Source organism: Tympanuchus pallidicinctus, unplaced genomic scaffold, assembly GCF_026119805.1.
Source record: "Tympanuchus pallidicinctus isolate F22 unplaced genomic scaffold, pur_lepc_1.0 scaffold1, whole genome shotgun sequence".
In the NCBI taxonomy this organism is placed as follows: Eukaryota; Metazoa; Chordata; class Aves; order Galliformes; family Phasianidae; genus Tympanuchus; species Tympanuchus pallidicinctus.
Window position 1 is genome coordinate 24,964,000 of NW_026294618.1, and position 60,948 is coordinate 25,024,947.

The 60,948-nt window shown below is 36.3% G+C and overlaps 1 protein-coding gene and 1 long non-coding RNA gene across 2 annotated transcripts; one reads left to right on the forward strand and one right to left on the reverse strand.

Annotated features, from left to right (window-relative positions):
* The first annotated feature begins 36,165 nt into the window (after positions 1-36,165).
* On the forward strand, positions 36,166-38,326 carry LOC128079346 (uncharacterized). The gene is made up of 2 exons (XR_008206078.1): positions 36,166-36,279; positions 37,243-38,326. It is a non-coding gene; the product is annotated as an uncharacterized LOC128079346 (long non-coding RNA).
* Positions 38,327-42,649: 4,323 nt separating this feature from the next.
* LGSN (lengsin, lens protein with glutamine synthetase domain) lies at positions 42,650-60,704 on the reverse strand. Its single transcript, XM_052680231.1, has 4 exons — positions 60,675-60,704; positions 52,704-53,694; positions 46,305-46,483; positions 42,650-44,857 (listed from the first exon to the last, which is right to left on the reverse strand). The coding sequence occupies exons 1-4, from the start codon at positions 60,702-60,704 to the stop codon at positions 43,658-43,660; spliced, it is 2,400 nt and encodes a 799-aa protein (XP_052536191.1). The 3' UTR covers positions 42,650-43,657.
* Positions 60,705-60,948: the final 244 nt, after the last annotated feature.

Sequence of the window (60,948 nt, forward strand, 5' to 3'; positions counted from 1 at the left end):
GAGGTCCCTTCCAACCCTGGCCATTCTGTGATTCTGTGAATCTGATGGCAGACACCTTTGTTCTTCTTCAGCATGCTGGTAGAGTGCAGAGCAAGTCCAGGAGGGAGAGGCAGGTTGTGAAGCTTCTCATGTCAGAAACCTCTCCTTCTTCTTTGAGAGAATCTGTTGCCAGAAAACCTAACCTCATGATTGTAGGTCCCATTTTTATCCTTCCTCTTCTGCCACTGTGGCATTCCTGGGCATTTGGGTAAGAGTCATGTGCAGCACTTTCTGAGATGGCCATCTTCCTTGAGATAAGCCCACTCAAAAGACTGCCATTAATCTGGGGCTCATCTCTTTCTCATTGCCCCTGGCCTTGTCCATCTGTGTCCCTCAGACAAAGGATTTCACAACCCTTGCCCAGGACTTGTCCATCACTGTTCTCCAGACAAAGGATTTCTCAACCTTGCCCAGAACTTGCTTGGACTTGTTCATCTGTGTCTCCAGCAAGCTTTGAGACAATGATGTAAAAGAATAATCTCTTACACCATGCTAACTTTTTTGGAATGTGACCCAAACTGCACATCTTGAATTTTATCATTGTATCACTGTGCCTTTGAGAAAAGAACTTGGCCATGGGCTGCCATATTCGAATTGAATCTGAGAGTGACACAAAGGGGTCAGAGGAACCTTACAACTCATGCTCATCTTACAATGATGGTATTGCTTCCTGTTCTTTTCCAGAACAGGACAGTCCTTTTGATTTTTTTGTTAGATTTAATTCTTAAATGCATTTTGGAAACTTTGAAAGTCATGTCTTTGTTATGGATATGACGAGAGGAGATGTTATATATATGTACATATATATATATATATATTTAGTCATTTTTTGTTTTTGCAGTAGGAACTTAGAAACTAAATATGGTGCGAATTAGAAATTCCAGACAAATATATGGGATAGAAGTGCAAATATTATCCAGGGGTGGTCAGAAAAAGAATTATAAGTGATGCCTTAGAATAAAAACTTTGAAAACCTATCTGTCATTTGTAAAACTGATCCAAATCTCTGAAAATCCCTTGAGTTCAGGGACAATTTTTTGGTACTGAATCGGTTTGCATAATGCTAGTTATAAAACTAGAAACCACATTATCAACCGTGAAACTATATAATTAGTTTCTTTATGGAGCTGCATTTTTTTGCTAGATAAAATAAAAACTGTCACCAAATGCAGATGCCATTATGAATATGACAGGTCAGTCATGGAAAAAAGTTTGTGTAGAATAACATCTGATAATTTGCTAGAAATATTAGCATATAGATGGCTGTGGGGTGTGTGAAATATTATCAGAAGAATTCTAATCTAAATTGCTGCAATGTCCAAATAGGATTTAGTGTTTTGTTACTATAATGCTTATAACAGTTCAGACCTAAAGAATTTACAGACTTAGCATTCAGTTGTGAACAGAACTGTGCATTCTTTCTCCTTGTTGAAATATTGAGAGTGGATGAGCTGAGAGCACAGATAGCTGTTATTATGCAAAGATATGTGACCAAGTATTTGAAAGTGACTAATAATCCTGAAGATTTTTTGCTTCAAGCCGTTTGTGTAGCAAATACAAGACTGCTTTATATGTTTTTGTGTTTTTGTGTTTTTTGTCGGTTGTTTTTTTGTGTGTGTGAACTCCCTTTTTAAAAAAAAAAAAAAGGAAAAAAAAAGAAAAGAAGAATGCAATTTATACCATTTCTTGTGTAAATGGAGTGGATCAAAATAGGCTACACTGATTTACAGATTAAAATTGAAGTGGAGCCAGAAATTTCCTGAACCTGAAACTAAGATAATCCTTACACCAAGAAATTGATCAGATGGGAGCAAATACAGAATTCTGTTCTGGCTGGTTGGTGAACATTGCTACTGAACACTCTTCATGTCTTCTTGCACAGGACGTGCAGATCTCTTCTTTGAACTCAGTGCTAGGAATCATTTGTCAGATCTGAGATAGCACCTAATTTTTCACAGAAGTGTTTGACATTCTCTCTAAGAACTTCTACAAGAGCATTTGTAGCAAAAATAATGCTCTAATGGCTCTACAGATCACTGGCTGCTAACTCAGCATCTTTGCCTCCAAAACTCAATATGGAAAAGTAATTCCTTTTGCTCTGATGCTAGTGTTTGTTGTCAGATAGTAAACTGGAAAAATCCCATAAAAGCTATAGAAATTATCAGCATTATATCTACCGGATAGGCTTCTTCCTCTTCCTCTCTGGATTCCCCCAGCTCTCTCAACTTGTCTTCATAGAAGAGGTGCTCCAGCCCTCTAATCACCTTGATAGCCCTTCACTGATCCACATTCTGTGAGCCTTATGTTCAGTACTGCTACACTGCTCTTGTTCTGTAAATAAACACACGATCTTACAGATACATACAGAATATAATTTTCTGCAGCTAAGCACATCCTACAAAGAGCTGCAGAATACATTTAAAAAAAAGATAATCAAATCTCTTCTTATTTAAAAAGGAACCTCCCTGCAATTGTGTATTTCAGTAATTGGAAATAGGGATTAATTCCTCAATAAACGAAGCAGTTCTATCTATTTGTATGTAAATGATTCAGAAAATGTATATAACTGGTTTTATTCACAGGATCTAGTGAGGGTCTTGAATATGAAAGCAATTTACTGTGACAAAATGTACAAGAAGTTCCTGATTTTTTCTCTTAATTAAAAATCACTTGAATATTTAAAACTTTTAAAATATTAGTTCCTTTTTTAGGTAGGAAAATAACTTTTACGTGTGAAAGTGTAATTTTTAGTATTGTTTTAAAGTAGGTTATTTACTGTCCTTAGCATTAAGTAAGATGAAACACCATAATTAAACTTCTAGTCATGCATCTCAGTTACAGCCTGTGTATGAGTTCATGGAAAAGTATTTACTTACATTTCAGTTAGTAGACCTTTTCAATCATTACGATGGAAAATTATTTAATTTTAATCTTTTGTAAAATTTCCAAAAACTGCCTACACTGAAAATACTGAGTCACATCAGCTATCCTAAATGAGAATCGTAGAATCATAGACTGGCTAGGGTTGGATGGGACCTCAAGGATCATCAAGTTCCTACCCCCTGCCACAGGAAGGGTTGCCAACTGCTAGATCAAGTACTAAATCAGGTTGCTTAGGGCCCCATCCAACCTGGCTTTGAATACTTCCATGGTCGGACATTCACAACCTCTCTGGGCAGCCTGTTCTAGCATCTTGCCACTCTTTCAGCAAACTTTCCCTGACATTTGATCTAAATCTACCTTTCTTAAATATAAAACTATTCCCTATCTCCAAATTCAGATTTCTGATGATGAATCTGCATTTTGCATGAAGTAGTGGAGAAAAAAAGCTTGAACCAGTAGATAAAAGAAACTGGAAAGTTGAAGCCAAGAAGGGATCTACTCAATTGGCTGCTCCTTACTGAGATGAACTGAGACACCACTGCATGCCAGCTCTTTAAGCAAACATATAAAATAGACTTCTTGATTCCTGTCTGGCTAGGTCAACTAATTGTACTGCCTGATTTTGAAAATGAATGATAATGGATTTCTCTTTCAAATTTTCTGATGCAAAAGTAACACAGAGAAATCTGACTTGATTACATGCTGTATTAATCGGTAGTTTGGTCACTTGAAAGCATTGAGTTATTGACTGAATTTTAATTGTGATTTTGGCTTTCACAGTCATGATCATTGCACTGTGCCTCTTTTAATTAACTCTCTGAAACTAGTACATTGGACTGATAATGTGCTTGCTTCATTTTATTAAAAGAATGAGCAAGCAAACATTAAAAAAACATAAAAAATACAAAGGTATTTATTTCCTTCATCAAATTACCACATGGGTTATGCATTCAAGGGCAAAGGTGAAATTAAACTACTTGCAAACTGCTTGGCTCACCTTCAAAACTAGTATTAAATCACTTGTATTTGACAGTCAATGGAAATGAAAAGAGAATATGCTTCTTTAGTCTAAAGATTAGATCATATGGATGAAGTATATTTGGTATCTACCTATTTCACAGTCTTCTTTTGGATAATTTTAAGAAGCCTGGTTTGGGATTGATTTTTTTTTTTTTTTCTCTTTTACTGATCAAGTAGAAACTAAAATGAAGACACCTTTGGGTGGAAACTCAGATAACTTGCCAAAACCTTGAGTTTGCAAACATTGAAATTTTTGGGTTTTTTACCAACACAATATTAGAATGACAGCTCTTTCAAGTATTTGGGTTTCTCTCGGACAGTAATTCATGATACTTACTGATGTAACTCAGGAAAATGAAGCTGGAATTTCAAGCCCATTCAAAACACTATTTTAACCCATTAATATTATTTCTTTAATTCCACCTCATTATTTTCAACCCATATGTTGCACCCCCACTACTTCTTCATGTCCACGGTATGTCCATGAGCATTCTCATGGAAATGGACATCCCAAGTTTGAATATTTAACTGAGGTGACAAATTCTGAATCTAGGACTTCAGCTGATAAAAATGAGACCTTTATTAGAAAGGAAATTGTATTTTATTACCTCTACTGGCATTCTTACTTCAGTATATTCACATATAACACAGGTTTTACAGCCAGCTGTACAAACAGTAAGGCAGGCAGGACTGGGAAAACACTTACCTTGTGATCCTTTTGAAGCTTAACTCTGAAATAGGTCCCCAGTATTTGAACCACCAGATCTGGCTGCTTTCACTGCTCAATAAATAGGCACTAGCATCTAATGAACTGTAGTGATCAAAACTTGAGTTCTTAAAAAATGCCCTGGATAGATAATGAGCTCATGAATTTTGTGTAGAGTTGGGGAACTAAAATGGTGGTTGACTGCCCAAATAGCCTAGGGGATAGTACTGTGGCACAGTGGTGAAAGAGAGGTGAGCCAATCAATTTGATTTTTATTGAAAGAACCCTAAAATTCTGAATTTTCATTAAAAAAAAAAAAAAAAAAAGAAAAGTTGCATAATTACAACAGCAATGTTTTGTAGTACTTGAAGTTGAATTTCAGGCTGAAGATGAAAGGAAAATCTCGCTTCTGAGGACTTTTGACAGGTTAGTTGTGCATTTCTCCTTTTTTCCTATTCATTTATATTGTTTCATTATGCAATGTTAAGGCACCAATTAACTCACAGAGAATGTTCCAAGATTTCATGATTATTAATCTCTACATTTCAAAGGACTCACTGAATTACTGTTGTGTAAACCCAGAGCATTATTCATGAAGCTATGGCTGAATCTGCATTTCTTTCAATCCTCAGCATGAACAGCCATATCCTTGATGAACAAGAGAAAATGAGAAATAAATCCAACAGAAGATTTTGATATCAAATTTGAGAAGACTACAGTCTATAAATCTCGGCAGGAGGACTAGGAAAAAAAAAAAAAAAAGAAGATGAAGGTTTAAATAATGCTTGCTGAAAAAAAAAAAAAAAAAAAGGAAACATGTCCTGATTGCGTAAAAGTGTTAGGAACAGTATGATCATTTAATTTGCTGCAAAAACTTCACAAATATCCTTAGATACACCTTTTCTGATACATAGCGTATCACACTACATAGGTATAACTGGTTATTGTAAAAATACTAGAAAAAAATCTTTATATATTCAGAAGCCTGTTTTACATCCTTGAATAAAGTCTTTCTAATGTATTATTTTCCCCACATCTCCTAGTATATTTAGAACAATTAAGACAGTCTTTGCGAGGAGATAGTTGAATTCATTATTTAATCTGAAAATTTGCTGTCTTCTCAACTTCCCTATAGCAAAAGCGAATTTATCTCCATGATAACCATTTCTGCAGTATATCCATGCCATACCATATGCTAGACTAAACCACTGCTGTTAGCACCCAGCAGTATACAGATAGCAAGTACTTGCATCAAGCAGCAGTCAGGCTATAAGGGTCAGTGGCATCACTGCTACTTTTCCAGACTATGTGCACGTGAAGGAAAATCCTTGCATCCGCTGTAAGAAATCCATAAGAAACTTGGGAATGAGGACCTACCAAGGGCTTCAGTAAAGATTTCCATCTCCCTCACACAGGTAAACTTGCAATTGCATACATGCTCTTTATTGAACTGTTCAGGATATTTTGGTACTTCTATTAGGGGGTGTATCACCAAGCACCTAAAACTTAATGCAGAAATTGTCACCCATGTAAAGCAAACTGGATCATGCTTCAGTTTGAAAGTGTCTTTAATTACACTTTAATTAATACTATTATCAGTCAACAGCAGTTGGCTATTCTATGTTCCACTCACTATTTCCACTGACCCATATTAATATGCCAACCACTGTAGCTCTTCTTTCTGTTACTTGCATTTGTCTTTTCTGAAGGAATGTTGCAAAGCTAATGCATCCCACCTGTGTTAAACACTGCATTTTTCTTCAGTGATGGCTTAGTTGAAAGATCTTGATAACCAAGTATGAAATTAGAAATTGATAAAACAAAGCTGGATAAATCTTGAAGTAATTACAAAGTTATTACAATATATGGAACAAATGATTAGATTCAAAAAGATTCATGTCAAATCAGGCATAAATCTACGTAGTTATGTTGGAGACTGAAATCATATAAAAATCGCAGATGGGTAGGACTGTACTGGCAAAACTCTGCTTTGTTCTGTTGTCTAGAAGGGAACTGTTAAGACCATGTTCCTACACAGAGAAACTTTCATATGCTTGAGGGAGATAGAAGACAGTGATGAAAATTATACTTTCCTTGGAAAGTAAGTTTTTCATTTGGAGCATGCCTGAATTTCACTTCGATTTGCGAGCTAGAGTACATTAATAATTCATAACTGCTTTGGCAAACTACTAAAGAAGCCTTAAACTTCTTCAGAGTTAACATCACCAAAGATTTTATGTAACAGAAATAATAAATGGATAGAAGGTAAAACCAGAAGGGCAGAGTTGTCACCCACTAGGCTTGCTGGAGCTGTGCTCCAGCTTCCTAAACCATGTGTGTTTTTCTTTTCTGTTTCATCTATCACAGAGTGGCTTGGGTTGTAAAGGACCTAAAAGATCATCGAGTTCCAGCCTCCCTGCCATGCGTAGAGTTACCAGCAACTAGATCAGGCTGCTCAGGACCCCATCCATTCTGGTCTTGTATAGGAATGGGACATCCACTTCTCCTCTGGCCAATCTGCTCCAGTGCCTCACCACCCTCTGAGTAAAGAATCTCTTCCCTGTATCCAACCTAAATCTCCCCTCTTTTAATTTAAAGCTGTTACCCCTAGTCCTATCACTAGTGCTAGTGAGTGCTTGTAAGCACTCAAGTACTGGAAGGCTACGATGAGATCTCCCTGGAGTCTTCTCCAAGATAAACATAATCCAGTTCCCTCTTTCTTCATAAGAGAGGTACACCAGCCTTCTGATTGTTCTCATGGCCTTCCTTTGGAACCATTCCAACAGCTCCAAGTCACACTTTTGCTGGGGTCCTCAGGCCTATATACAGCATTTCAGGTGTCACCTCAAAAAGGCAGAGTAGAGGGGGCAATCACCTCCCTCTCCCTTCTGGCCACCCAGGAGCAGCGCAGGATAGAACTGGTCTTCAGGCCTGCAAAATCACACTGCTGGCTCCAGCTTTTCCTCCATCAAGACCTCCAATTTCTTCTCCACAGGGCTGCTATCAAGGAGTTCTCCCAGTCTGTACACATATCTGGGATTGCCCCAACTCGAGTGTGACACCTTGCACTTGGCATTGTGAACCACATTATGTTTACATGAGCCAAATTTTCACACCTATCCAGGTCCCTTTGGATGGCATCCCTTCCTTCTGTTGTGACAACTGCACCACTCAGCTTGGTGTCATCAGGAAATCTGCTGAAGGTACACCCAATCCCATATGCCTTTGATAAAGATATAGAAGAGAACCGGTCCCAAGACAGAAACCTGGGGAACACCACCGGTGACTGGCCTCCACCTGACTGTACAGCCATTGATCACAACCCTCTGGCTGTGACTATCCAGCCAATTGTTTACAACAAATATTCCACCCTTCAAATCCATCTCTCCAGTTTACAGATAAGGATGAGGTGCAGAACCATGTCAAAGGCCTTGCACAAGTCCAGGTAGACAATATCAGTTACCCTTCCTTGTCCATCAATTTCATCACTCCATTGCAGAAGGCCTCCAGATTGGTCAGGCACAATCAGTCTTTTGTGAAGCTATGATGGCTGCCTTGGATCATCTCCTCATCTATGTGTCTTAACATATCTTTCAGGAGGATCTTCTCATGAGGTGGTCTCAGACTTACTTTGCTCTTGCAATGCAAGGGATTTTGCTCCACCAACACCCTCCTAGAGGTTCAGAGACATGAGGCATAGAAAGACTGGCTGCCAGTGAAAATCAAGGCAAAGAACTTGTCGAATACCTTAGATTTCTTCATATCCGTTGAAGACAGTTCTCTATCCTTGTCTACGCTTAGGTAAATTATGTTACTAAGACACTCTGTATTAAAAAGAGAAATAGAAAGAAAAATAAAATTCTTGTATAGGATGTATTTTTCAAATAATACATATAATATTGCTACATTATTTATGTTCAATTCAGTGACAAGCTTGTAGATGGACTTCCTAACACTGCATGCCTGCAACCAGCTCAGGGGGAAAGGGCCTTTGTTAGGCTAATCATTGGAGTGTTATCAAAATGATCTTTCTGGGCCCATTTAGAAGTCTAAATACTTCTTGCAGTTGAAATATAGTGCATACATACAATTAAATTTATAAATATTGCTAACCAAATGAAATTGCTAGCGATCTGGTAGCTAGCAATAAACTCTTTCTCGGTGAATTCACTGAGCTGAGAATAACAGAAGATGCTGTAATTGAACAGCATATGGTAATGTTATGTTGAAAGTTTCCAAATAGTGTTCTTTTTCTCACTCACGTTTCAATGATGTACTATGAAAATAGAAGTTATATAACTCAGCTTGTGGTAGAAGGCAATTATTATAGGCAGCGAGAAATTGAAAGAATATTCTTCAAAGCATGACTTTTTTTGTTATTGACGTATCTTTATAAGTCCTCAAAATAATATCACAGATATTGAATGTAAGACTTTAGATAGTTTCCTCATGTCAGTCATTTTGCATTCTTTAATAGAATACACTTCTTGTTTAAAATAGTTAAGTGATTTCATGAATGTGAGGCCTCAATTTTTCATTTACTATATGTAATAATATCTTTATATACAGTAATATATGATGTACAAATACATCCATTTATTTACACATCAGAAGTAGTCAAATCTGAGTTAAAAACAGACAAGCAAGGAAGTAAAAGCACTTTGCACAAATATTTATGTGATTCTCAATCAGTCTGGAGTAATGGTCCAAAATACTTCTTAGTTCAAAGATACGAGAATTCACCCCCACTTAAAATGCTTTAGATGCTTGAGTAGCATCTAAAGAAATGTATTTCCTTTTTTGTTTGAATAGAATTTCTTCAAAAATGTCATCTGCCTATGAAATACAAATTAGCACACTTATAATCCCAGAAAACAAAGAAAATATGGCCACATTCACATATCAATTCAATTTTGGGCAACAACTGTTAGAAATAGAAATGCATATATACGATTTATAGTACCCCATAAAATGCTGGTCACCTACAAATGGCTGTAGTGGTTCAGAAAATGCTTCCATGTTATGCTATCCCCAGCACTGGCTATAAACACAAGCTTGGGGGAAAGCAAAAACAAAGCAAGCATTTATTCCACGTCCCATGGATATGCTCTCAGCCTTTGCTTGTTTTATGAGTCTTAGTGAATTCCTGAGACTGACACAGATTGTCATTTATTTATCCTCATCTGATTTCTCTTCCAACAAATTGAACTGATTCCCTTGAATATCTGCAATTCTTTTCTTTCTTCCATTAGTTATCTCCCTCATTTATAGATCACTCCCGTGCACATCTTCTCTTGTCTTTGTCCAGACTTGCATTCAAGATTATGTGGCACATTAGGATGAAATAAGCTCCTAAATTGGTGCTTCTTTAACTCAGCTCCAGCAGTACACTTTCCTATTATACCATTTTCTCTCTTTTCTCATAGTTGTTTGGCTTGTTTCTGGATGAAGTCAACACACAAGAAGAAAGTACATTTAACAGGCTGCTTGAAAAGAACTTGCCAACTAGGCACTGGTCTTTCCAATTCCCAATTCCAATTTCTTGCAAATATATTTGGTAAATTATGGTCACACATAGAGGGCTGAGGATGTTAGAAAGAGAGTAATAATTAAAAATAAAAGTATCTTCTTTAATATTGCAAGAGGGTGATTGTGACCTCTGCTGTACTAGAGACAGCAATTAGTTGTTTTTCATCTTTTAGTCCTTAAATCAATTTTGGTGCCATAGAATGATATAAAATCATATTTCTTGAAAACCTCTAGAAGAATATGTGCCGGAAAAGCAATTATTCACTGTTTTTAACAGTCTATCCTAAATTATTCTAGTCAACATTCATACGTACTTTTTTCTTGGGATTCTTCAGGCAGCTGACATGATCTGTTGTTCTCTCATCTCATTGCAAGCAGTCAACATGATCAGACAATATTATTTATCTTTGCTTGTCCTGTGCTACTTTCATAATAGAATTATTTGCTGTCCTGTCTATAGATTTTGACAGGTTTTCCTGGGAGAAAAGCAAGGGCCAAATTGATTACATAAACAAATTTTTAAATAATTAATTATTTTAAATGTGTGTAACAGGATCAGGCATAAAGGCTTCATCAAAATGTTGTTAAAATAGAAATATTGGGAATACAAGTCTGATTTAAAAGGGTCGACTTTCAAAGGAAATATGCAGGTCAGTTGGCATTAATTCTGCTACTGTTTTTATCTTTTCTATATTATGATACTTTTTTAGATATTGATTTTTTTCTTCCTATAAAAATAGAATGTGCACATTGTCAGGAACATGATAAGGAAAGAGCTCAATATCATTAATCATTACCATCATCATCATCTTGGGGAAACTGTACCCCCTTGACATTTGGTGGAGGGAACAGGGCTCTGATTTTACCTGTCATGTAGCTGTATGTCCAGAGGATGCATCAGACGTGACTGAATACAGAAGAATTCAATGTGACTTATCAATTAAGCTCCACTTCAGGATGAATAAATCCATAGGTGAAGGTTTTCAAAGAAGAGCTACAGAAGTTCAGTTCTAAAATATATATTTCACTTAAGTAAAGGTTTAGAGCACTGTTCTAATTCTTGCTCTAGTGTAATTACTAAATTCAGACATAATTCTTTAGAAGAAAATGTGCAGAACTTAAACCTCATTCATCTGCTTTTGAGAAGACTGAACATTCAGAAGTCCCTACTGAAATCAATAGGGTCTGCTCAGAATCTGGCACTTCTGACAATACCATTTTTTTCAACTCCAGCTATGAGTCAGGAGTTAAGCTAAATGTTTATCATATATTCCAAATATGGAAAGAGAGAAAGTGGAAATCTGTGATTGTATTTAAAACATTCCACAGATGCTTCAGAATTGTTTGTCCAGAGATGCATTCATTTTTTTAGTGTGTTAACTCTTAAAACGAGATTCTTCATTTCTGCCAAATATTTTCATTCTCCCAATCTAAATTGAACTGTGTGACATGGCAAACTACATTTCCTCCATGATAACTCCAGACATAATGTTCTCACATCCCAAGGTCTAACACGTGAAGTAATGCTACTTTATAGATTGGAAAGTAAAATTAAGATAAAAAATGCCATTACTTTACTTCAGGGGAAAATGGAATTGCAAGGTTTGAAACTAATTTAAATATTATTTGAGAAATTGGATGACTGTGTGCAGAACTCTGCAGAACATGGCAAATATACTTGTTACTCCTTAGTAAGATTTAAAGGTAAGGTATGTTAGTCTTCGAGTGGTAGACATTTGTTTTATTTTTATTTCCCTCTCCATCTGAGTACATTAAGAGTAAATATTTGTTGTTGTTGTTTTCCTAGAAAAAAAAAAAGGAAAAAAAAACCTACTTTAAGCAAAGTTTCATGTGAAAAAGAATCTTTAAGAGAGGTATGCCAGACATAAGTTAACAAGAAATGAAGCAGTTGGTGTATAGAGATACTGACTAATCTGTTTATAATATATACCCTTACTAGGTTGTCATCACCATAGTTTCTGAAAAAAAAGAAAAAAAATTCTGTTACATATTTGTACTCTACAAATCTGACTGGGAAAAAAAAAAAGAACGAAAGTAGCTTCTCCGAATTAAACTAATAAAGAACTGAATTATGGAGAGGTTAAAATGACCTTCCTAATTTCATACTGGTTATCTGAATAGGAACTTTTCCATCATTTTTCTGTTTCTTGTGTTTTTGGGTTTGGTTTTTTTTTTTCTTTTTTTTGGCTACAATCTCTTTGGATTAGTGCCTATTATTTTTTTACAATCGTACACATGGTCTAACAGAATATGACCTTGTGCAAGTCTGTCCTTAATGCAAGTTGGCTTGGTACTAAGATGATGAAATGCTAAATAAGGTAATTTGACATGAAATGAAAGAGAAAGAGCTGTAGAAGAAAATTAGAAATCTTAATTTAATTTTAAATGTTTTACCTTTTAATTACTCAGGAGAAAAATCAATTTAGACAATTCCATGCTTCATTTGCTTTGAAACATCATTTTGAATGTTTGATTTTGTCTATTGTCTCACTTTCTGTGATACTGTTTTGGTGGGGTTTTTTTGGCAAATTATAGAATGAAAATTAAAAGAATAAGACAACTACTTAACCTTCCTTACATTTTTTGAAAATTGTTTCACATTATTCTAAGAGAAAGAAAAAAATTAAATGAAAATTATTTTTCTCCCTAATTTTACATATTCCCCAGGCTTTTCAGTGGAAAGCAAGAGAAAATTTAAAAATATTACAAGAAAAAATATCCTATTATTTTTAGAAATGTCTTTTTAGAATTCTTTCATCAGATAAGAGAAAGAAAACACTGAGAAATAATCTTTTTCACTAACTTTTTTTCAATTAAACTCAACATTTCTCCTTGCATTTCTTGAAGAAAATCTCAGCATCTTCTAATAATACTGATAATAATTAAAGTAGTTTCATTTTAATTGTCTGGCCTTGGGCTATAGTTTCATGATATGTATTGTACAGATAAAATATTATCTCTAAGTCTGTCAGCCTGCCTTTGTCTCCTGCCACTTCTTTCCACCTCAGCCATTTTGACCCACTCTCTTTAATGTGCAAGAAAATTCTGGTGTCCTGCATGATATCATCATGCTGGAATCACATCCTGGAGTGTCACAGAAAGAAGCCAGCATAATCCAAGAGTGAAACCAAGGGAGAACCAACATGGTGTTAAACCAGGTCATAAGTCATTGTTAAATAAGTTATCTCAAGGTGAGATGATTTTCATCCAACATGATATTCTTGAATTTAAGTGTAGATAAATATATTATGGGTGTAAATGACTAAGTAAAAAGACAGAATATCCAGTCTCTTGATTCTTACTAAAGAGATGGTGAAAAGATAGGAAGAAAAAAAAAAAAGGAAATAAAACTAGCTGACCAATATAGCCATATATCTTTCTTACTAGTGATTCAGGTTTTTCCATGTTGAAATTAATCACTTTTAAGATTAAGTGTTTGGGGTTGTAACATATGAAATTCGGACTATTACCCCCATTAAGTAGTCTGTGCCTGTAGGTAATACATGCAAAGCTTATATACAGAGCATCAAATCCAAAGAACAGAACAGCAGTGTTCCATCTGCACAGTACATTAGGTTTATAGAAACACGGAATCACAGAATCATTGAAGGGTGCATGCTGGAAGGGAGGGACTTTAAAAATCATGTATTTGTAAACTCCCTGCCATGTTCAAGGATGCTACCAACAAGATTAGGCTGCCCAGGGCCCCACCCTGTCTGGCCATGAACACTTGCATGCACAGGGTATCCTCAGCTTCTCTGGGCTTTTAAACCATTCTCTGTCATTCTCTGTCTTTGTCCTTAGGATTGCCCTGACTCAGGTGCAGTACCTTGCAGTTGGCCTTGTGGAACTTTATAAAGGTGTCATGGGTCCAAATTTCAAGTCTGTCAAAGTCCCTCCAAATGGTATCCCTTCCGTCCTGTGTGTCAGCCAGATCACACAGCTTGGTGCAGTTGAATCAAGGTACAGAAACTAATTAAAGCACGTGAGATTAGACAATCATAATATTAGGCTTGGTACAGATACATTGAAACACATATCATACTTCCAGAGCATGACTAGAGTCTACAAGAAGAAACATTCATACAGGTTAGGAACATACACAACAGCTGAAGTGTTTTCATCAGTGCAGTTGTCTTAACATTTCAACATAAGGCAAAACCTTGGCAGGCATTGAAGTAATCATCCTTCATTCCTTCTCGAACTGATCTTTTCTATAAGTAGAGGAAAAAATGTCAAGAGATTCTTAGCGCTGCACTGCCATAGCTGCGTGGTGCCAGAGATGTTTCTCCTAAAAGCACTTCTGCAGCAAGCAGAGTGACTGCTATCTGTCTATCTGTATCAGACAATCATGCTATTCCTGCTCTGTAGAAGAACTCTTTATAAAATTATATTTCTTTCTCCTGCTCAGTCAGAATAATATGTGTTTTATACTTCCTGGGGTCAGTCAGTACAAGAAAAACAAGAAGTGAATGCCCATTCCACAAACCTCTGAATCCTAGAAAGCTTCAATCAACATAATATAAAGGTACAGGCAATCTGCAAAATTCATGTTTCCTACAGATTTGGTAGACTGGAGAGTGGATAGTTGGTTTCAGACCCTGTGTGACTGTGGCAGATTAGATTAAAGAAAGAAAATTAAAGAAAATTAAAAAACATTTAAAGAATTTAAATGACTCAATTCCAAGAACTTACCTTTGGTAACATTACTTAAATTTTGTTTTGTAAAGAAAAAAAATTGCAGTTTCGATTGTTCATGGCCTATCAGTCTTTAAAATCACTTTAGGAACAAATCTTTTTTTCAGACTGATTCAATGAAATCTGAAAGTAGAAAAACAGCAACTACCCCTTTGTCACGTGCAGAAGAATCTTGAGCAAGCTCAAGAACTGAGAGAAAGGAGATGTAGGAAACACTGTGGAACCCCATTAGCAAAAATGATTTTCTTCATAGGCTGGCTGTATGCTTTGCTCTGCCTGAATTGGCACTTTGAGACACTGCTAAGTTTTTCAGAAACCAAACCATATCCATATTTGTTTTCCTTCAGTTGTTTTTATTTAGTAACACTACTGTCACTGCAGGTGAAGTTTGTGAACTATATATTACTATGTTAGGGTGAATCTTCTCAGTTTTGTCACCTCTAATATGCTACTGTGAGAAACATGGGTGCCTCTGTGAGTGCCATTTATTGCAGTGTTTCAAACACCAGTGGAATAAATAAGCACAACTCTATCTGTTGGTAGGGAGAGAATATATGGTTATTTAGGCTAAACCACAAAAGAATATTCTTTATTCATTCAGAATATCAGATTACTAAGGAGATTCCTAAAAACAGAAGATGGCAAAATGGGCAATTTGGAAACTGAAGTAACATGGAGATGATGTGTATGGAACAAAAGGATTTAAAAGGTCAATTTGCCATTGTTTTGGCCTTGAGTATAGAGAACTATGATTATTTAATTCCTCCTAAAATCATTTTTTAATTTATTTCCATGTTCATGTGTTGGTTTTTTTCTTTCTTTCTACTACAATTAACTACTTTCACTTTCTTACTGTCTCTCACACATTTTCATCAATAAATACCACTTTACTTCTGGGCATCCTTCTGCTTTTTTCACTTGTGGTAAAACAAACTCAAAGGAGCATTTTTTGCAGTTCATACATCTGCATTTTCTTCTGACAAATTCTTAAAGTGAGTTTTTAAGCTTTGATTCAAGTTTGTATGAATTTACTTTTTAATCAACCATTAGAAGTTCTATGCTTTAAACCTTCAGTAATAATTAATTATTTTCTAAATCTGAGTATTTGTGTCAGCAAGGACTGAACATGATGATACACACAGCACTGACTAACACTTCTAATATCTGCACAGGTCATTACACACCCTGTTTAGCCCCTAATAGCAGTGCATGACCTTCTTTTTCATTATCCTTGTCCATCACCATAAAGTCTTTTATCTTGCTAGAGAATTGCTGCCTTCAGTAATATTTTCTTATATAAGACTGAACAGAATTCAATTTATCATACAAATTAAAAGAGGATTTAGGCATGTAGTAAGGTGTAACTTTTAAAAAAAAAAGATCGGGGGGAGGCAATCAAAGGCATGATGATGATCTATCTTCCTACCACTCTTGATAGGGGCAAAACTATTCTCCACCTTAGGCAACAATAGCAACATGGAAGGTCTAATGTCTCATTTTTCTTTTCATCGGAAGTGAGAGCCCACTAATTTAAAAATGAGAGCATTCTATCATGGTTGTGTCTCAGCAAAATGGAGGACACTGGACTGGCTGCAACTTGTTAAATATAAAGAGTTGTCATTACCAAAGTTTGTACCCTTCAGGTGTGTTAAAATGCTGCGTTGGTAGCAGTGCTGCCTGGTAGCATTATCTACATTAATCTGAAGTTATTGTTAAACAGGGATTTTTCAATTTCATGGTACTTTGAAATGTGTGTTAGCACCAGGATCTGCGTCCTCTTTTGAAATCTGTGTGGCATCTCTCTCTACCTGCTGTGCTTAATTTCAAAATCCAATGTTATCATCAAGAAAATCTGTTTCCTCTTTAGTCCATGTGCTCTATTTCACACCAATTTTCATCAAAAACCTTCCACAGTTCTTTCTATAAATTGATCCTGTCTAGCCCAGCCCGACCTTCAGACCTCGTAAAATGATGTTTATTAAAAGTTTTAAGTCTTGCACTGTGAAAGTTCTGAATAGTCAAGAGCTAATTTGTTCCTATTGCAATATCTTTGAAATTATTTGATTTAAAAAAGGAATAAGTTTTTACACCAAGCAATGCATTTTTCCAGTAGTTAGTATATCTCTGCTAACTTTGATATTAGGCAGACCACAGTCTGCTTTTATTCCTTGACTGGAAAGAAAGGAGAAAAGAAAGGGTAAGAGTAACTCCAGATGTCATCTGATGACTGCTGCAGGGGCAAAAATGCTTTATTTGAGTTAAGGTGGCAGACCTGAAAGCACGGTTGGATCACTGGATCTTTATGACAGTCACAACTATATTTAGTCTGTGCTAAGTTATGTCACAGAATCCATCTTGTTCTTCAATTTTTAGCATTACTTTTGCATTGTAATTCAATCACATGACCACAACACATGCTTCTACAGGAAATAAAGATTCCTTTTCCCAGTACAATTCTTCTTTAAACTACTTTTTAGAAGTTGCTGTTTGACACTTAGTTTTTGCTAATAGACAGTGGATTCTCTATACACACCTCTGAAAAACGCTATGAGTAGATCCATTTCTGGATATCAGTTCCAATTCTGGGTATTTTCAAACTTAAGCACAGTTTGGTCTCTATATGTTACTAGGAAAAAAAAAAAAAAAAAAGATGTTTTTTTATGACAGCACACACAAATGTTATCAAGTTGTGATTTTCTTAAATATATGCTACCAAAAATTAAATACTCTATAAGCAGAAGCAGAGTAAGGAAGGGGCTAAAAAAATAAAAGAGCATTCTGAAATGTACCAGTACTGACAGAGTAGCTTCTCAACTTCTGCTTCAGAGGACACATACTGTCTCAGGAATGCTTTCTTCAGGTCCTGTAGGTATTTCCTGTAAGCACTGGATACCTTGGAGCAAGGAGAAGTAGCTTGCAAGGATCTCCAAGAAAATCTTGCAATGTCTGCCTAAACAAAATCATAGAAACATCTAGGTTGCAAAAGACCTCCAAGTCTGTTCATCAACCAGAGTCTCATCACTAAACTATGTTCCTTAGTGCCACAGCCATGTCTCTTAAATACCTTCAGGGATGGAGACCCCACCACTTCGTTGAGCAGCTTGTTCCACGTAGAAAAACTGCAATGTGTCCACCTCCGTCATGACTGTGAGTGAAGGTACAAGATCAATTTAACTCTGAGTTATTATTCTCTATGCACACAGACAAAAAAGCAAGGTTTGAAAACACATATGTAAAAACTGATTCTGAAGCAGTTATAAAGGCATCATTAAAATTAAACCCTGAAGTTACTCCAGATTGCTCCAGAGTGAGTTTTATGGGATACTGTCTGACAAACAGCACTAATTTCACTAGAAACATCAATAGAATGTTTAGATGTCTAGAAACATCAATATTGACCTAACTCTGCAGTTCTGATTAGACAATACTGCAGTGAGAAGTTTTGTGGAATGGGAAAACTAGACTCAAGCAAACTGTCTCGGCAAAATGAAAATTGCATCACAGATTACTAAGCATGTCTCCACGTATCAATTGATCTGTGCAATATTTGTTCTTGTACTTGCTTTGAGAATGTCACAGTAACACAGATGGTGCAATTAGGTGGTTGGCTTTGATAAGCTGCACCTGCTTTTATGGTCTCAGAACATAATATTTCTGGCCATTTTATTTCTTACAGCATCTTTTCTCAAATGTTGGAAAAGCACTTGTTATTTGCACTCTTCCACATCTCTGGCAATAAAATATGCCTTTGTAGGAATACACAGCCTCTTTTATATTTAATGGTGCTAGTGGGATGATCCCATTACTCTTACTGTTGAACGGAAAATGATGGCACAGCATGATGTGTGAAACAACAGTCATTGCCATTTGTAGGCAAACAGTTTTTATCAGAGTATTCAAAGTCTGCTGTGACAAATATTCTGGCTAATAATGACAATCGACCCAGCTAAGGACCCAGAACATGGCACAATGTGGAGGCACTCCTGCATGGGGTGCATGTAGGGTCACATGGAGCCTATGTCCCCGAGAAGGGGACATATGTGGGCCTACACCCAAACATTTAGTGCTAGGAGATGCAATCAGCAGGAACAGGGGATTCAAGGGTACAAGTAGGTATTAATTACAGAAGTGTATTTGGAAATCTGTATACAGTATTACATTTCAAGCGTCTGGAGTTGTGGTTGATGTCCTGTATTGCCAGTATTGATTCTGAATGTATAGTTCAGTGATTGCCAGTTAACTACATCATTAATAAATCAATACACCGCTTTGAATTTGATTTAAACCACATGAGCTGAGCAGCTATCCCTTGTGACACATATGATCTATTACTACAGAGGCCTAGGTCCCACAGAGAAGGATACATGAACTCTCTTACTTCTATAAATAAAGATTCTTAGCTTAAAGCATTCAGCAGTAGCAACGTTAAAAATAGTGGAAATATGGAGGATGGAAAACTTCAGAAAACCAGAACCACTCACTATAAGACCATTACTAAGGAAAGCAATTTTGACAAAATTACACTGTATATTTTGCAAACAGCAATATTCCATATGCTTAGTGATTACTATTTTTTCAATTTATTGAAAAACTACATTTTCCACCTGCTATTTACTGTCAATTTATAAAGGCACTAAAAGGCTTGCAACTGTTTTGGCTTCCCTGAGAATAGAATGAGTTTCAGCTACTAGTTTTCAGTGTTAGTGGTTTATTACTGAATATGATTTTAAACACTCAGTGGCAAGTTTGGATATCCAACGCAGCATGAACTGGTAGCCACAATGCAAAATAGATATATTTAACTGAAGAGTTGCTACTGTAGCAAGATCTTCAGTCTATTCTTGGGACAGCCTCTTCTACAGCAAGTCAGGAAAGAAAACTTAATTTTAGAAAACTAAATACTAAAGAAGAGCAAAAAAAAAATACACAGAGAAGTTCTGCACTGAATCATTTCTAATAAAACAGAATAAGGTTTCATGTCAATGCACAAAATTTGCCAGTGTTTAAAAAAAAAAAAAAAAGTGTAGTGATAGGAAGTGGGTAATGGCTAAACAAAACCTTATGTGATGGGTGAACAAGTGACAGATGGATCAGATTCAGTGAGTCAAAATAAATGTTGATGTATCAGACTGGTGGCCAGTCACTACCGGGGTTCTGCATCACTCCATTTTAGGGTCAGTTCATTGTTTTCATTGTTTTCATCAAATACACCAATATAGAGCTAGAAGATATATTAAGTTTGTTTACACTAAACTGTGAGGAGCTGTTGACTCCTAGTTTAGAGAGGTCTTGAAGAGAGATCTATATAAACCAGAGGGTGGAGCAACTACTAGTCTCATGAAGTTTAACAACTGCAAGTGCCAGACTCTGGCCTGTCCTAGAATAATACACCCAGGTTTGAGGCTCCCCAACACCAGAAAGATGTAGAACTTTTGGAGTGGATCCAGAGGAGGGCCATAAAGATGATCAGAGGGCACCTCTCTTATGAAGAAAGGCTGAGCACTGTCACAGGCTGCCCAGAGAAGTGGTAAGTTAGAGGCATTCAAAGCCAGGCTCCCCTGGGCAGGGGCCATGGCCTCAAACCTGGTGGAGTTTAAGAAGCCCTTGGACAACTCTCTCAGACATATGGTTTGAATTTTGGATGGTGCTTTGTGGAGCCAGGAGTTGGACTTGTTGATCCTTGTGTGTCCCTTCCAACTTGGGATATTTTATGATTCTGTGATTTCAAGGCCACTTTTTTTGTTATTAATTAAATGCATTACTGTTGCTTATGAATCTGACCATAGCTTCCAGTTGGCTGAAATGCATTTTCTCTGACACGATATGGCACAAAGCTCACTCCTGAATGGGGTGCATAAACACTCATTTCTCTATGTGTTGTGAAGCACATTCCTAACACCAGGCTTTGAGCTATTTTGTGTATTTTTGATGTAGAATTTTTCAGGTTCTCCAGGGTTTACCATTTACTTCATCAGGGCACGCTACTGTTAATAGAATAATTCTACTTTGTTCTTGAATGTTGTTTTCAAATGCTAACCTAAACAGCGAGCATCCAGTTTCCTCTTCCAAATCACAGAAATGTCTCTTATGCTCTTGTTTTCTTCTCCCCTATGGGTTCTGTACTCAAAAATGACTCTTCTGTTATAACGCCAGTATTTCTGTTTCTTCAGCAACATACATTTCTCTATATATTCCTTCATATTTTTCCAAAATTTTTAACATCGGTGATTTTCAGTACACAGCAACTATACTCAGTTTGTTTGATTTCCTGAGTATTTATGTCTCCCTAAATTCCAGCACTTCACAAGAAACTATTTTTACCTAGAATGTATTCTCTTCATCTGTACAGTTTGTTTAGATACTGATTGTAATAACTTACATGTCATAGTGAAACACAACATTATTCCTTTCTCATCTCTCCCCAGCTCATCTATCAAAAATATTCAAAGACAGTATAGGGTAAAGAAGAGTAAGCTGTAAAGACAAAATCATACCATAAAATCAAACTGAAATTAATGAATTCCACAGTATTCATTATACTTAATAGTTTTATTGTCACATAGAAAAAGAATACTATATCAGAATACTACATGTCTCACTTAGTATCTTCTTGGAAGGAAAAATACAAAGAAATGGAAAAATACTTAAATTTAATTTAAAAGAATAAGTTATACTTACTTTTGTCTTATGCACTGGACATGGGAGGACTTTAGGGTTAGGGAGGACTTTAAACTGAATTCTGTGTTCAACAGCTGGCCTGTTTATTCCTGTTCAGAAGAAGAATGCTACATCTTTAGGAGACATCACTTTCAAAACATTTTCTCTTTGAATTAATCAATCTGGACAGTTAATTTACTGTCCATTTTACAAAAATGATGTTCAAGAAAGAAAGAATAAATCTTAATGTAGGTTGCCCTTAGCTCACTGTCTGCATCATCTATGTAGATTGCTCTGAAAGTAATGCCTCCCATTTATTTCCATTGGGAACTACATCAGATACAAACAGCACAAAAACGCTATTGGATAGAGCAAATTCTCAGCTACTAAACAGTCGTTTTCAAGACAGTCACCACTACTAGCTATGCTTTTTTGCGATGAACAAGAGCCTGTATGCCATGGTCATAAACACCTGTGCCAACAAAGGTGACCACTGTTGCCACTGCTGAAACGCACCACCCACTGCCTTGCTGTGCTCACGTCCATTGTTTGGTCTCAATAAACCTGCAGCATGCATCCACGAATGCCAATAGGTGCCATTTTTTTCTGCATAGAGGAATTCAGTGCTACATCTCTGTTTCATATTCACTGCCATGTAAGACACCATTTTGTCACAGAATCATAGAATCATAGAATGGCCTGGGAAAACTGTTGAAAAGAACCTCAAAGATCATCAACCCTCCTGCCACAGACAAGGTCTCCAGCCACTAGACCAGGCTGCCCAGAGCCCATCCAGCCTGGCCTTGAACACACCCAGGGACGGGGAATCCACAACATCCTTGGGCAACCTGTTCCACTGCATCATTACCCTCTGAGTGAAAAACTTCCTCCTAATATCTATCCTAAACTTCTCATGTCTCAGTTTGAAACTATTCCCCCTTGTCCTATCACTATTCACCCTCGTAAACAGCCATTCCCCCACCTGTTTATATGCTCCCTTCAAGTATTGGAAAGCCACAGTGAGGTCTCCCTGGACCTTTCTGTAAGGGATTATTCTTTTATACCATTGCCTCAAAGCTTACTTAGGAACGAGTCCAAGAAAGTCCTGGACAAGGGCTGAGAAATCCTTTGTTTGAGGGACACAGATGGACAAAGCCAGGGGCAACGAGAGAGAGATAAGCCACAGATTTATGGCCAAGAAGCAGTCTTTTGAGTGGGTTTATCTCAAGTAAGATGGTCATCCTGGGGGGTACTGAATATGATTCTTACCCAAGCACCCAGGAAAGCCATGTTGGCAGAAGAAGGATAAAAAGGGAACAAAACAGGTTTCTGACAACAGATTCCTCTCAAAAAAGAAGACAGGGTTTCTGATGTGAGAAGCCTCACAACCTGCCTCTCTCCCTCCTGGACTTGTTCTGCACTCAATCTGTTTGCTGCCTAAGGCCAACCATGCTGCTGATGCTCTCCTCTGAAAGGTGTCTGCCATCAGATCTCTCACTACAGAATGCCTGCTGACGGAATCTCCTGGGCCTGCTACCTGAGTCCTCCTGGATCCTGGTGGTGACTATCCCCACTTTACATAATTCTTGCTTCTTTCCTATTTTTTTATCACCCGCCTTCCCTTCCCCATCACCCTGATTGGTAATAGTGTCTGTCTTTCCCTTCCTCATCTCCCTGATTAAGATTTGTAATAAACTAGTCAGACCAACATTTGAACTGTTGTTTTTTAATCTCACGCAGATATACACATATCAAAGAATCTCCTTCCCTCCTATAAATTGGAGTGAGACACCTTCTCTTCTCCAAAACTGGCCCTCAGCTGCCATCTATCACACAGTAATAAAATGTAATGGAATATTTGTGGGAAGGTTCAACCTCTACTGCCATACCATCTATATCCACCTCTGATGTCATGGGCCTACATAACAAAATAGAATACACTACTTTCAGGGCAGCCCTTGTACTACACAATCTTTGCTCTCTCCCAGGCATGACAAAATGTCAAGCTCTGAAAAGACACTTGATTGAATTAACAAATTGCAATTAACCCTGACATAACAAGTAAAGCAGGTCATCAGTATGTAGAGTACATTTCAGTCACCTTAAGAAAAGGCCTTCAAAACTTGTAATATATCTTTCATAGTTATGAAAGAAACATTACATTTACCCTTTATGGTTGAAATATTGCATATTTTCAATGACTCATTGCAGCATACTCAAGCATTTTGGAGTGGCAAAGGTAACTGAATTGTTCTTTCCCTAGTATATAAAGAAAACAGAGCTGAATAATGCCAAGATGAATTGTGTTTATATTACTAGGGAATTCAATACCCGCACTACAAGGCTGTTATGAACGCTGTGACTTAATTAGAAAAGTGCTTGCAGTAACTTACTTACTCTATGGTTATTTAGATACTTTCATTAGTTTGTTGCTGTTTGTTTTTTGTTGTTCTTGCTTTGTTTTTTAAGAGATTTAGTTTGACATTAGAACTTGGTGGTTCATTCCATGTTGTAGTCATTTAACAGGAACATGGATAATGAAATCTGTGTTTATAAATGTGTAAGGTATTAAAAATTTGAAGGACATGTGAAGTTAAAAATGCATTTTTTTTTTGCACTTTTCTATAAATTATCATTTTAAATATTAGTAACAACCTAGACATATTTATTTGTCCTGAACTACCATGGAAAAGATGCAAAGTAGCAAACCATAGCACTCCTTACTAAAGACCCATCAGTTGCATGATCCCAACAATCATTATAAATATTATTGATAAATTTTTTTGTAATAATCTTATATGAAAAAAAGTTCTCTGAAGTGTCTTTCTCTCTTTAGAATTTGGATATTTGGAAAATAAGGTGATTTTAAGCTCTTAATGTCTTGTTAATGTCTTATCTGATATTTTGCCAGCAATGCACAGAAGAGTATAATTTAACAGGACATCTATAATTTAAAAAAGAAGCACACTTTTATTTGGATTGCCATTATTGATCCAAATATCAGGTTGCCAGGTCAAGCGTATTTGGTTTTTGTAAGGTAAGTGATGGTATCTTATACATGTATTGGATAAATCAGTAACGAACAAATGCTAAATAGAGTTTGCTGGGAGTGAAATAGTACTATCAGAGTTTTTACATATTCCTTTCAGCAGCTGAGTGTAAAGACATTATTTTTACCACACGGACATAAAATGTATAAGTAGGTTAGCTAAGCAGGATAAGTGTGTCCAAAAGGAGATGCCTATAATATGTATGAATATAAGCTAAACTTTGTAGGATTTCTTTATACTGAATGGGTCAAAAATAAGTACATCTATAGTACAATTTACCTAATCCTGAACCTGGAATTTATAACAGTTTAAATACACAAAATTTAAGACAGGTTGAGGAGCCAGAACTGTGAGGTTAGATGTAGACACCCACACTGTATACATAACAAAGGCCAAATGAGATGTCTGCTACCCACGTCACACCAAGACTCATGTAGTCTAGCCACATGACTCAAGTTCATTGAATTTGATCCCTGGTAGAATTAGTTCAATGGAAAAGAGAAATTACATTAAAAAGCTCCAGCTGTATTCATAGCATCACAGGGGTTGGAAGGGAATTCTGCAGTTCTGTGAGTAACTGATTCCCATTTTCTTTTGTTGTTGTTGTTTTGTTTTTTCAAGGTAATTTCTTCCACAGATACACAGAAAAGTCTTCTGAATTACACACCTTAATAAAAAGAGGTTTTGTACAGATTCCACAATCAGAAAATTATAAGGAAAAAATAAGTGGAAAAGTGTCTGAAGGCATAGTTATACTTTCATGAAAGAGAATAAGTGAAAAACAGGTTACCATTTGTTCTATGTAATGGTGAGCTCGACATAACATCAACATCACTCCCATCATTCAAAACTAATGGTCAAAACCTCTTGTATTTGACTATACATGAAAAAACAAGGGCAGGCAGAGACAATTTGTGTGTAGGCTAACTGCAACTTGCCAGGATTGATAGCACCAGTGTCTGTATTAAGTATGTGATGAAGCTGCAGGGAAAAGATACAAATAAATATGGAGCTCATTCACTCAGAGGAACAACTCCATCTCAACCACTGAGCATGGGAATGAATGTTGTGATCTTGGCATTAGCAATTTGATCTGCAATTAGGACATTCATGTAGTAATACTGGCAGCCAAAATGCAGATAAATACACATTTGCTTTTAGAAGAGCATGTTGTATCAGTAAATTGACTCAGAAAATGATTACTCATCTTATGTGAGAGAGATGAATTATTATGAATTATTAGGCTAGAGAAAAACTGATGTAAATTTCCTTAGGCAGAAACCATGAATATTTGTTCTACCTGCCTGGTCCGTGAACCAGTAAATGAAATTCTAAGCTCTGTGCTAAATTTTGTGGACCTTTTTCTCTTATTAGCTAAATGTTAATATGCTGTGCATTTCTAACCACATGTGCACAAGGACCAGTACTTTCAAGCAAAGGATTTTGCTATGAAAGCTGTAAAGGAGTGTTGCATTGGCAAACCCTTTGCAAGAATAGGGGAAAAAGGGATTGAACACTAAAAACTAATTCTGGTTTATTCCATTACTGTCTCAGGGTTCCTAGGTTATTTTCGTGAATGAAGTCTTCAATAACGTGGCTGGAATCCTTGGTTTGTAAGAATAGTGGTATCACTGGGAAGAAAATCATGCCTGAGATTCAACCTTTCAGTCAAATTTATTAGTTTAATTTTGCAAATATTTAAATATGAGCGATACTGTCCTGAGAATGAAAACCTAAGTGGCCATTTCTTGCTATCTTCACTCCACATCTCATCTCATCACATGCAAGGAGTAGAGACTGTATTTCAATACATTTTGAAAACATCTGTCTTTTCATGGAACAACAGAATTAAGCTTTCTCTGCATTTGTCATTAAGAGATCACATTTCTGTGTAGCAGCCACACATAACTTTTACGATCACCAAAATTCACATACAATGTGCAGCACATACCATGGGAAACACAAAATTTTTTTTGCTCTCTTCTATGTAGACTGGAAAGAGGTGGAAATCCATCCTACTTTATAATCTGCGTTTGTCTTTCTCAATATTTTAACTTTGTGTTGTGACTTTTTATTTAAAGCCTGACAAACTGGTTTGCTAAAGTATGATCTCTAGAGCAGGCAGAGTAAGCAGAACTAGCCCATTCAGAAGTCAGGTAACAGAAAGGTCTCAAATGTAGGATGATAGGATTCCACAGAGTGAACAAATATTTTTAACCACTTTGTGTTATTTTTCAGGGGGTAAGCTTCACATCTATTCTTTTTTCCCCCTCTTCTTACCCTCAACAAATTTTTTTCACCCTCCTGCCTTTGCATGCCCACTTTCTCCATCCTTCCTTGCTCCAGCATCTGTGTGAAATTCCTCAGTAAAATGTAAGCAATAATCCAAACGAAGAGGAAAAAGCCACAAATATAGAAAAACAGGAATATTCAATTTTACAAGCATTCCACTCAAACACCTCAAATTTCTGCATTTCAGCCCCTCGTTCCATTGTTGGCCTCATTGCAAGCTTTGTAACAAGAGCCAAAGAGCAGGCCAGCTGGCTGGAGACGGCCTCACTTCCCATCTGCCTCCTGCAGCCCCAGCTCTCCCTCAGAGAGATGGATTGCTCCGTCCACAAGTATATCATGCCAGTCTTTTATTTTGCAAGTGTAGCAACGTTAGGGAAGCACTGAGGAATATAGTAGATGATTACAATTTCACAACAGAGCTGTTTGAAGTGTTCTATTTAATTCAATAAAATGTAATAGCAAATGGTATTTTTTTCGAAAACTTTCATAAGGCACTATAAAAAAATCAATAAAAATCTATTTCCCTAGCTCAGTTGCATCATTAGAAAAGCTACTTTTTGGTGTCGTATCCATGGAACTTTATTAGTTTTATTCCAATTTGATTTTGTACTACCCTTTTATAAAATAGTAAGAATAATGACAGTAACAAGGAAAAAAACACCTCTGTAAGGCCCAAATTACACAATTAAAGGTATGCTTGACACCAGATATGAATTTGAAATACTCTTATTAAGAAGAAAGTTGAAGTATATTAATTGCATAATAACAGGATTTGAGGCCATATCCTACAAATATAAAAATGTGACAGAAGGAAAATATTTTTGTTCCAATGATCCCAAGAAGATGTTCAATTTATTACATTAAATAACTTTCAAATATGTTGCTAAATGCAAAACCCACACAGCTCTGAGAATATGTTTGTTTAAATGTCCTGGCTGGTACAGAGGTGCCAGATTCTCCTGTCAGATGAAAACTTTGTACTGATGCATAAAGTCCCCTACCTCCCTCTAGTGGATGAAAAGGAGTACACTGTTTTCTATGAAAGAGCTGCTTAGAGCTTTTACTTCATATTTGAAGGTAACACAAATTCCTTTCTCTTTCCATTTCATATATAGTTCTGCCATGTATAAATGTATTTCAAATGATAGCACTATTGATGCATTATTTTAGAGGAATACTTTCATTTCTCTTCCCTTGTCCTGTGGAATATAGCTTAAAGTAACTGTGAGGTAGTTTGTAGGGAGAGGCAGTATATTTTAAAAAGCAACTAATGTAATTGGAATAAAAAACACGACAAATTTAAATCTCACCAGTCCTTCTTGAGAGCTAAACCAGAACTGTTCATGTTTTGGAGCAAACTAAATCTTGCCAAAAGTACTGTTTTACTTTTTTTTCCCTTCTTGCACTAGAAGTACATAGTCATGGATCTTTTGTTTGCAACAATATTGCTTGTCTCCTATACAAGAATGTGCCATTGTATTACAAATACAAGAAATAATCAATATTGTTTTAATTATGCAGATTTCATCTTTCTATTTTCACCTTCTTAAAAAAAAAAAAAAAAAAAAAAACTTTTCTTAATAGTTTGTAATGTGTTTTACATAATTTAAATAGTAGGAGAGAAATACACTTAGTAGTGTCTGCTAGCTACTAGTAGGATTTCTTTCTTGAAACTTGGCCTTGAAGCCAGTCCAGGCTTCCACCTACTCCTGCAAAACTTGTATGAGTGGGAAGATCTACAGGTGGGTTCTCACATCTGTGGCACAGAGAAGCCAGACATCACAGCACAGCCTTCATTGTAGGCTCCAGGAAAAGAGGGGGGCAAAGTCTTTGGAGAAAGGACAGGACTCTTCAGTGCCCTGAGGGAAAAACACTTTTCTCATTAAATCTGAGTAAGCAGTTAAAACTGATTGTCACCCCCCCCTCACAAAAGCAAGGAAAGTTCAGTGATGTTGCATGTGAGGTACCTCTATAGAAGCACATAGAAGCACATAGAATCACTCAGGTTGGAAGTGACCTTAAAGATCATTGAGTCCAACCACAACCTAACCATACTACCCAAAATCTAACAACCCCGAACTAAATCATGTCCCTGAGCACCACATCCAAACAGTTTTTAAACACATCCAGGGATGGTGACTCAACCACCTCCCTGGGGAGCCTATTCCAGTGCTTTCCGTAATGAAGTTTTTCCTGATATCCAGCCTAAACTTACCCTGGCACAACTTGGGGCCATTTACCCGCGTCCTGTCACCAGTGAGAAGAGACCAATCCCACTCTCACTGTAAGCACCTTTCAGATACTGGAAGGGAGATCTGCCCTCAGCCTCCTTTTCCCCAGACTAAACAGCACCAGTTCCTTCAGTCACTCAGTTTGTGGCCATTTCCTCTTGTTCTATCACTGCGCACCACTGAAAAGAGTCTGGCCTCATCCCTTTACCTCCTGCACCTTAGATGTTTACAGACATTGATCAGATCCCCTCTGAGTCTTCTTTTCTCAAGGCTGAATAAATCCATGTCATTCAGTCTTTCCTCACACAGGAGATGCTCCAGGCCCTTTATCATCTTTGTGGCCCTCTGCTGGGCTCTTTCCAGGAGATCCCTGTCTTTTTTGTACCAGGGAGCCCAGAACTGGATACAGGAGTCCAGGTGAGGTGTGACCAGGGCAGAGTAGAGGGGAAGGATCACCTCTCTTGACCTGCTAGCCATGCTCTTTTTAAAGCACCCCAGGATGCCATTGGCCTTCTTCACCACCACTGCTGGCTCATGGCCAACCTGTTGTCCACCAGGATACACAGGTCTCTCTCTGCAGAGCTCCTCTCCAGCAGGTCTTCCTCCAACCTGTAAAGGTGCATACAGTTATTCCTTCCCAGATGCAAGACTCTACACTTGCTTTTGTTAAACCTCATCCGTTTCCTCTCTGCCCAGCTTTCCTGTCTGTCCAGGTTTCGTTGAGTGGCAGCACAGCCTCCTGGTGTTTCAGCCATTCCTCTCAGCCTCATATCATCAGCAAACTTGGTGGATGTTATGCCCTCATCAAGGTCATTGATGAAGATGTTGAACAAGACTGGACCCAGCACTAGTTCTACGTGTCTACTTCTTACCGTATGCAGCCCCTCCTCTGTCAACAGGGCCTAATGTGACTTCCCTTTGGGAGACTCTTGGTGCTGCACATGTGTTGTTACTGGAGACTTGGGATTGCCCAGATACCCACAACATATTGCATCTTTCTCAGCTATGGTCTGATGAAGTGAGAGAGAAAAGGCTTATATTGTCTGCTGGATCTTAGATATATGCCCTCTGTCTGCAGACTACCTATGGCCTCACAGGCTGCAGCACTCCTAAGTGTGTAAGTTATTTCACCTATTTGCCTGAGCACTTTATGCTGCTCTGCATGGCTCATTATTTGTATTGCAGGACTGCCTACCGCAGTAGTCTGCAAATTAGGAATTACAACTGGGAGCAGAAGTATAGCAGAAGATATAAGGGAGTGTTATAAGAAACTGAGCTGTTGGTGTTTTGTTTTGTTTTTTTTTTTTGCTGTATTTGAGGTTGCACACCTGGAGGCGAGCAAGAAGTGAAGCTGCAATCATAAACAATTTGGGAACGAAGCACATGGTCTCTAGTAATGACTAAATCCTAATAGGCAAGGCAATATAGAGATAGCAGTTAGGGACAGAAGTATATAGCTTACAATCTGTGTAGCTATTTACTTAATTTAAAAAGGTGGGGGTGAAATGGTATCGCTTCACCAATATAATGAATAGTCATATAAAGGTCTGAGAAATAAATGTCAGAAACACCTCGGACAAAGGCGCATTTTACTTCTCTGGGAGTTTCCTAATGGCAGTTTTCACAGTGAGAAAGATAAAATTTTTCTATGCAGACACATCACTGTCTGAGAACTCCATTCAGGAGACTGATGCATTGCAAACTGTTAAGAACCATATTTCAGTAAATCAAATAAATGTCTAATCAGTTCCTATGTATTACACACAGCTAGTTCATATTGTCCACAAAAGATTCAGGCTTTGTGGAAGGATTTTGCTCTCTTTTCTATCCCTAACTAAGAGGAAATAATTCGATGAGTTCATACTTCATTTCAAAGGGTCCTCAGGGTGTAGTCACAACAACTATGCTAGTTACAATTCTATTAAGTGGCAGCCTATGCAACATAAACTACTGATATATGCTTAGAGATTTCAAATTATCTGTAAAACCTTAAGAATGGACGAAAAAGTCTTATACATTTTAAAGATTTTCATCAAAGTAGAGTTCTAATGTTTTCAAGTCCTTCCATGTTGTACAATTTTGACTGATATCACTAAATTGCAAAGCTGTAATTATACTCCTATTTTTAGTCTAGCTTTTAATATTAATTTGTTGCTTATATAACCTCAAGTGCATAAATCTGTATATAATTTTTGCATCAGGAAACATCCAAATAGACAAGATCTCAATTCATAAACAATATTAGCAGAACAGATTAGTTTTAGAAGTATTTATTAACAATACAATTGTCAGATTAGTTTTAGAAGTATTTATTAACAATACAATTGTGTTAATATTGATAAAATTCCTATGGACCTTGGTATGGCACCAAACAGAACTGAGATATTCTCATATGCAGTACTAGACTGCAATCATTGTAGTAAATTTGGTCTTGGGAAAGCCCTCTGATAGTGCTATGTTCTTATCAGACTTTCTCTGTAATTCTCCACAGCTTTACACAAAGCCTATAGTTTGTGATTAGTCTTGAGTGCTGTACAGCCAAGTACCAGACTCTCTTCTCATCTCTACCAGTTACTTGCTTTGTCACTTCCATCAAGTTCTCAGATTGATTCTGGGTAAAATTATGTATTGTGAAAACTATAGTATGTTTGTCATCTCCTTCAAATTAGATTAATTCAAACCTATAATTCCACAGTGCTCTCAGGATCTTCAATCTAAATAAAGAACTGGAAAAAAAAAATGATATCAAGGTAAATTTTGTTCTATAGGAACTACTCTCTCCAGTGAAAAAACCTTGCAAAACGTCTATAGTTTGAAAGACACAGACACATAATTTTTAAAATCATTCTGACTTCTAGCCATGTTAGAATCTTTTTGTGATATAGTAATGCTAGTTGCAATTATTGATGTCATAAATGTGGGAGTGTGGTGTCTGGAAGTAGTATATTAATTAGATAAATCTTAATTTAAACACAGCTATACTGAGGAGGGAAAGAAAAAAAAAAAAAAAGGTTTTTATTAGTACATCTTAGGTTGTTGATGTGAAGCCAGCATGTTATTGTTCCGAAAGCTGCATTGAACTTAGTAATGTTTCTTGATTCAACTGTACAATAAATCTTTTTCTAATGACAGTTAAGACTCTGATCTTTCATTTCCCTTCACATCTCTCTTCTGAGATTGTTTATTATATATATATAGTTTATTTAGATTTGAGCAGTTCTCATTGCAGTCATACTTGCAAGAGTTTTACAGCACCAAATCATAGCTGAAATTGTAATAAATCAAGGATTTGATGGCTCCTCAAACAAACATTTTCTAGATTGAAGGCATTTCTCTGAGAAAGTTGAGAAAAGGTAGTTAAAATGTTTCTGCAGATCAATGCTGTGGCAGTGCACAAAGTTCTGACTGTAGAGGGATTTGCAGATCAAAACAAAGACTGAAACATTGTACAGAGTTAAACAAGAGTCCTCAGAAGAGAAAAGCTTATTTATCACTCCAATAAACAAGCTGGCAGCTTGTGTAAGTGTAAGTGTAGATTTCCTGCAGGCCTTCAAAAATAGCTCATGTGGTAAATATCTCATTAGATTATTTAGAAGACCTCAGATATGCATAAACTTGTGCAATGAGTTACAATAACAGAGAGATGATAGAACAGCTCCAGAAATACTCTGTCTCTCACATCCTTTAGGTAGACAAAGAGCTTGTTTAGAAATGAGTATATTTCCTTTGCAGACAATACTGAGTTGGGAAGGAGTGTTGATCTGCCTGAGGGGAGAAGAGCACTACAGAGTGACCTGGATAGACTGGATCAATGGGCCAAAGCAAACTGCATGAGTTTCAGCAGGGCCAAGCAGTGTACTGATGGGCAGTTGGCTGAATATGAGCCAGTAGAGTGCCCAAGTCACCAAGAAGGCCAATGGCATCCTGGGTTGTATCAGGAATGGTGTGGTGAACAAGACTAGGGAAGTCATCCTGCCCCTGTACTCGGCACTGGTGAGGCCTCACCTCAAGTACTGTGTTCAGTTTGGGGCACCTCGGTACAGAAAGGACACTGAGGTGCTGGAGCAGGAACAAAGAAGGGCAACAAGTCTTGTGAAGGCTTGGAGAATATGCCCTATGAGGAGAGACTGAAGAAATTGGGGCAGTTCCTGAGGAAAAGGAGGCTGAGGGGAGACCTTACTGCCCAGAGCACCATCCAGCCTGACCTTAAATGTCTCCAATGATGGGATATTCACCACAACCCTGGGCAACCTGATTCAGTGCCTCCCCACCCTTACTATAAAAACAACTTTGTATGTCCAACATAAATCTCCCCTTTTAGTTTGAAACTATTTCCCCTTGTACTTTAACAGCAGACTCTGTAACAGAGTTTGACCCCTCCTTTTTTACAGCCCTTCCCCCCCCCCCCCCCCCACCCCCCCTTCCTCCCCTCCCTTTCATATATACTAAAAGGTCTCTATCTGGTCTTCCCAGAGCCTTTTATCATCAAGATGCAAATGCAGAGCAGCACCACTTTAGAAGGTGGATTTTAACTCCCATAAACTGGGAATAAGTAAAATTATGGGCAAGCCTCCAAACACCAAGGAGGCTTCCCAATGCTGGGTAAAGTTATGTAAAATGATAGCATTCAAGAGAGGATTTTGAAATGATGCTGGGTAAAGTTATGTAAAATGATAGCATTCAGGAGAGGATTTTGAAATGAAAGGTTCTGAAAAAAATAGTAGCTCTTACAGAGATCAGAGAGGATTTTCACAAAATCTGACATGCAAACAGCCAAAAGTATAGCCTACTATATCAGGAAGAATGTTTAAAACATCAGATAAGCTGAAATATATCTTCTTAAAGTTAATAAGTATTTTCACTGTTGTTATTTACACAGCAAAATGATGTACTGATTTTGAAAAATCTTCTTATATCTTTAAAAATGCTAATGTAAACAGTGAGCAACCCTAGAGGTTAAACAGGCTGGAAGATAACAAGGAATTGAATGTGGTTGTTTTGACTCGTCACACTTAAATAAATAAGATTCCACATATCTCTTCAAAGGTAAAATTCACTTTCTATGAGAATCAAATTTTTTTTCCCCAAAAATCTTTGCATGAAAATTCTTAACCATAGTGTCTCTTCAATTTTTTTTTGTTAGAATTAAATACAAGGAAGCAATGCCTAAATTAGAATGGATAGAGAAAATTCTCTTTTATAATGAATGAATAAATAAATAAATAAATAAACAAACAGTGTTTGCATTGGACAGAACTGTAAAATATCTCTGCCTGCCTGCTGCATTAAGGAATTGTTAGGCAGCAATTCTTTCAAAATCCTTAGCAAAGATTTAAAATTGCATTCTGTTATTATGCTCTTAATTGGCAGAACAGCATTTAAAAGAAAAAATGACAGAAGAATATGATGAAAAGAGAATATTTTAAAAGTCCTTAATTTTACATAACTTTTAACAGTGTAATTAACAGTAATTATGATAATTAACGGTTCTGATTTTGATTAGTATGAGAGAATACATAAATATTAAAACGTGATATTCTTGTTTGGGAAAATATGCATGCCTGGATCAGAGTGAGACATGGACAGAAGGCCAAGATAATAATTTTCTCTTCTTTCCAAGATCAAGATCAAGGAAAAAAAAAAAAAACAACAAAAGAACTGGAAATCACTTAAAAGGGAAGCAGCCTTTAAATTCTTTCCTTTCTTAGCAGGTGGCAATTACATTTTATGATTGTTTTCATTTGGGTACTATGCTGCTTAATCATCCATTTCTTCATGTTCCTATCTCCACATCTCAATACTGCTATAGGAAAAAGTATTTCTATGGTGCTGTTCCAAATGGGCTCACTTGAATAATTTGGCCTTACTGGAGAAAAAAAAAAAAAAAAGAAATAAAAAAGAAAAAAACACTGAAAACAAACAAAATTTTAAAAAGATAGCACTATATTTTTGCAAGTCAGAAGGAAAAGGCAAACCTCAGATTAAAATCTTATATTACTCAAGAATCCTTACAATAAAAACTTCTATTTTCAAGACTTCTGGAGGTATAATTACAGCAACTGAATAAACTAAGCCAGGTAAACATGTGAATGCCATCAAATGTATCTTCTTCCTCTATCTCTATAAGCAGGCTAGTACAAACAGCAAAATACCAAACTATATTTTTATTCCATTAGATCTCATACTTAAGAAACATAGAAGAGATTTTAGGAATCATCCTGTTGCTACAGAGATTATATGCTGTACTCTGAAACGTACCAGACAAGCAAGTTCACATGTTGGCAGTTTGCACAGAGCTGCTTAGATAATTACGTGAACATTTATTACATATTCCTTGTCTTTAAAAGAACACGTGATGTATGAGGATGTCACAGTTTTGTAATTTTGCTATTGGTATTCCACATCATGACACCATGTGGTACCAACAGGTAATTATAGAGTTAATGCTCCAGTTCCGTGGATTGGCAACTTTCCAGATACCTGGTTCACAAAAGAGAGGAAGATACATCACGGGATCTTGCTCATGGACAGGAGCTTCCATCTCTCTCACTTCCTGGCAGAGGGTGTGTGGGTGTGCTTCCTAGCTGCACGCCTTCAAGTTTGCTCAGTTTCAGAAAACTCTCTCTTATTTTATTTGATTTATTAGCCTCAATTTCAATTAGATTGCATTACATTGTGTTATCTTGTATTCTGATATCACAGTTAGTAAAATAGGTTTTCCTCCTTAGATTGTTGCTGCTGTTTTCCTGTGTGTTTTTGTTTTTGTTTTTTGAGCCCAGCTCCCATCTCTCTACCGTTTCCTTTTTCCCCTTTCCATTTTTGGGGTTAAGGGGCCCACAGGCCTACTGCCCCTCTGCCACAGGCATAGATTGATCTAGACAGCTCCTTGACACAGGAGAAAGCTTAGGGAGGCTCATTTTATTTATTTTGTTCTTAAAGTAGGAGGTGTATTGGGATTGCTTTTTTGCAGCCTGAACCATTGATTGAGTACCAGGTGAGAAGATGTGGCTAACCCAGGGCACACAGGTGCAAGAAGTGAACCCAGGCAACTAGAAGCAGTTGGTTCTTCTCACTCTCATTTAAGGGTCTGAATTTCAAATTTAAGGGTTAGCAGCTAAGGGAGTAGAATCTCTCTTAGGAGACTTCAGAAAAGGTAAGTCATTTATTCCTGTTGTATCTTAAGAAATACCATTATGAGTACGTTTGTATCTTGGTAGAAGGCAATATTGTTGTCTCTTTGCTCTGCAGGGGATTATGTAATTCTGTAAGAAGAATCCTTCTCACCTCATTTTTTAAACCAAATGATGTGCACAGTGGTATAGGAAAATTATATTCTGCTTCACCTGATAGAAATGAAGTTGTCACAGTTCCGTTCCCCACATCCTATCAGTGGTGGGGTTCTGCAAGTACTCCCAGGAGGCACACACACATGCAGAAAACATGCATGCAATACATAAATACTTCTCCATAGAGCCAAATGTAGGTACCTCATACAGACATATGATGCAAATATGCAAATAACAACAAGAGAATGGTCAGATAGGCATAGAGACCACTGCTGCTAAACCTTTTTATACCTCTAGCTCCCTATTTTCTTACAATTCTTCCTTCTTAAGTCACTTAATTCTATAACTTCTCACATTTTTTTCTCTCCTACATTTTGTAATATATATCTTCAGCAACAGCCAAATTATAAGCTGCGCTGTAATAGCCTGGAGCCATTGTAGAGGCAAGTGGAAGAAAGCAGTGTTACAGCCACAAAGCTACATGAGTGGGACTTAGCAGGATGTCTTGGGTTTCTCAGTTCCAGCAGGACTCAACTACAGCAACAGATGAGCAGATGAATAACCAGTATCTGCGAGATGTCATTCCATTTTTTTGCCTTTATTGGTTCTTCAATTCTGTAACAAAAATTGTCTCTTCTGGGGCTTAGAGTCAGACTGTTTAAAATGACAGATTAAGTCACTTATGCCTAGTGAAACTCGAAACAAATCAATGATTAGATGAATTAACTATTGATCCTTCTGGGATTTCTAGAACTGACATTCAATGGAAGGACACCATTTGACACTGTTGATGAATTCTACTTAAAATTCAAAATATTCTCTGATTGCAGAAAATGAATCAACAGTATGAAGTTCTCAAAGCCAACTTCAAAGTAACTTCTGTTTGAAAACTTCTAGAGATGCATCCATCCCATCCATTTCTTTGTTGGCTAGTCATGTGCCAGATGTTCAGCTGCATGAAGAATGAACCTTTTCGCCTGAAAAAGCCAGATGATCTTTCTTCCTTTTATTTTGCTTTCCCATGACCACTGTCTGTTTTTCCTTTCTCATTCTGCTGGTTTTATTGATGCCTGGTAATCTGCATGAATTTCCCTATTTTGTTTCTAGCTTCACACACTGGAAACATCCCTGCATTGGACAGTTTAAATCCTTCTGGAAATATATATTCTCAACAGTATTGCCTCAAACTTTCAATGGAATATACTATATGAAGAAATATGAGTGACTATGATTTAAAACCATTTGTCTAAACAAAATCAAAGTGAGTTTTCAATTGAAGTTTCCATAGATTTTCTTGCAAATACTATTTAGCTCCTGTGTAACAATTAGTTCACTCTATGACAAAATATCTCTAGCCGACTGCTGAAAGCTACCTTGTATTTATACTTAATGAACATTTACAATGAACAAGGCAATCTACAGAGCCCCAGGATGAGCTCATTCTCAGTATGAGGTGTGGTCAACATGATGGGGCAATGTGCAGAATATTCTAAGTTAAAGAGACCATTTCATTGTTCCTTGAAATTCAGAGTTTCTAGTCAATATATCCTAGTGTGTTGAAAAACTACCATGTTTCTAAGCAGCACTGTGAGCATCCCAAAAGAAGTACAACTTTGCCTGGACCTGCCGAGATGTCTACATTCCACATACATCCTTAAAGTGAATGGGATTTGCCATTTTACCTAGATTCATCAGTCAAAGACATATCACTACAGTAATAATAATCCAAATCAAGCAAGGTGCTTGCTGGACCTTACTGTCACTTAGTGATTTATGATACAGCACATGAAAGCTTAAAGGTAAACCTTATTGTGAATCTCAATGATTTAGTGTATAATACAGAACTCTTAGTGTGTAATTCTGTTGTAAATTTGCATTGATTTACTGTGCAATATATAGAAACTAATGGTGTAGCTTCATTGTGAGACTCCTTGCACTTGCTTCCAGTATCATGCAGCTGACTGTGTAACTTCATTGTGAAACAGTGATTTACCAGGGAGTACTGAAGATTTCACTAAGCAGCTCTGTTGTAAGCCCCTAATGATGTGCTCATTCAGCAATGTTGGTGAATAAACTGGACTTGCTGTAACTTGCTGTTGCTGTATGGTGAAGAATTACATGCAACCAATGAAATATTTGTATAGAAATATTTTAATAAGTCTATAGAAGACATCATTTAAATTAAAATATTAGCCTCTAATTGAATGAATAAGGTGCCACACAGAAAAACTGTTTTCTTCAAGAAATATAACACAGGCATAGGTAGTATATTAAGTTTGCCTAAAATCTCCCAGGTTTCAGAAGCCTCAGAGTTTTCCACTTTTTAAAAAAAAAATCTAGTATTGCTAACATACTTCATTATTCATGGAGTCATAGAATTGTTTGCATTGGAAGGGATGCTTAAAAGTCACTTAGTCCAACTCCAATAAGGGGGGACACCACAGTAAAATCAGGATGCCCAGAGCACTGTGTAATCTGATCTTGAATGTCTCCAATGGCAGGATATCCACCAAAACTCTGGGCAACCTGTTCCAGTGCCTCACCACCCTTATTGTACAGGAAACTTCTTTTGTCCAATCTAAATCTCTCCTCTTTTAGTTTTAACCCATTTCTCCTTGCCCTTTAGCAACAGACTCTGCTAAAGCGTATGTTCCATTCCCACTTTCTGCCCCCCTCAGATACTGAAAGACTTCTATCACGTCACCTCAGAGCCTTCTCTTCTTCAAGATAACAGCCCCAACTCTCTCAGCCTGTCCTTGTAGGAGAGGTGTTCCATCTCTTGGATCATTTTTGTGGCCCTCCTCTGAATGCATTCCAACTGCTCAATGCCTTTCTTTCTGCCTTAAAAATCTCCAAGATTTTTAGCACTGCCTTTCACCTAGGGTAGACTGGGCCAGGAAGTATTCAAATGATTATTTGTGGTCAACTGATTTTGGTCAGCAACAAATGCCTAATTCCTTGTACATCCTGCCCCCCTCCATTAGGATGGAGGAGAGAATTGGAAGGGCAAACATGAGTGGAGACTTGCCAATCGCCTTCCATAGGCAGATCAATGGTCAGCTAGTTTTCCAAGCAAAGTCTACTGTGGAGGAAAAAAAAAAATAATAAACTGCCTCACAGTTTTGATTGCTGAGTATTAAGTCTTAAGATATGGAATATGTCTTTGGTCAGTTTGTGTCAGCAGTCCTGGCCAAATCCCACCTTCTTGGCCACCCCCAGATTACTCAGTGTGGAGTCAGAAGCAAATAAGGCTTTGATTCTCTGCAAGCACTGTAGACTGCAACCCTATAGGTTACTATAAAGAAAATGAACCCCATCCCTACTAGATCTAGTATGTGGTTAAATGACGTATAAGAAAGTAGGTTTCACTGAGCTTGTGGTTAGTACCACCTCTAGCACTACTGCAACATAAATTTTCAAATATTGTATAAATATATTGTATAAATACATATATCTCAGTTGATCTTTGGAGATGTTTATCCCTTGTCACTAAGGCCAGTTAGTTCTAGTGAGAACTAACTTCTACACTCTGGGGCACAGCTGAATACCTAAAAATTGACAGAGTGAGCCTGCACCCAAAAGCTGTGAATTTAACTTGATATTCTACATAAAGACTATGTGAGTGTATATGGAAGAGACACATAACAATGTTGTGTATTACCTGTGATCCTGCATGTGGTAGCAGGTTGCATCTCAGGTATACTTAAGTTTTATAAGTCAAACAAAAAAGAAAAAGTAAGGACATAACATTTACGAGGATGAAATATCATTACCAGTGCAGCATGTGATGGCAGAAAACGCTGTCCATGGATGTTGTCATGATGAGAGCTTAATGTCAGCAAAGAAATCAAAAAGCACTCTTAAATTACAGATTAAATTGAACAACGGTTGTTGCATGCCTTCAATCAAAAGAAAATTGCTCTGCAGTTGCAAACTCATCCAAGTGTCTTCCCTTTCAGCCATGGTTTTATTCACCTTCAACTAATTATTCCTCATCCAGCAGCTGACATCCTGACCGATGCCTTGCTGAGCTTTTCTCAGGTGGTGAATAAGAGCTTACGTAAATTGAGCACTCTCACCTACTCAATCATCTTCACTTCTTTCTCCTACTGCTGAAATATAACACAGATTAGTGAATCTATGTTATTCTTAACATAGCTTAGTGAAACTACCTGTAGGTAGTTCCTCTTCTCTTCACTTCCTTTACTGCCATATCCTGGGACCATATTTTTCTATTTCCCAAACAGCATAATTTCAGACCAGTTAAATGAATGTTTTGCAGCAACAATGCAGATTCAATTTTTATTAAAACATTTGGATAATTTTAAACTTGTTTGAAATTTTTACTAGGAAAGGAAATCAAACTAAAGAATATGCTGCAAAGAGTTGAGGGAAGGGGATTGTTAAAGCCTGAATCTTGCAACTTTATGTTGAGATTAAATATGTGATAAATGTGAGGTGTGGAAGTTGACATGCAGAATGAATACTGACTGACTACGTATGTAGTCAGAATTATATACAGAAGTGCCTATCCCCAACTGATATCTAGGCTGTATGGCTAAATCTCAATAACCTAAATTCTGCATTTGGGTTCTGCAAACCGTTACTCAGTTCTGCTCAGGAACAGAAAGGTAGTTGGAACAAGTGTGTCTAGGATGCATTTATTATGTATTTATGATTCTCCCACAGCAGGCAAGAAATAATTAGTTGGAAAGGAAATAAATTAGTATAGGTAAAATGGCAATCCATATGAGCAAGTAGACTCTCCTCAGCATTTTAATAAGGCAATACTATGAAAGACTTTTCAGTGGTGGCCTACATTCAATTACAAAGTGCTGTTGTTAAATGACATACTTTGATTGCAGCACTGTTAATATATATGAAGATTATATGCATATGTACATACACACAAATATGGATGTATCTCTTTAGATTAACTAAAAATTTACATGATTTTATTAGGAATTGATAATGTTTTGAGAAGTCTGAAAATGCATCCTTTAATGGAAAATTCAACAGTAAACTAAGTTTAACTAACCAAGTGGTAAAGAGATGCACTAGCTTTCAGCTACTGTGGTATGATTCTTTGAAATACCATACATACATATACAAAATAAATAGGTATATTTTTATGTGATGTTTTGCAGCACAGTATGAGAGTTTGAGATCCCAGAGGAAAGTTGCACAGTGCACTGCTGCCCTCTGGCTGGAGCCTGAAAGAAGACTGAAGATTCACTTGTGTGGATGGTGTCAGCAGTTTGACATACAGGAGAAATGTTAATTACTAAATTAAATTTTGTTTTCGTATCTTACAAAACCTGAAGCATAGTTAGATGAATGCCACTTTCAAATTCATGGTACTGTATGGAGGAATCCGTAGATTTTATGTAATTTTTCTGACACTACATCACAAAATAGATCAAGACAAATTGTAATTAGGGGTTACAAGATTCTACAAATACCCACTAGTTAAAAGTATGGTGGTGACTCCAAAGGTTTTCTAAATGTCAATCCTATTGATTCATTATCCTGTGGATGTTCACTTAATGAACTTAATTATTCACTTAATTATTAATTGTATTTATTAAAAAGCATAGCTAGCCTAGCAAATATTTATTTAACATATTTTTGATTTGCCAACTACCATAATGGCTTTATCATGCTGATATTGTAAAAAGTCATCTTTAATACTTTAACTATTTTAAAAGCTTAGGAGTTTAGACCAATGTTCCTTGTAATTCTTCTGCATGGCATGGAACCAAAGCCTGGCTCAAACCAATATGTAGAAACAGTAGTCATGACATTACACAGTGTCAAAAGCAGTACCACTTTGTCAGTGAATATGTAAGTACATAGTCTGATTAAAGCTGCAAAGATTAAAAGATGCTTTATTAATAACAGAAATTTCTCATGCAGAGCACCTGACTGTAGCATCCTGGGAAATGAGCACTACCTTATGCAAAGCTAGAGGTTTTAAATGTCATCATAATTTATTTTTTTTTCCAATTTAAAACACTGCACAAGTTTAAATTACCAAACTGTGGTGTTTGAGACATTGATCTTGGACCTGCAGAATAGTGAATGGTATTTCCAGACAATACTTTAAGTGATGAAATGTTAACAGCACATCACTCAATGGTTATTGATTTCAATTGAGCAGTACAAAGTGGTCATCTTTTCTCCTTGCCCTTCTGAAGCAAATGCATGAAAAATTGTTCAAGGATGCAAACAACTTCAAAAAGTCATAACTGTTTATTTTGAAAGAAATATTCTTGATGCTAGCCCACAGAGCTGGAATTATCTTATTTTTGTCACATTGAAAAATTCCATTTTTAGGAAACTAGTCAATTTTCTATTTCAAATAGTATTGTGACTGATTTAGGTATCTAAGTTACAAAATAATTGAAAGAACTTCTCTCAGTTTTACATGGTATTTCTGGATCTCTCTAGGAAAGGCAAGATCACTTATGTTTTATTTAATCTGCTTTATTTTATAGAAAAAATAATATGAAATATATATAGATCAGAAATATGATTTTGCAAACTCCTGTGTGGAAATGTGCTTCCATATCAGGATCAGCTTCTATACAAACTTTAAAGTTGTTAAGATTATTACATTTACAGAAGTTTAACACATGTCCGTAGCAATTTCTGGTACAGTTTTGTTTAGCCGGTGTGTCTGCTTTAATGTAAAAATCTTATCCTTTTAATATATAAGATTCATGCAGTGATGGTCATCAACACATCTTGCCAAGATGAAGAAGAAGGAATAGCTACTGAATGTGCAACTGTTGGGACTAAACAAGAAGAAAGGTAAGGAAACATTATGATCAAAGAAAGTATTTTTGAGTTTTTTCTGCCAAGATCTTGTGAAGAATGAGAAACAACCAGAAATAGAAGAAATGACTTGGTAAATAAATATGTTCACAGAGCCCCTGAAGAGCTTTTTGTGCAGCAAAATAGAAGCTCTTTTCCATTTCACCTTCTCTTTTCTACTTTCTACCAGCAGGCCTGTTCACTTAAAATGAAAACTAGTATTCTAAAAGCCTGTCAATATCTTTTCATGAGTATCAGTTTTCTACTTTGAAGAATGTACAGACTATAAAATGAAATTGCCATTTACTCTGCAAAGAAGGAAATGCAATAAATAAAGCATTGAAACATTTTAAAATATATTTACTAATTTCAAGATATTTGTCTACAGTATATGCGTTTACACAGCATCAGTACAGAAGTGTGCTTCCTCTAAATAAAATACCCCAGGCATTTATTCCTTTCACTATCCATTTCTTCAGTTTCTAATTCATAATGTTTCATGGCAATGAAATAATTGATGAAAGTTTCACCTAATGCTTCCTTAATGCATGAATCTTTTTCAAGTGCCACAAGAGCATCTTCTAGCTTCAGAGGGACGGATGAAGGTTTCAGACCAGATATGTGGTTTTCTTCCAGGGATGTATCATCATACCTAAGTCCCCTCTTTACTCCATCTAGACCTGCAGCAATAGTAGCTGCAAGTACCAAGTAGGGGTTTGCTGTAGCAGAACTTAATTTATTCTCTATGCGAGTGCCTTTTCCACCATGACATTTGACATTAAAGGCACAGCTGTTATCATTATATGCCCATTTTGCACTTACAGTCTCTTTTGATTCTTTGCTGTATTTGGAATAAGGCTTACGGCAGCTGGTGGTAGGAGCCATCAAGCAGCTAATAGCTGCTGAGTGTGCCAAGAGACCAGATAGCCAATTTTTTCCAATATCTGTGAGCTCCTCAGCTCCATAACCAGCAGAAAACAAATTCTTCTGCCCATTCAGATCCCACAGACTATGTGAGAGAGCACCTGAATTATAGAATCCTGATTCTGAGAAAAAGCTAGCTATGTAGCTATACTTCTTAGCCACCTCTTTAATGCCTGTTCTAAATGTGAAGGCACTGTCAGCAGCATCTATGCCAAATGCTGGATGAAAAGTGATCTCCATTTGTCCAGGCCCACTAGAAGAAGAAAAGCTTTCAATGTTGGCCCCAGTACAATACATTCCTTCAATGAGCTCCTGAATGAATGTCTGGTCATGGTTATTTAGTATCGTTGCTGCAGGAAAGGATATTGTCTTTGAATTTACAACCTCAGTAATGCCATAAATACAAAATTCATAAGTGAAGGCAGAGTGTAGAGAGAAGCCGTTGTCCTGAAGCTCTCTCAGCTGCTTCTTGGCAATGTGCCTAGGTGAGGTCATTAGAGGGTTGCCCAGTACAGTGAAGGAATCACATATCACTCTAGCTGTCTGCTCAGTCCAGGGTAGAATTCGAAATGTTGATAAATCAGGATTCAGGATTATGTCACAATTAAAATTGGTTGCATTTATATAATCTATTTCATTATCCTTAGGATTCAGGGTCAGTTCAAGATAGCTTCTGGGCATGGCAACACCATGAATTGCTTTTTCCTAAACACAGAGCAGAATGACAAATTACAGAATGAGAAAATAACTGAATGGTATTTCTATGCAAGTAAAATTTATAAAAGTCTGATTTATAGCAAAAACAGTAGTATTTTTCATAAAAGAACACCTAAAGAACAGCAATCGTTAAAGTGGAAGATACTGACCAATAACTGTATCGCTATGAAGTGGGACAATCTTGTACAAAATTTGTATGAAAATTCTGGCATCAAATATCCTGATGATTGTTCTTTTAATTCCCATTCAGAGATGTAGAAAAAAATGTTCAACACTTAGTATTCCTTTTTTTTGTTTTTCCTTATTTTTCGTACAACTATGGGAATCATCAGTTACGTGCAAACTTTGCAGCCAAACTTTTCTTTATAGTTACTTTATGAGGCTTTAGCATTCTCTGAGCATTTGTTTTACAGAGAGCTAAGTGACCATAAAAGACTCATGATGAAAGTCAGGCTGCCACTTTTCTTTAGATGAGATAACACTTGCCTCACCATTTTTCAAATGCAAAATTAAACCAAAAATTCTCACTTTCTGGTTTTATTGAGTTGGAGAAGAAAAAAGAACAATCAAACAAAAAACAAAACATACAAGTGAGAAATTATTCAGTGCTCCCCTCTTAGGTAGCAAATGGGATAAACTCCTAGTTCTATCTTCTCTCTTTAAACAGAGAACTTCCACTTACATAGATGAAATGTAAATAGGACATCTCCAAGGAAGCGCCTGTACAACTTAAAACAAAACCACTGGATGATGAAAGCTGCAATTACGTGGCTGTCGAGAGAAAATTGGCTCACATTTACATTTTACCTTTATCCTTCCATGGGAAAGGGAACAGAGGATACAGAATGAACGTAAAAAAGGGAAAGCTCAGAGCTGATAAAATATTTCCTAACCAAGTGGAATACTGTTGAAATAGTTAAAACTATAAATAATGGCTCCTCTAAAAATGAATGAAGGAATGAATCATCAGTATAGAAAATTCTGCTACTGAATCATATTTCTCACCTGATTGACAACTATAACATTTCTAATAGCTAAAGACATTTTAATTTACTCATTTTCTTTTTGTTAGTGGTTACAATTTTCTCATTGGATTTTATGATATCCAATAAATCTAAATCTTTATAATTGTGTAGAACTTGAAAAGATTAAGAGAAGAGTTTACTAGAAGTGCAAAGAGGAGAAACTACTGGCCCTATTTAATTGGATTATCATTTTTGAGAAACCAAGGGATAGATGATTACAGTGATGAAAAAATGTCCACATTCTTTGGGAAGAATAACAAGTGAAAGAAGCAGATAATTTGTTCTAAGTTTGAGATTCTACTTGCACTAGGAAAAAAAAAAAAATATATATATATATATACATATATATAAAATATATAAAGGACAGAGCAATGAAAACACTAGGTGTACCTAGAAACGAAAACACTTACATGAAAAAAGCGAGAAGGAACATTCTTTGATCTTGACACACCATGGAGGTCTATTGATTCAAATCTGACGAATTGTATGCTGTCCCTGGCCATCTGCTGCTTAATAAATTCAATGTGAGAGAACAGGTGAAGGAGGCTTGGAATTCCGAGGCCGTTTATATCAGGTTCTCTGCTGGATGCTATAAGTGAAGAGAAATGTTCATATCAAAAAAAATAATGAACGCTGCAATACAGGCTGTTCTAAAAAGTACAGTAGTAGCAAACTAGTGCAGAGTGTAAAAATAAAACTAAGAAAAATATATGGATCACACAACATTTCTGTAAATATACAGGTTTGTTGTTTTTTTCCTGAGAATCCATACAAAATCCTGTATTTTTGGGAATAGTCTGTAACTCGAATGTTTCTTCGATAAGAAAACACAGGGCTATCAAGCACTGAAGCCAGGGATTTCTGAGGAATACCTCGGTGTGCTTATTGGGTGAGCTTAAGAGCACAAATAGCAACTGGATAATCTTTTCCCACTGAAAATTGATTTAATTCAATTGTTCCTTAATTAATTGTTCCTTTAAACTCTTTAAAAAGTGCACGGATAATGAAATATAATAAAAAGAATATTTATCTACTAAATCTGTTGTCATGGTTCTATGTTTTTTTTTTGTTTGTTTGTTTGTTTTGTTTTTATTTTGGTTTTCAGAATTCCACTTCTTTTCTTTAGAGATCTAAGAATAGTAACTTTTTTCACAAACCTCTTGATCTCTGAGCCTGTTTTCTTTTGCATATCTATGTATTATTACTATTCAAGTTAAACTATATAAAATATTAATTTATATTTATTACCATAAACTAACTAAACCAAAGACAAAAAATATGATATCAATATTTTAAAATAAAATATTTCTTCCTTTGTAGGAGGAAAGTCCTCCATTCTTCCATGGAAACTGAGAATATGACTAGACGAATTTTTTAAAATCATTCAGACCAACAGTAAATCAGGAACAGCTGCCACTTATCATCAGCCTTCAAGTGAAAGTCAAAAGTTACATCGCTGATAGAAGGAACACTCCTAATCTCACCAGTATCAAATTACCACAAATGGGGTAAAACTCCTTTAGCAGAAGACAGCAGACAGATCTTTTTCATCTTTCCACTGGGACAGCTAGGAGTCCCAGCTACAAAGCTGCAAGGAGTCCAGCAAAATGGCCCAGCACAAAGCTGTCTGACCATTCCTTCAGAAGGCAGCAAACTTCCACAGTCATAGATTTTGTGGAAGCTCTGAATGCTGCTGTCCCAATCTTCAGCTTCAGATGGCAAGGAGGTTGCTAGGATACTAAAAAGTGAGGAGACATTAAGTAATAACATTGCTCCCCGAGGAATAAGTAACAAGTGAAAGCAAAAACAAAAGTTTAAGTAAATATAAAAGTCAAAGGAAAAACAGCATAAATCAAATAAGTAAAACCAAGAAAACAAAAATTGTCACAGACACCTTCTCTCTTTCCTGTCATCTGCTTCAGCTGTGAGCTGCTTATGGAAACAACTTTTTTCTCTGTCCTCAAAAGCACTGGGGCACTGTGTCCTTAAAGAGATATACATTGAATAAGGAAGTCCTGTTCAATTTTGTGCAACACTCACACTGTTACAGATGCTCACAAGACACAATCAGTGAGCAGGGAATATATGTAAATTGACATTAATTTATGCATGTCATCCAGGAAAGGAGGACTTGAATCCTACTTCAGTCATCCCATTTTGTTCTACAACATACAACAAATATTTACTGATAATTGGCAGATTTGATCTCCTTGTGAATCTGAGCATCGAGCAGCAGTCTATTAGCAGATAATAAACTGTGGCTACTGATCAGATGCACAGAGCTCAAAGAGATTCTGAGGATCTTCCTATGGATTACAAGTGGCATCTTCAGCTCCAGGGTAAGAAGCCTGAGTTTTCTGGCTGTATAAGTAGTGCTAAAGCCTTTATTCTACAAGTGTAATTTCCTGTGCAAAGATGGTACATAATTCCCTTTCTCATTCAGGGTTTACAGTTCTGTCACAGGTAGGTCTTAATGTTTTCATATTACTCAAAGTAATATTTGACTGTCATCCTTGGATATAAGACTTGCAGATATTTCTTATGAAGAAGAAAAGTTGCATTTATTACTTACATCTTCTGAGCACACATTTTTTCAGGAAAAAATCTCCACATAATTTATGAAAAACAACTTTAACCCAAATAATCCTGTAAATCAGTGTTCCTAGGAAATATAAATAACTTTATAGTAATTTCAAAGTGAAAAATAAGTGTGATATACATTCATAATAATGATAGATTAATTCATTTCAAAATGCAAAGATACTGATATATGTTATTTAAATATCTAACGAGGTAAGTAATTTTTTTAAGTTATATGTGCATTGTCTGCAAGCTAAGGTTATTGTTATTTCAATAAATGCATTACTACATAATTATATTATATGAAATGTCATAAATTAATACAAAAATTCTAAAGGTGATATGTGTTAAACAACATTAAGAAAACCAAAAGAATTAACTGAAGAAGTAAGAGTTGTATTTTCAGGTTTGACTTGTTATAATTAGTGATGGATCTTTTCAGATAATGAAGTTAAAATTAATATCAGTATTTTAATTTAAATTGGGCTAGACTAAGTCCTTGCAGCCTAGTAATGGAGAAAGTTTGGAAAAGAGTAGTTAGGAAACCAAGCACTTTGACTTTTCCCAATTCATACAAACTTCATCTAGAGCATCACCTACTGAAGATAAGGTAGAAAACAAATAAATGTTAGGCAAATGTAGCAGACATAGATACACAATCTAACAGTCTTACACTCTCATGAGGGAGAACTGTGTTCGCAAGTGTAATTGTTTCCCTGGGACTTTAGAAATAAAGACATCTTCATTTTCAATTCATAAACTCTACTAACAGAAACATATATATTAGTTTCACAAAATTCTCAAATTTGGGTTCAGATTTTCATTTTAAAATTGATTTTTAAATCCAGACTGGACTTCTTTTATAAAGAAAATTTCTGTATGTATGTCATAGTTTCTAGTTATATCAAATCAATAGTACACAGGAAAACATTTAATGTTTATTTCTCTGTTTTTCTATCTGTTCTATGGTTCTATCTGCTTTTTCCATGTAAGTTACCACTGAGAAGCAATTGGTATCACTTGTGTTTGTTTTCTAATTACTACAAACTAGTTATTAATATATATCAATTATCTACACATTTAAAAATATATATGAACAATGCAAAACTACAAATACTACTCCAAAAATCTATAACATATACAAATAATAATATAAATATGAGTGAGAGCACCATATGAAATGGAATGCAAAATTATTTAGGGAAAATAAGCCTTTGCACAATGTTCAAGGTAGATTAAACTCTTCTTTAGTACATTGTAGAAGGAGAGGTAGCTGCAGAGAAATAGTAGAGAATCCATTTCAGTTATATTAGGTCTAAACTAAATATTCTGGCCACACTGCAGTGTTACTAGAAAGAAAATGGGTATCTCTACTAGTAAGGAAGAATTACTGTCTGAATATACCTTTGCAGGATGACTGGCTTACCACCAGGTGAGTTGAATCTTACATAAAAGGGGACATAATGGAGAAGAAATATAGGATCTTATGTTGTACTGATCCAAGAAAAAAAAAAGTATATCATAAAGTAAGTAATCATAAGTATAAAACATATAGTCATATAGCAAGAAGAGATTTCAGCTATCAGTATGAAAGATAAAGGATTTAGGACTTCTGATTTACTTTAAAGAAAAATATTTGGATTTTGAGCCTGTGAGGCAAATAAATAAATAAATAAATAAATAAAATTAGCAAGGATTATATAGGTTAACTCAAAAGGAAAAGGAAAGAAAAAGGCAAAAAATATGATGGTTTGCTCAACAAAAAATAGGGACAATTGAGGTTTAGAAAGAAGCTGAGCTTCATCCCGTGCTATGTCTGAGTTCAAAATGTAAAAAATTAAATGTAAAATAATATATATTAACTGCAGATGGGGCATAAAGAATGTACATGATGGAATAGCATGGCTTTGTTTTTTCACTTTAGGTAAGCTCCAAGAACAGAACAGATTATATGAGGGCTGCTTGAAAGCAATGCCTCCTATTTTATTATGCTGGCCCATGATGGCAGAGGTGGATGTTGATAGTATGGCAGTAAAGGTTGAACTTTCCCACTAATATTCTACTATGCTTTGTTGCCATGGAACTGGTGGCAACACAGGGGCTGTCTGCCCCTAAATATCATTAAGATTAGATATCTGAAAATTTGCTATATATGAGGAGTTGTATTTTAGGTATATTCAGTGTCAATTCATGCTTAGATCCAAGACTTTTGCTCAGGCCCTTCAGTAAATACAATGTTTAGGATAGTATTTTATCAATGTCTTATCAAAATTAATTGATTAATTTATTATTAGGGCAAAGACTCATTCAAGATAGCAGAATTTTATCCAAAGCTTTCTACTCTTCATTTAAGCTACTAAGCATATGCAATGAAGTTGTTTCAAAACCCATTTCTGTTATTACTTCTACACAAAGATTGTACTTCCATTTGCTAGAGGAAATATGAAATTGTACCCAACACTGTACAACTTGTTAAGTAAAAGTCAAGTGTAATCCAAAGCTCTGAGATTCCAAAATTTTTATTGTTGAGTTTGTTTTAGATAAGAAAAAACAGTTTTACCCCATCTCCCCTCAAAGTTAGCTTTCATATATAGATCTCCTACAGTTGTTATCACCAGTGACAGAGAATAAGAATAAATCCAGGTTGCTTCCAGCATTTCAAATCAGCAAGGCAAATAATCTAAGCTAACATGTAGACTTCCTCTCCATTGGGTAGAAAGAGAAGCCAAACTCCAGAGGCCAATTTCTCAAAAACCTCTAACTACCTCTTTGAAGACAGAATTCCTACCTTTCTCTACTGATAAAGAAATGAGCTTGGATTAGACACTTTAAGTGGCTAAAATCTGGATGAAATCTCCCTGTGGAATCTGCAATTAATCTCTTCAATTCCTTATAATTTTTAAATGGTGTCATAATGAAGAATAGTTATTCCTGTATTTTAAAATATATTTTCTGGCTTCGAAGACAGTAAATGAGAAAACAGTGTTAATCTAAATTTGGCAATGAATTTTGCTAGCCTTTCAGCAGAACAGGAACAAAAAAATGACCTTCTAAGGTAACAACATGCAGAGCAGTCTAAGAAATAATCCTCTGAGCTGCATACTCTAAGAGAGAGAGGTTTGAATACAAAGTATTTTTTCAGATCTGTTAATTTCTCATTCAGTTCCGTGAATTAGTTTTGATGTACAACCATTCACGGATATGTTGCCTGAATTTGTTCAAACCTGTTAACACGATATGTCAAAAACTGTTCTGTAGCTAACAAAATTAGGTATACGTTCAGATTCTTTATAGATTACCCACAGCCACACTTCCACCATCTGAAAGCAGAACAAGACAGCAGGATAACTTAATATTATTGTGTATTAATATTCTCTTGCATTCTGTTGTATAGCTAATGATTGACAAAATATCTTATTAATGAAGATAAAATATTCATATTTCTTGTATCACTGAAATAGATCAGAGAGCATCACACATACCCTGAAAAACTTATAATATTATCTGATGCTCCCAGAAATTTATTAACCTGATATGTGCTCAACTGGCTATTTTTTATGGGTTTTATTGTCCTTCCTGGAATAGATACAAAGCAACTAATTGCTTAAGTTCATCACATTATTATAGCTTTAGCTTTCAATTTGTTGACCCAGCTAGTCTAGAAGTCTAGTTTTTACTATTCAAAGAAAACACAGCCTATTAGTAACAATTAATTTACTCTATAAACACTTCCAAAATGAACTTATTGAACATCATGAAGAGGATTTTCTGCGTCATTTTCATATTAGATATTTTGCATTCTAGTCCTCTAATAGGGCTAATAACTGAAAACACCTCTCTCACATAGGGCCTATTTTCTCTTCTGTCAGTGTTGAAAAGGAAATTTCAAGAAGGCCAAGTAACTTCAGAGTTCTACACTGCCTAGCAGACCTTTTGGAAATGTTGCCTGTGCTCAGTTTAAATGAGGAAATGTCTCAGTTTTAGTGAATAAGAAGTAACCACTTATGCATGGAACTCTTTGGCAGCTTGGCTTTGTAAAAGCCTTACTTAAATTAAAAAAAAAAAATGCAGCATAGATGTAGGGTACAACTTCTGATCCATCCCTATCACACAAGTGTTGATTTTCTTCTGCTCTAGTTCTGACTAAATTTTGCAACATCACAAAACCACATGAAACAATAGAAACATATTCTTTAATAGTACAGCAGGTGATGGTTAAATATCCTTACCAGAGTTGCCTTCAGAAGAGTCAAACATAATCTCAGGAGCAGAACTTTCGGCACTCATGGAAGTTTCTGGTTGTTTCAGGAATGGCTGATCCACCTCGCCTCCTGCTGGTTGTGGCTGGTCAGAACCTGCAGAGCTGAGGACCAGCAGAGGTTTGCTCTGGTGCCCTGCTTCCTCCTTGCGAAAATTGTGGTACTTTTGATTCTCTTTTCCAAAATGGAGACTAAGCATCTCAAATGGCCTGCCTGGTTTTTCAGCTCTTTTCTCCACGGGCTTCAAGTTTTGTTGACTAACAGTGCCACTTGACCCACCTCTGTAATTTGGCCCATGGACAGGCAGAGGGCCTTCACTCATAAGTTTTTTTAGCTCTTGTAGAGTTTGTTTAGAAATGCCAGGTGCCAAAGATACTGCAGTGTCACTCCCTCGTGTGGTTGCAGTGCTCTCCAGGGAACCCATCTTTGTCATATGAAACTTGCTGTTTTCTTCATCCATGCTGCCCCAGACCTCTTGTTTATGCTCTGTCTTCTCACTGTCCTCTTCTTCACACACTGTCTCTGTGCATTCAACTTTCTCTGTATTGCTGGTGGATTGTACAGCCATGGTAAGTTTTGTTGTACCTGACGTTTCTGTCCCCTCCTGCATTTTTTCTATTGCTATTTTCCCACTGTCAACATTTTCTGGGATGTCATATATTTCCCCAGACATGTCTTCTTTCACGTTGCTGCCAAAATGGGAACTGCCTCTGTCCCCTCTGTGGTTTTCTACCAAAGGAAAATTAGTCAGGTTTTGAAGAGAATGATGCAGTGGTGGTTCTGAAATAACAGTGGTTCCTTGAAGAGGATGACAATCTGGGATTTTTGAGGTGAGAGATGGCTCAATCTTCTCATTTTCTAATAGAGGAGACTGCTTTGTGGTACTTTTGATTCCCTTTTTCTTTCTGAAACTACATATATTGTTGCCATCAACTTCATCATTGCCAATTCCAGCTGTTTTCTGTAACCAGCAATAAAATATACAGCCAAATAATATGCATGAACGAAACTGAACAGAGAAAGGGAGTAATACCGCCAGCTGCTTTTACTTTGTAGCACTTCCAGGACTTCTTGCTAATAGAGATCTCTGAATACTTAACTACACTCAGATTAGACTATTTGGGTAAGATTTTCTTGCTGAATTCTTTTTCTTAATTTTAGAATAAAGCTGGTGAAAGTACCTTTATAATTTAATTTTCAGGCAGATTTAATAGATTTCAGTTAATACACATAGTGTGACGCCATTTGTCAAGCAAATGTGCTCTTTAAATGTGAGGAAAAAAAGTATCTGTAATGATCACACCTATGTTTATTCTTATGTATGTTAAAATTGTTTGTTTGTTGTTATTTTTTGATAGAGGAAGTGTATTGCCCTAAAACATGGAACAGTACCAATTCTTGTAAGAATGGGAAGTGAAAGCTGAAAATAAATTATTTTTAAATGAATTTGGCAATCTAATTTGGCTAAATAACCAAACTCCCATGGCAGTAGTCAAATGAGCAAATCCATGTTTAGAAGTGTAAGCAGGAAAGAAATAAGAGATTATATTTACTTTTTTTTTTTTTTTTTTTTTTTTTTTTTTTTTTTTTTTTTCCATTTATGTGATTTAGTGCTGGGAGCAGATTGTGAAATAGATGTAAAAAAAAAAATAGAGATGGTGCAATGAGGAAGTAGAAAGAATATGTTTGTATTATCCCAATGAATATCAGTATGGGCCTGAATTGTTTCTCCATTAGTATGATTAATCTGCTGATGACAAGGTAAAGAACAAAGGATAGAAAATAAGAAATAGCAAAGATTTTAATATCAATTTGATTTAAAAAAATGATTAATTATTTCCCAAAATATCAGGGTAGGGATCAAATTCTCCATCTTCTGATGTCATAATTATGGTTCTGTGGTACTGTTTAACCAACAAGGAAATCACTCCATACTGATCACAAATTGTCATGAATACATTCTCAAGCATGTATTTAAAACTCAGCAACATTGCCAAAAGTTCTTGGCTTGCTTGGGTCAGGCTGGAATTGAGAGCTGTAAAATCACTGAGAAACAAAGAGGTATTCGCTGTATCAGACTATTCTTTACCCTTTCCACAAAGGAATAATCTGCACACTCTACATTTTGTGAATTTCCAGAAGAAAAAATGATCAGCACAAAAGCAGAATGCCTGTCTAGGTAAGACAATAGACCATTCTAGTGGCAGACAAAAACATTTAGAAGAAAAGGAAGCAGCATCTGATATGTATATGGAAGGAAACCGCTATGAGGCTTCCATTATAATCATTAATATCACCATTTTACTCTGTTATTCTTTACCCATTATGGTATTTTCCATCATTATCCCACTCAACAAGGCATAGAACTTGTTTCTTAAAACAGAGCTTGCAGAAATATTTCTTTCCTCTCTCGCCCTTGCTCTGAATCTCTGCAATGTGTTTTATTTACAGCTTCTTTCAGAGCTCACCAGGGCACTCCTGCTGGTGCAGAAAGCAGGTAACAGCTAGCTCTCTAGTAAGGACATTACAAAACTTAAATATAGTGAAGAAACATTTATGAATAACAAAGCAGACAAGAGCTGCTTATAACTGAGCATTTTAACATCTCTATTAGTTATACAAGACCGTGAGTGAAGCTGGAAAAATACCAACTGCCAAATGGATAAATCCAAATAATTTTAAAATAAAAGAGGTATCTAATTCAATTTCAAGATAAATAAAATGATTTTTCTGAAAGGAAAGATGCTATGAGAACTATCATGAAAAGGCTGAGTTTCAAATTAATTAATGAAAAATATTTAAAGAAGCATCCTTTGTGGCCGAGGATGCTAGCATTAAAATTTTCAGATTTCTTCTTCATGAAGTCTTCAAAAGTCATTTGTTTTCTTCAGAAACCAGTACCATGACCACAGTATCTGCATTTCTGCCCTATAATGCATTCCTGTATTCTGTGCTTAAAGATCATTATTGACAGTTTAAATGGTAGACTCAATTTTCGCCAGTTGTTCCTCTAACAGATCTTTGAAAAATTATTCAACATAATGACTGAAGATTAATGCATCATTTTGCATATTACTTACATCTTGAGTCAAACAAAGAGTAGTTCATGTAACAAACTCAGAACATCAGAAACCTGCCCTTTGATGAACACAAGGTAGCAGGCCCACATTATAATCTTTACCAAAACAAATTCTTTCTGAATAGAGATGGAAAATTTTATTCTTAACAAAATTCTAATAACAAATGTACCTATTCTACTCTGCAAAGGGTTTGTTTTCTCTACAGAAGTGGAGGCTATGGTGCTGCAATTTTATTATCGGATATTTGTCATAGGAAAGGGATATTGCACTTATTGTTCTAAAAAACACGATCATTTTTACTTTTAAAGAAAAAAAATCTCTTACATTTTCACAGAGAACACTGTATCTACACTAATCTACGCTTTACCTGAGATACTCAATACAGAGTGCTGTCCCTGGAGATTTTCAATGCCAGGCTGGACCAGGTTCTGAGTAACCTGATCTAGCTGTGGATGTCCCTGTTCATTGCAGGTGAGTCAGATTGCGATGACCTTTAAAGATCCTTTCCAGCTCTGAGGATTATATGATTCTATGGTTCTAGAAGCATGAGCCACAAAATAGCCTTACTGTCTGGCAGTTTATGTGGGTGTCGTCAGAAAAAGTCCAGTACAGTGTGGGAAGCACCTGGGAAATATGACCTAAGAATTTTCTCCTTAATTTATTATTTATAGAAGTTTGTTTTACAGAAGACAGGATAATTAAGTAAAGTAGCATCTTGAAAGAGCTACAGTACAAGTGAGCTGGAGAGTGATCATGACTTAATTTCATGGAATCATGCTGGGTAGAAAGGAAAAAGTAGTAGTCATGGCATTAACACGGTAAAAGTTCTAATTATTTTTAATGTCATTACCAAATGGGGGTTGGACTCGATGATCTCTGGAGGTCCCTTCCAACCCCTACAATTCTGTGAAATGCTCCTACATTTTTTGCTGCATAGCAACAGTAACAGGATATCCTAAAGCTACACAGAAGTTTTTTTAGCCATCGTTTATTTCAGTATCATTCTGTTTTCATTTGTTTTCAAATATTTACTGGCATGCTCAGTAAAAAGCCTTGAAACTTTTGAAATTTATTTCTCTTTCAAAGTTAGTGTACACTCAAGTGGTGATTCATTTATTCTTGCCAGAAATACAAGGTCCAAAATTTATGCAGTGTATGCTGCATTATGCAACAAATTAAAATTTACATTTTCTAAAAGATGTATCTGTTATGAACTGTCACTGATAGGTATTGGTTCTCCACAAGTCCTGACTTCCATTAGGCCTTTTTGCTCCAACACTGTAACTTGTGCTGATCCCCTTGGTCTGGGAGATTTGCTGCTGGGAAGGTTTCCATTTTGGTGAAGGTGGACCAGTGCAAGTCCTAGAACAGGCAGGAAGACTAGGGTGGAATAAACATCAATTCCTGTTATGGACAATTTCAACTCATGCAAATAACAGCTTTACTTGTATTTATTAGATATCTATTCCATTGCTCTGAGTGCATAAGAGTCTGGATGTTTGTGACCAACAACAAGAAAATGTCCTTACATTACAGACAGTGCCTCAGGGATATGCTCATGTATTACAGCGGTGTGTTAGGGAACCATGCCAAATAATGAGAACAAGACAATATCCTGCTGTTCTGCTCCCATATGATAAGGGCAGGTAGGAAGTGGAGAGAATACAGGATAGTACAAGCAAGAGATATTTCAGCCCTTTGCAGATAAGATTTCTAGCTCTACTTAAACCAACTACCTGCCACTTCTGGCATGCTTTCAGGCTTTCACAGCTGATAGACATTTAATATCTTGTGGCAATGCAAAAGCCATACATCTAAAACAATTGATCTTAATCAGTGTGCATTCCCTTCTAAGCTTTGTACAAGCACTGAAGTGGAACATTAACTGTATCATGAAATGCAGAGCTGTCAACAGGCAGTTCATCTGTAACCTGCCAATCTGTAGACCAAGAACATTTGGAAATGTGAAGTGTCATCTTTGGGAGGAATAATAAGTGCAGAGACTTCTGGTGTGTGGAACAGGTGAAAGTCCAAGACAATTATTGAACATTTGCCTCAAAAGGATTTTATAAATGATTCAAAATATATCTGCAGTGTACTGTGGGACAAAGTCAGACGTTGCAAAAGGAAAATTCTGTTTTTCCTACTTTTTCTTCCTTAGGCAAAGATGCAAATACTACTGGGGTTTATAAATTTATCTGAGCAATGTATTGATGAACAGAGACAGAAAAATGAGAAAAAGGAACTCACACTATAGCATTTGAAAGGAAGAATTGAGGAAAGGAATATGTTTTAAAAGATTTCCTGCATAACTGTGGATAAACTGACGCAGAAGGAAAGTGGAAGAGGAAACAGTGCAACTCTAGTAGTAGCTTTTCTGTACATATATAATCAACAAGATAACTAATGTGCCTGCTACTGGCTATCCAAAGAAATGATGCAGCTACTCAGTAAACTGCACTGCAGTATTAATCACACCTTTGTTTTCACTTTTCTTTCAGATTATTAACAAATTTTAGCCAATATTTAATGAGTGTTAGGAGGTGAAATTGTGATGATCTTCCTCAGTTCTTAATAAATATTTTTCAAGAATAAAAGATTCATTTTGCAAAGGCCATCAAGACATGAAAATGTGCTAAGATTTAGAAAATTGTGGAAAACAAAGAAATACATATGCTAAAAACGAAAGTGAAAAAAAACCATAAGGTCATTTGAATGTGTTATTTATTTAAACTGCTTCACTTGGATTTTTCTATCACAAAAATCAGATTTGATAAAGTGAAATGAACTGTTTCCAGACTAATTTCCAGTCTTAAAAAATCATAAGCTCTTCTTCAAATGATGTCAACAATTGCCTTATTCACATTATTTGAGCATTTTTCGAGATTACTTTCAAAAGTAAACCAACTTTGAAATGCTGAGGAATTTTCTCTGAACCACTTGGACTGCTACCAGGTTACCATTTACAGCTTCTTCTGTTTGGCATGGTCAGGTTTAACTAATGTTTTTATGTGGTAGCAAATCTAAAAGTCAAGTCTTAAAGAGAGGGGTTCCTTAAGAATTTACACAATAGTGTGCATAAAACAAGTATGCCCATGTCCAAGTTTTTTCTCTGTCTCTTCTCCTGGCAGATAGAAAGGGTTGCCCAGCTGCGTCCCAGCAATGAGGCAGTGAAGGAGCACAAGCAGCTGGAACTAATTTTCTACTGCTGGGAATTACTGTAGCTTCTCTAGAGCTGCTGGAGCTACTCAGATTTATACCAGAAGGGAATTTGGCCCATGGACTTAGAGGGAAACACAGGGAACATCCCAGGCATTTTCAGGAAGTTACTGTGGGCATACAGAGGGATTCTAGCTTTTTGCTTGTAGTGAGCAAATAGTGTGCGCTACTATATGCAAATGCTGCTGGTTTGTAAGCTAGAGATGAGAAGATTACAGCACATCATCAAGATTTTGCTATAACTAATTTCTCTCTCAGTGACCCTGCTTGATGAAGTGGTTCTCAGGGAGTGATTTACTACTACAGAAACTTCACAGTGAAGGACCTTCAAGTGCATAAATATTAGATATGTGTGATTATTTTGCAGTTAGAGAAGCACAATCTTACCATAGGTTACAGGAAGATGACAGTAACATTAGGAGCAGAGGCAGTTTCCTTCCTGCTTTGAAACTTGTAAATATGCTCAAGATTATTAATGTTCTTCATGGGAAAATAAATTGAATGAATTTAGCTCACTTATTTTTACATCTGACTTCTGCCTTTGTCTGCTGTTCCTATCCAAAGACTTCATACTATACATGCAATTAGTAGTTTTACTTAAGGTCACTGATTCTCTAACTGTTTCAAGGCAGCATAGTCCTTGTGGCAAAGTTATTTAAAAGTAGTTCCTTTGGACTATGCCACCTGCACCACATAAAAAAAATTCCCTTAAGTGAGATAGAATCTCAAAATGAAGATCATTTTGGACCAAAAAGAACACTGGTGGTGTCATCTCCAACTTGCAGCAGTGCAAATGAGATGTAGTAACAGGGTCCATTTAACACATGACTGATTCTTCATCTGGAAGATATTTGCAAGGAAATGGACTTAATGATCTACAAGACTTTTATGTCTAATTTCTGTGACTCATTTCATATACAAAGATGGTCTAGGAAGCAGCCAGTGACTCAGAGCAGGTGTATCTCTGGCATAAAAAGTATCCATTTCTTCATCCTGATGAAAATTTCTAGTAGCCTTAGGAAGTCTGCACCATTACTTCTAAGCTATGTTATATCTTTCTAGCATTTTTAATTGAACATTTATACTTCATGTTTTTCAGAAAGAGATCTTTTGGACTCTACCCAAAATAACAGGTATTTTTAACTTTATTGAAAGTATTCATTGTAGTGCTTAGACGAAAATCAGCTTTGAAAAGCACTTATATGAAAACTGAGCATCTGCAACTTCACCCAGCTCAGTAGAATGACTCAAAAGTGTCACTTTCTAATTTCAGTCAGTCTCTATTCAACAAACAGTAGTGGTTCCATTCATATTAATGAAGCCAATCTGATTTTCTACAAATATTAATGGAATTAATATTTGATCACTATTAATAAATTTTTGATAACTATTTCTGTTACTTTTGATAATCTCTTTAAAGAAAGACATGAGAAGGTAAAATGAGCTAGACTTGCTTTCTAAGGCAGTAACTGTTTCAGTTGATCTGTGTCTGCTGCAGAATTAGACCACACACAACACATACATGTGAAGAAAATTGTGTATAAAGCACAACAAAGTATTTGCTTGATTAAAATCTTGAAGCAGGTGCAAAAGTATTTTATATCAGCTTACCTGCTCAGAAATCATTCTGTCAGTTCCTTACCTGTTGAGTGAAATCTCCGTTTTTGTTCATGTCCACTTCATTCTAGTTCAAGTCACCGTTAGATATGGCTTGGTAGTGGAAAGACATCTCATATTTATAGGCCCAGACACAAAAAAGGTTAGTTAAAACAGAACTGCTGCAATGTTCTTTTCCCAGAAAGCCATTCAAATGACAAACCATAGAAAGCAGCCCTGATGTGTCATGGCCAGGAGTACTGTTTTCTGGAACACTGTTGAAGTAGTGAACTGACAAATGTACATTATTAGCTGCCTGC

Excerpts from the sequence above, each read along its gene's own strand:
- LGSN (XM_052680231.1), bottom strand. The coding sequence starts at position 60,704 with ATGAACAAAAACGGAGATTTCACTCAACAG. Across the intron at positions 53,695-60,674 it reads ACGGAGATTTCACTCAACAG|AAAACAGCTGGAATTGGCAA; the intron begins GTAAGGAACTGA and ends TGCTGGTTACAG. Across the intron at positions 46,484-52,703 it reads CTCTTCTGAAGGCAACTCTG|CATCCAGCAGAGAACCTGAT; the intron begins GTAAGGATATTT and ends CTTCACTTATAG.